Source organism: Hibiscus syriacus, unplaced genomic scaffold (genome assembly GCF_006381635.1).
Source record: "Hibiscus syriacus cultivar Baekdansim isolate YM2019G1 unplaced genomic scaffold, ASM638163v2 tig00008138_pilon, whole genome shotgun sequence".
Lineage (NCBI taxonomy): Eukaryota > Viridiplantae > Streptophyta > Magnoliopsida > Malvales > Malvaceae > Hibiscus > Hibiscus syriacus.
The window spans coordinates 72,374-144,462 of record NW_024062152.1 but is presented as its reverse complement, the minus strand read 5'-3'; the positions used below and the strand labels follow the sequence as shown (position 1 = coordinate 144,462).

The window sequence follows — 72,089 nt, the reverse complement described above, 5'->3', positions numbered from 1 at the left end:
AATTATTTGACAGTGAACGCTCATACCCTACATACGTGCTTGAACTCGGGACCTCAAGGATAACAACAATCCCTTAATCACTAAAGTCGCTTGGTTCATGCTGAATTTCGAGTTTAAATACTTAATAAGTCTTTATATATTTTTTAAATAGTCTAATATTTCGGCCCTGCCAATATTTAATTCTGGCTCCGTCCCTGATATTGATAAATTCAGTAGGATTGTTAAAATATCAATAGTTAAAAAAAAGCATATCGACTTGTGTAAAATTAATTTAATTTTTCCTTAATGTAAGTGGATTCTTCCTCCTCCTCCTCTTTCTGTATATGACACAAATATATCCATATACTAATTTAGATGAATTTATTGGGTGATTTTAATGGTAAAAAAAAGAATGTTTTTATTTCTAGAAGACCAAGGTTTATAAATATGCACGAACCAAGCAACATCGGTGGTAAATGAATTGTTGTTATTCCTTGAGGTTCCGGGTTCGAGCACCAGGAATGTCAGGGTGTGAGCGTTCAATGTCAAATGGTTAAGAGTTATCTTTAAACAAATATTATCTTGTGATTATCCAAAATTAATAATAAAAAAGTTTTGAGCCAAGATGTATCTAGATTATGTGTGTTGTAAATAGATTAAGAAAACATGCGTATATATTTGAAAATTAATTATACAAATCCTTTTATGAATAAGAAAAAGTAAACAAATTTTGTAACTACTGATTAAAATATTTAACATTATTCCAAAAAGAATATATTGTATTATAAATAAATTGGAACTTATAAGGTAGTGCAAAATAATAGTTGCAAGACACTCTTTGCATGACCATCCTTTTAACCAGCCCATTCTAATTGCACTCAACACAACAAGCCCCTTTTAATGGATCTTCATCCTTTCTTTCCCTTAAAAATAAAATTAAGTTAAGATATTTAAGTACAAATTAATTTTTTTTATAAATCCGGGGTGAATACAAAATAGTATTTGACAATGAATGTTAATACCCCTTCATATGCGCTGCTCGAACCCAGGACCTCAAAGGATAACAATAAATCTCTTAACCACTGAAATCACTTGGTTCATGTTAAATTCAAATTAGTTAAGTTAAAAAATTAATAAATCTAACTATAAATGTGTATTTTAAATTAACTCAATATAATTAAAATCACAACAAATAATTTTAAACATAACATAATTCATATGTTTAAATAATGATTATGAAAATAATACTATATATATAACATATTGTTACACCTTAAGATATAGGCGATCTATCCAACATATTATATAAATATAATTAATGTGATACTTTTTTTTAAACGATGACAACTAAATTTTGTTAATAAAAATAACGGAAGTAATCAAAATTATAACGTGACAAGAGAAAAATTAGATAATAGTTACAAAAAAAACTTCTACATAAAATAAAACATTAAACCAAAAATTGCAAAGAAAAACAAAACTTTCGATTGAGAATGACGTTCAATATCAAAAGAACTCAGTAACCTTCATAAAACTCTTTATCTCTATCGAACAAGACGCTTTACGAAGTGATAAATGAGCCAAACAACTCGTATTTGATAATAGTACGCGTATTATATAAATACCTTGTAAAGCATAGGCTTATATGATTCAAAGAAAAAAATATATATAAGCTTAGTGGGCTTGGTAATTACACTACTGAAGCCGAAGAACAAATGGGCTAAAAGGGTGGTATTGGTTCAATTTGTAGAACAACTCAAGTCTAATGTAGTTCTTATGTCAATTAATTTTAAGGGTAAACTACATATTTAGTCATTCAGCTATCACTTTGGTTTCATTTTGGTCATGTAACTATTTTTTTAAAAATCGTATCTAACATTACGTTTTGGTTCAATTTTGGTCACCCACCTTTAAAAAATTAACATAACTCTTAATGTTGCAATTTTTTATATTTTTAACGATGATATGTCATTACCTTATGATGACACATAACATTACCATTATTTTTTAACGGTGAGTGAACAAACCAAAACATAACTTTATGTATGATTTTGAAAAAATAATTGTTTGGTGACCAAAACGAAAGAAAAGATATAGTTGGATGACTAAATACATAGTTTAACCTAATCTTAATTTGGAGTTTTAGGGTAAATTATTGAGATTATCAATTTTTTTTATAAGTATTCACTATTTTATTAATTTTTTAAAAATATTTTGGTCACTTATGTTATCGATTTATAATGTTTCGATCACTCAGACAATATGTATGTTTGTTTGATGATGTGACACATTGGTAAAAAGAATTAATTTTTAATTTAACTCTTGAAGTTTAAAGAAAATACTAACTTAATCACTAAATTTTAGATAAAATATCAACATAACACTTAAATTTTAGACAAAATATCAATTTAACCCTTGAATCTCATCAAAATCCTCTGTCGTCGATTGTCACTCACTACTGTTGTCTTCCACTGTTGATCATAATCAACGATCATTGGACTCCAAATTTTTTTAGTTCATTCCTTTCTGATCATAATAAATTTATCATTAATATTATTTTTAAAATAAAGACACTAAATTAAAATTTATAAATAATAATTAAATCTATATATTTTTATAATGATATAGAATTTAGATAAAATTTTAGTTCGAATAATTTTTTTAAATTTAAATATGAAATTAGTTTGAACTATTGAGTGGCTCAATAGTAAAAGGAAGTATTATTCTCTTTAGAGATCTCGGGTTCGAGCACATGCGTCCGTAGGATATGCGTCTGTGTTAATAGGTTTAAAAAAATTTTATTGTTAATCTGGGATAAGTAATAGGTGGTATTTGTTTAAAGAACATATAACTCTTAATTATCTGATATTGAACGCTTAAACCCATTACATTCATAGTGCTCAAACCCGATATCTCAAGGAATAACAATAATTTCTTTACCACTAATATCGTTTAGTTCGTGTGCCAAACAATATTTAAATTAGCCTTAAACTAATAAAGTTGAAGTGCTTTGACATATAGAATTAATAACTAACTATTCATAGTTTGTAACAACCCGAAAATTTGAAAAAAAAATATTTAATTAAGTAAATTGGCGAAATTTGAGGATTCAATTAGAAGTTTTTAAAACTTATAGCCTGTTTTATAAGTGAAGGAAATTCAGTGACCAATCACTGAATATTTCCAAAGAGTGTCAGCAGAATTTTTGCTTATATGCGTGCAAATTGATTCTGGTTTCATACCAGAACAATTTGCTAAGTTTTAACCTCCCACGCATCTCAACTTCCAACCACGATCCCGACGCCGTCTGACCTCCAATCGTTGTTTTGAAAACACCATCGTGTTCATCATCGAGCGAGGAACAAACCCCTTAAATTAATTGAAGTGAAACGCTGTCAAACGTCGTGAATTTCAAGTCAAAGTCTTGACGTTTTTTTAGCATCATCGCCGAGAAAATCTTAAATTCATCACCGATCGTCGCTCGATTTTATACACCTCCCGCACCATCGTGTTCCTTGTGCCGTTCTGAGTTTGCCGGTGTCATCCTTGGTCTCCGTAGACGGCGGCACGTGAGGAGGTGAAGCGGTCAAAGTTTCCAATTTGTTGAAATCGAGCTCTCTGCCGTTTAAAAAATTAAACCGAGCTTTGTAAGTATCTCGAAATCACTCAAAATAATTTTTAGAAATTTTTCTGTGAATTTTACGCTGCCGGAAGATGTCTCACGCGCTGCCACTGCGTGTGGGGAAGGATAAAATAACCGGTTTGACCGGTTCCAACCCGACCCGACCCGTTGACCGTTGATCGGGTGATATTTTAGTAATTATTTTGAAAATAGTGATATTTTGGTAATTATTTTGAAAAAGGTGCTATTTTCATAATTTTTTTTAAAAAAAGTGATAAATTCGTAATTTTTTTAAAAAAGTGATATTTTAGTAATTATTTTGAAAAAGGTGATATCTTTGTAAATTTTTTTAAAAAGGGTGATAAATGTGTAAAATGGTTGATCATATCTCGACCAACCAAAACTTTGATCAGCTATTAAACTACCTTTAATCTTTTTCGAGTATACCTATCCTGATATTTTTTAACGTCCCGAATCTGTTTTTGGGGTCCATTTCACCAAATCCGAACCCGAAAGTCTCCAAATCGTCAGTCAAACCCGTTGACTTTGATTTTGACCAAGAATTCAAAATTTCGGAAGGTCACACTTTATGTTTTTCGACGTCATGAATCTGATTCAGAAGTCTGTTTTGCCAAATTTTGACCCGAAATCCCCGAATCGAGTATGTGAACCCAAAAGACTTAGTATTTTAATATTTTGATTATTTATTTGAGTTTTGGTTAATGAATTGATTCAATAAAATATTTTATGAAGGTACTCGTGTTTCACCTGAGCGAGGATCAGTTAGGTCTGGATTTGTTCGTTCGTCAGATCAGCCCGAACCGCGTACTACAAGAATTACTCGTAGGTTTTCGTATATTATTTAAATAAAGATTAAGATTATTTATATTAGGATTCCAATATGGATTTTTCCAATTTGTAAGATCTAGCGCTGCAACAGAGCGTGATCGACAAACCCAGTAATAGGCTTCCCTATCTGATTTCTCAGTCTGTTACAAGTGTGTTTCATGACAGTGTTATTTTACTGTTTTAAAAATATTATTTGAATTGTTTTAAATTGGTGATAATTCATAATTATGTTATGACATGATACATGATACTTGATTTCTGAATATTGATTACCTGATATCTGATTTCTGTATTTCTATATATGATTTTTAAGCATGAAACATTTTCATGTTTTGATAAATTATTCACCAATTTCACTTGAATATATACTTGTTTATTACTAACATTGGGGGAAATATTGTTGGAGGAAGAATACTTGCAGGCTCCTCGGCTTTGTGCTCAGGGCCTTACAGGACTTGACGGGGTGTATGGTTTTGGGGAACCTACACATTTTGTTCGTGACAGATGGGGGTTGTGTTCATATTTTAAATAAAACAAACATGTTTGATGAACTGATTTTACTGGAATTTTTATTAGTATGTTTTTATACACTGTTTGAAGCACACTGAGCTTTTTAACTAATTCTATAGTTTTACCCTTTTTTAGATAACTGCAGACAGTAAGCATCAGATTTGGCATCAGGGGAGATCAACTACTTTATTTTGTACGAACGTATATCTCTATATGTTTTTCAGTGGTGTTTTGTGACATGAATATTGCTATCGTTTTGGATATATTTATATTATCGATATTTTGTTTAGTGTTACCTGTAATGTTTTATAAGTTGTTTAAAAAAAATCTCTGAATGGGATATGTGATCTCTTAGGTTTGAGTCTAACTTACAGACCGGGTCTAGGGATTACATAGTTTGTTAATTAAGTTGGTAAATAAAAATAAATAATTTATAAATGAATTAAGTTTTAATTAAAGTATCGATGATAAATTTAATATTATGATTTAATTATAAAGGAAGTCAAGTCAATAATTTTTAGAGCAGACAATTAAGAGCTCTTAGTTGACAACTCCATTCTCTCTTAGATTATGAGTTCAATACGAATTAGGAGTAAAATTTTCTTAGCAAAAATTCTAAATTAGATCTGTGAAGTTCAATATATTTTTTGATAAAATGAATATCAAATTTGAATTCAAGAGATCAGAGAGCATTAAACTAGAAATTTTGAGATCCAATGATTGTTGTTGTGGGCAACCAATGAGAGGAGATTTTAATTGAATTTAAGAGTTAATTTGATATTTTATTTAAAATTTAAGAATAAAAATAATATTTTATCTAAAGTTATGATATTAAATTAATATTTTATTTAAAATTAGGAGTTAAAATTAAAAATTAATTTTTATTAATATGTTACATCATCAAATAAACTATATTTAACATCTTTGGTCAATAGTATTTAATATTTTAGTGACTAAAATGTTATAAACTAATAAATATTAGGATCAAAACATTATTATGTTTAATTTAGTTACCAAAAGTGAATAATTATGAAACAAATACCATTTAGATAGTTTACCTTTTTAAGGGGGAGAAGAAGAAAAGGGAAAACTTTCCCCTGCATATTTCTTTAGAATTCAAATGAAAAATCTTGAAACTTTCTGAGTTTTACAGACAATACCCAGAAATCATTCAGAGGAAGAAAAGGTTGCTGATTAATTGAGAGAAAATGGGTGACAATCTATTTGAAGGATTACCGCCGCCATCTCATCACCAGCAACCAGAAGAAAAAGAAAACGAAGAAGAAAAACACGAAGGGAAAGAAAACAACGATCAAATTTCTTTTTCTTTGAATACAAGTAGTAGCAGCAATAACAAGGAAGCTTCTCCAACCCCAGTTCTAAAGAGTGCTTTCAAGAGACCCAAGCCCAGTGAATCTAACCCTGAAGGTAAACCCCACCCATAATTTGAAGAATTTCTTTTTCTTTTGTGGGTTCATATAATTTTATGTCTTTTATTCGATTTTGAATTCCGTTTGCTACAAGTTTATTTGCTACTATGAAGTGGAAATTGAAATAGGTTTTGCTTTCTTGCATAATAGGAATTTGATTTTAGATGATAATATTGGGATTTTGCGGCGTAATTCAGTTCGATTTTTTTTGTGTGTGGGGTAAAATTATTTCCGGGTTAGGGATTATAGGGGCTTGAATTTTGAAAGTAATTTTGTTATTATGCATTAGGTTAATATGTATTGCAGTTTGGAGGAAAGTGCTTTGACAAAGATAATTAAATATGGCCTTGGGGCTTTGTGAACATGCAATAGCATTTTATTCGTTGGTTTATGAGAGACTAGGAGCAAACAGAGATCAAAATTTTGAGTTCCCTGTGTTTAGTTGTTTTGAAATTTGAAATGGAAAGCAAGAAGGTTTTTAGTCGGCAGATTGATTCGACTATCTTAGTTGGCAGATTGATTCGACTATCTTAGTCGGCAGATTGATTCGACATGGATATGTGCAGTCTTATGCATATGGTGGTGTATCCCTTTTATTATCTGGTCTCTTTTTTTCAACTGGATGATAAATAGTGCATGGCATGGTTTAAGTTTCATTCGGGTGAAAGGGGGATGAGGGCAAGAGAATGAAGAAACTGAAGATAGTGTCATGAATCATGATAGTTTAATTATAGGAGACATGGATATCGAAATGCTTTGATTTGGCATAAGAGGACTCAATGGGAAAGTGCTTCTGTTCTATTACTGTTTGTTTATTTAAATTCTCTTATTTGATTATTCTACTCAACAACTTTTCCCTGGAAGCTTATTTTCTTTTTGGCTAAACTCTCTCTGGAAGTAGCTGATTAGTTATGCATTGTACTTCCCAGCTGCTGTACAAGAAAAACGCTTGAGATTTAAGATGACAACAGATGCCTCAGAGACGCAAGTTATTGAGGCAATGCAGAAGATTGCATCGCATATCAAGAACCCCACCAAGTTTTCTAAGGCTTCAAAGCTTGCCATACAGTTGGTACAGGCTGGAAGCGTGAAGGTCGGAACTAGTGAACACTTTTTTGCTATATTGGAAGCTGCAATGTCATCAACAGCTTCTTGTACTGATTCTTCAGTGCGAGGCGATTATCATTCGTTGTTCTCCGCAGCACAAGATGCAGCTGAAGTATGGTTTTAGTTTGTATTACAAATATAAGGCTTTTTCATTTTCGCAGTTTCTCATATTTTGTTTCCTTGCAGTGCCTAAACAAGAAGCAGAAGAACCAGCTGACTATATGGACATTTAGAGCAGTGATGGCGAATGACTTTTTAACTGATGACAGCTTTGTGGTACGCGCTTTAATTTTATATTAGTATGTTTTGTATTCACGACACTTTCAGTCACAAATTATTCATTTTTCCGAGTGCATCATCTTCACAAAAATGAGAATTAAATGCAGTGATGCTGGTGTATGGTTTATTTTTTGGCAGAAGTTGGGGATTTTGGAACAGTTTAAGTGGTATTGTAGTGTATTTTTATTACTGCAAAATGTAGATCTTGTAAATATCATTGAGTTTTCCTTGTTGAAGGTTATTTGCTTGACTAGAATGCTCTGTGACGATACTGTTTAAACCGATTCCCGTTTCTTACTCGTACAGAATTTGTTACTTATGGTGTTTTTTTGTGTTGTTTCTGAACTTCATTACAGTTTTCAAAAACAGCTAGTAAATTAAAAGATGAAATATGTAGTCTTCCATTTGCGACTGAGGAGGATGACATAGATGAAGCTGCTACCCTGAAAGATGAGACTGAAACTGGCAACGATGAGGATGCCAGACAAGCTCTAGTTTCTTTTGCTGAAGAAAATAACAAGGATGAGTCTGATCCATTTGGACTCGATGCTCTAATTCCTAGATCCGGGAAAAATGATGATAGAGCAAAAGGAAAGAAAGATGTGACAAATAAGAGCAGGAAAGATGATGAGGAATACGCTAAGAGATTTCTTCAGTCAAAGAGAGAAGCCTTGATTTCTTGTTTAGAGATTGCCGCTCGACGTTATAAAACTCCGTGGTAAGTGTTTCATTGTTTGCTGCTGCTAGTTAAAGGATAGGGCACTCTGCTTTTAGATAGTTGCGTATGTTGATTGTTGTATTCTTCTTAGGTGCCAGACAGTTATAGACATATTGGTAAAGCATGCATTTGACAATGTAGCAAGGTTTACGTCTCGACAACGGGATGCCATTGAAAAACTATGGGCTTCTGTTCGGGAGAAGCAAATCCGTCGGAAGCAAGGGAAATCTGTTTCGGGAAAACTTGACGTTAATGCTTTCGAATGGCTTCAGCAAAAGTATTCTACCGAGAAAATCAGCATTCGGCATTCTGTCGGAGCTAGTGGGGACCGTCGTTGTCAACAATGGCTTGGTTAAACACTTTTGCTTTCCTGTTTGTTGTTCAGAAGCATTATGGTGTTAACTCTTATCCAGAAAACAAATTGAAATTATTGATTGATCATCTATTAATCTGAATGTAATACTCTTCAAGTGTGTAAACATTTCTAAACGAGACAATTCTGGATACTTGGTTACTTCCTAAATTTGGTTTAATTCTTCAAAAATAGCTCTACTGGATTCTGTGATGATTACGATGAAACACAATAGGCTTAAGATCTCAGTCGTGTTGTTTTGCTTTCAAAGGGGGTTGAAAGTAATGTTTGTGGTTTGAAACGGTTAATTTTTTTAATATTCGGTTAACGATTAATTCGATTTGAAATTGATTAATTAATTTAATTAATTTGATTCGAAACATGTTCGATTAGTTCAATTTCAAAGAATTTGGTTCAATTAGTTCATATTTTATGGTTAAAAAATCAGTTCTAACACGAACAGTTTTTTATTTTATTTTACTCGATAAGATATGGAGATGTTCTTTTTTATTAAGGAGATAATTGGATATGTATATAGGAGTATTATAGTAATTATTTTTAAATATATAAAAGAGAATTGTAGTGTCGGTTCATGTTGGAGAATTTTTATCCTAAAATCTAACCATGACTCTCTCGTTAACAAAACCCGTCATGACCTGAGCACACCCAAATATATAAATATATAATTGAGTCGAAACTCATCGAATTTGGATAATTTGATCATTCCTTGACATGTTCTGATAATTTAGTCCCAAAAATTATTCAGATATATTTCCTTTTGTATAATTATGGCAGAAAACTCATAATATGAAAGGGTGTATTTTTTTCATTAGAAAGGATGTATTTTAAATAGATTATAAACATAAAACAAATACTTAAATAAGTGTCCAAATTATACCTTTTTTCTTGAATAGGAGCCTACAATATTTTATGGATCATTCAGGTGTCTTATATTATAAATATTACCACTTTAGGTGCCTGAGATGTAACAGTCATTAATTTTCTCCGTTAAGTGACACGTGTCACAATCTGATAATTTTGAAATTTATTTTTTTAAAGAGAATATTAAAAATAATATTATATTTATAAAAAACCATAATTTCTTTTAAATTGCAAAAAAGCCTCAAAATCCCTAAAACCCCCCCAAATCCTAACACTAACCTACTGCCGCCGCCCTTACCGACCATGACCACTGCCTCCGACGTAGTCCCTGACATTATCCTAGTTATATGTCGTCATATTTGTCGCCGATTGGCCGTCGAAATCGCGTGAGATTACGATTTTCATCACAGGGTTCGCGGGTATAAAATGTCGATTCGTCGTCAATCGGTCACGATTTCATAAGGGTTTTGGTCATCGGGAGGAAGTGAGGTCAGGTGGAGCTTCGTCGATGGCAAAGGGCATCGGTTGGCATGGGTTTAAGGGTTAAAATGAAAGTTTTCAAAGTTTTGGGGTTATTTCAAAATTTATGTGTTTTCTTTTTAAAAAAATATATAATTTTATTTTTTAAATTTCATATAATTTATTTTAAAATTATCAAATTATGACACGTGCCATTTAATGGAGGAAATTAACGTTGTTGACGGCCCAAGAACCTAAAATGGCAACGTTTGTAGTTATGCACATGTATAGTCCAAAAAAAAACTATATGTACTTATTCGGGGAAAAAGATGTAGTTTAGGCACTTATTTAGTTATTAAGCCTAAAATAAATAGTATATTTGAATGAATTGTATTTTAAACAGCTCATTGGGGTATAACTTGATTGTGTACAGATATCAACTATGAGACATTATTACAGTAATATGAAATATAATTTAGCAAATTCCCAATTCCCAAACAACTTTATTCAGACTAAATTAATAAGGAACTTGTTTTTTCATTGAAGTTTACAAGACTCGACTTTGATTAATAATCTTGGCCACAAATGCAACTTTCAAAACACTTTCATGGCTCCATTTTAGGATATCCTCCCTTGTTCCAACGTCAGTCGTCTCCCGGGCTTCGTCTAAAGAACGGTACCGGTTTTGGCGGCGGCGACGATGGTGGTGGAGGACATGGTGCTGACAATGATGGTGAAGGTGGCGGTGGAGGTGTAGATGGCGGCATTGGTGTAGGAAATGGTGCTGACAATGATGGTGAAGGTGGCGGTGGAGGTGCAGATGGCGGCGGCGGTGGAGGAGCCGGATCTTTCTTAAATGCAACCGGAGAATGTGGTTTTGGTGCCGGATATGTCCTACTCAATGAATACCTTCCGGATCTTACCCTTGAAATATCCCTGCCGTAACATAATCTACCACCTATTCCATCAATAATGATCAACAGAGCTGTTATGTTTGTAAGGTCAATGGCGGTGGAATTACTATATAAACCAGATATTTAGTTTGACCAAACGCATGAATAGAAATTATTAAATTATGCAAATCATCCTTATACTTTTCGCTTTGTTCATATTTAACACTGATGGTTGAAGAGCACTACAATGACAGGATGACAATAGAGGTAGAAAAAGTTACTTTATTTAACATAATAAACTTAAATTCTAACATAATAAACTTGTTGATGGAACAATTAGTTCATAGTGATTATAGGCAGTTTATCTTTTTTAGTTTGGACAGAGAGTCCCGGTTGCGACAGTTGATCGGTATTAAGGTTCTTTGTTTTCATGAGGTAGAAAAGGAGAGTAATAGGTGAGAAGTGGTTCCCGATCTTTCTCTCGGTCTTGACCGAGAGTTTTTATAATTTCCCTTAATATTAGTGTCAAGGTAAAATCATGATGGTTATTCGTATGTTTTATACTTTGATTTATTATGTATAGATATAATCTATGAGATACATATTATTACAGTAATATGAAATATAATTTAGGAAATTCCCAATTCCCCCAACAACTTTATTCATACCAAAATAATTTAAACTTATTTATTTTCCATTGATGTTAACATTAAATGTAACAAAGACTTTCATGGTTCCATTTTAGGATATCCTCCTTTCTTCCAACGTCCGTCGTCTCCTGGGCATCGTCTAGAGAACGGTACCGATTTTGGTGGCAATGACAGTGGTGGTGGTGGAGGTGAAGGTGGCGGTGGAGATGATAGTGATGGTGGTGGTGGCGGAGGTGATGGACCTGGAAGAAATGCAATTGGAGGATGAGGTTTTGGTGCCGGATATGTCGTAGGAAATGGAAACCTGCCCAACCTTGGAAGATCCCTGCCGTAACATAATCTACCACCTATTCCATCAATAGTTTCAACGATCAGCAGAGTTGTTATTAGACTCTTAAATAGAGAAACATAATTACATTAAAGTTTCTGAACCTTAACACCACATGCATCATCGTGTTCTCTAAGACATGTTGGTAAAGTCAATGGCGGTGGAATTACCATATAAACCGGATATTTAGTTTGACCAAAAAACATGAATAAAACTTATTAAATTATGCAAATCATCCTTGTACTTTTCGCTTTGAGTGAGTTTGAGATGAACCTCTATTTTTTTAACAATTTTTATCTAAAGAAGGGAAAAGAGAAATTTCACTTCTAATGAGCATTAAACTCACAATTTAAAGAACAAAAAATATGTCAACTAAAAGTTTTTATTCACTTACTATAAATTATTGACACGATAATTAAAAATCACTATATTAACAAGATGACAACAGTAGACAAAAAGTTTTTTTTTTTTTTTACATTGTATGTACTGTGGAAACAATAATTTGAACTCTTATAAAAATTAACTTGTTCATGGAACAATGGGGTTATCTTGATTATAGGCGGTTCACGGGGACAAACGTAAAATTTTATACTAGGGAAGTGAGAATTTATAAAATTATAAAGAATTTAAAATATATTAAGGACTGAAAATATATTTTCAATAAAAAAATATATATCTAAATTATGAATTGAATTCTAAATTGGTCTTAAACTTTCGAACATTCCAAATTCATCCATAAACTATGACTTTTATTCTAAATTAGTCTCCAAACTTTTGAATATTTCAATAATATCCCCCTAAATCATTCAAAACCACGAGGGTTATAGTTTGGAGATGAATTTGGTATGTTCAAAAGTTTGAGGACTAATTTAAAATGAGAGTATAGTTTGAGGATGAAATTAAGATATTCAAAAGCTTAAGGTTCAATTTAAAATGAAGATCATAGTTTAAGGACATATAGTGAAATTAACTCGTAAAATTATGATGATTACTAATCTAATACATATAATTGATTGAATTGAGGTGATGATATTTAGATAAATGTATAACTCCTAAGTCCTTATTGTTAGAGAATACTTTCTCAATTCCAGAATTTTATTCTCGGAGGAATTTTTCCCCCCGGAAGCCGATGAGGTACAACAAAACAAACGATCAAAAGATTAAGAAGAACATCAAAAGGGATTTCAAAAATTATTCTCAGTATTGACAGGAAGGAAAAAGAAAAGGGACATACAAGGAATTTATGAACTACAACTCGGCGGCGGAGCCTATGGTGCTGGAAGCAGCAGAGCTCTTGGAGGCGGTCCTGGTGGAACAAACATGCGTTTAGAGCCATTAACCTGTGGAGATTGAGGCTTTGATGGGACTGTTTTCCCAATCCTTCTGCCGATAATCACTACCTTGTTTTGAACAGGCAGTTTGGTGGGCTTAACTTCATGAATATCCAGAGGTTTAGCCATAAGAGAAAGCTTCCGATTAGCTTCACGAGTCTGCAACATAAAGCCATGGATGAGAATGAGGAATAAACAGCAGCAGCAACAATGAGAGAGAGACATTTGAAAACAGAAGGTAAGGCTGCTGCTTCTCAACTGATCCATCTACTTTAGAAAAGGAGCTCCAATGCTGTCACTTTCGTTGACTTGCTGTCGAGGACTGATGACTTGCATTTTCGTGATGAAACACGTTAGTTGTTGAAATAGGAGTCTGCATCCACTAATCAGTTGGGTATCCACCACGCAACTCGTACCCACTGAACTTGTTAGTTAAGCCACCATTAATATCAAATATAATAAAAAAGTCACTATTTCAAGTTAAATTAATTGAGTTCAAAGTCTAAAAATTTAACCATTAACGTAAATTTTAAAATAAACTAATATCTTAACGCATAAAATAAGTACATAAAACACTATAATGGTCCAGAATTCATAATTGTGGGCGAGTAGCGGATGAGCGGATACAAAAAGGACGAATGCCCAATGGACAGATATAAAACGAATGAAGTCTCAAATCCATCACTAATCTACTGCTATTGTAAGTATGATTTTTGATATTCACACCCGCTCATTATCCATCAAATTTATATTCATGTATATCTTAATTGAGATGAATACAGTATAAAATCCACGTTTATATTCGTTTGTCATCTCTAATTATGAATAAGAAGGTTCAGTTATCCCATTTATCATCCTTTGATTATTAAAAGTTACAAAACGATCACTTGATTATTCATATGTTCTAAACTTGTCTTTTTCTGTTAAAAATTGACGGTCATCTGAGTTAGACGTTAACCTACTGATTGGGCCATGATAAAATTATATTTTAATGATGTTTAGTAACATTGTTGTTACTTTTAAGCATTGGCTTGACGATGTAATATTTCAAACACTGACTCGATGAATAATGTAAATGGAGGATTGATCCTCAAAATACAACTCAAACAATTTTATGATCAAATTTTATCATTTTTCAGCCAACAGGTTTACGTCTAGCTCAGACAATCACCAAGTTTTCAACGAAAAAGAACAAATTTAAAATATATGAGTAGTCGAAAGATTATTTTATGACTTTTAATAGTTGGGATACTCAATAAAGCAACGCCCTATTATCGAGCATCAAGAGCTTTGACAATATTACAATGTATGTTTAGCTATCTCAAAGAATTAGTACTCGATGCATAATCAAACCCTTTTATTTCCCCACCTCTTTGCTTTATTTGCATTTCTAACATGTGCCCACCGGGTTTTACTTGTCTTAGCTGCTCACTTCATGTTTTGATTTTCTTGGAGTTTATATCCCCTTGGGATGTTGTACTTTTCAGTGTGTTACAGACAACAGTTTCTTAACTAATCGTTGTTAATCATAGAAGATATGATTGTCAGCTTAGCTAGTTGTGCTCCTATTTAGGGATTTTTTTATATATATTGCAGAGTAGTAACAATATTTTATGTTATACCTCTAAAGAAATACTCCGAAAATATTCTCAAAAATAGTCTTTTTCATGATTTATTCGTAGCCATGTACTCCCTAGATGACGACAGTCCCATGATAGGACTTCTAATAATCCCATATAGTGTCAGAAGCAATCATGTAATAAATATAATCATTTTGTTAAAATCAAGCTATAGACAATTATCATCATCATAGGATTGACACCAGTCGTCTTATAGTCGAAATATTTATATCTCGAGAAAAAACTGAAGAAGAGATTCTCTCTCTCAACTCTAATCCAGATTCTCTCTCACGCTACCTCTCTCCTCCGAACTCTCACAAAATTTATTATTTCCATCAATATTTCAGCATCCAACTATTGAGAGAATTTCAATATAATAAGTTCAAATTGCAAAAATTCGGAGACGAAAGGCCTCCAACAATGGTAATTGGTCCCTTCAACAATTTAGTTCTTGTAATTTTGAAAGTGAATGATTAAGGACTATAGACGTTATATTAATATTTTTTTTGTTAATTTTATATATTTTTATTGGGATAATAATAAAATTATCCTCAAACATTAATACTTCGTCATTTTGGTCTTAATTCTACAAAATTTAACAGATTGAGCTTTCAACTTTCATATATTATGTAAATTATATGTTTAATTTTCTTTGAGAAATTATATGTTGAATTTTTAAGAATCGGATTAAATTAACATAAGGTATAAAGGTTAAAGATTCAACTTTTTATTATCTAAAAAATAAGAAATACACAGAAAAAGTTAAAGCCGCAATTAATTGATTTTAATTGTTTACTTTCAAATTTTATAAGTAATAATTTATTTTGAGTAAATTCCATCACATGTCCTCAAAGTATGACCTTCATTTTAAATTGGTCCTTAAACTTTTAAATATTACAATTTCATCCCTAAACTATAACTATCATTCTAAATTAGTCTTCAAACTTTTGAAAATTCAATTTCATCCCCAAACTATGACCTTTTGTAACACTCCCAGATCGATGTGGGTGACCCGATCTGATCCGAGGTGTCACATTAGGCCACCTGAGCGGCCACCGAAAAAATAGCGGAAAATTTAAAAGTTTTAATAAAACTTGTAAACTTTTCCAGTATTCAGGAATAAAACAGATTTTCAGACTCATATATATAAAACAAAATACAACCTACATGCCCCCTGATCATATGTACCATACTCTGCAAGCATCACCGGAAAAAATCTTTTACTGATGTTGATAGATGCAATGATACAATTCTTTTAACCTGAAATGGTGTGTAACAGAGTGAGCTTTGGGAAGCTCAATTTTAAAACGTCGGAAACTTCAACTTCCTCATCCTTCAAGCGTCGCCACTGACAGAGACAATAAGGAAATCGGTGGACTCGGAATGATGCAAGGAACACGATGGTGTAGGACGTGTCGAAAACGGGTGGCCGAATCGACCTAAATCGACGGAAAACTAAAGGCGATTGAGTTAAAACTGACGAAACTTTCAGTTGAGATTTAAGGCGAATGGCGCCGATTCATGACGAGATAAAGGCCGGGTTTTGTTCTCCATTAAATAGTGAGTCCATTGGTGGTTTTGGATCGACGAACGGTGGTCGGACGGTAGAGAAATCGGAGTTACAAAAGAGGTTGACGGGGGAGAGGAAATTGGGAGAAAAGCAATTTGGGAAAACCAGAATACACGAGGGAGGGGGTTTATTTTTCAACACATAAGAAAAATGGGTAAATTCAGGACTGGGTCCTTGAATTTCCTGCACTTCTTAAAATGGTCTGCCAACTTTGCGATTTTACACTTTAATCTTCAATTTCTTCCACAATACCACTTAAATTCAATACTTTATAATTTCTAAAATTTAGCCCTTAAATTGGGGTGTGACAATACTCCCCTCTTTAAAAGAATTTCGTCCTCGAAATTCATTCAAGTTACAGAAATGCAGAAATGAGGCTTTCAACAGTTCTTTCATATCTTCAAGTAGCTTTTACAAAAGTATGAGTCTTCTACTGATCTTTATCCAGCTGAGTATATATTTTTGTCAGAACTCTCCCTCATTCCAATAAAGGAATTATAACAGGTTAATTCTTGTGGAATCAATTCAGCCTTGGTTACGAGAATAGGTTCATAGAGCGATAACATATCTCAGTTTCATTTCAGGAGTGGGATCAAAATTTCTCAGATGAGTAACTCTCACATTACTCGTGAGGTATTTTACAGAATTTAGACAGACGTTACTTGTATTTCTTTATGCAATGGTAGAGCCTTAACGGATAGAAAACTTAGGTTAACTCGTTACAGAGAATGACTTAACCTTGGAGTTTAGCTCAGAGAGGTACGATTGTAGTCTAGGGGCATGTACTAATCAGCATCTTTTGACATTCGATCGACCGATCTATCTTAAAAATTTTAACTCAACCTAAAGCTCTGATACCACTAAATGTAACACCCCCAGATCGATGCGGGTGACTCGATCTGATCTGAGGTGTCGCATTAGAGCCACCTGAGTGACCCACCGTAAAAATAGATGAAAATTTAAAACTTTTAATAAAACATGTAAACTTTTCCAGTATTCATAAATAAAATAAAATTTCAGACTCATATATATAAAATAAAATACAACCTATATTCCCATTGATCACATGTACCATACTCTGCAAGCAACGCCGGAAAAACTCCTTTACTGATGTCGATAGATGTACTGATACAATTCTTTTAACCTGAAAAGGTGAGTAACAGAGTGAGCTTTGGGAAGCTCAGTAATATAGAACTACCAGATGATATTACAGGATATGCAGATAACAAATAATCATATATTTCCTTATTGGTTCAGACATCTACATATTTTTATGCTGAGCGAAGATTCTACGGATATTTCAAGTAGTAACAAACTATAAACTTTGAGTTCAGATGGAAATATTTCGGTTGTCTGGGTTCAAGAGATCAGAATAGGTTGTCTGGTGTGTTCCTGCAAAACCATAGTAGTTCCTACAATCGAACGCTAATGCAGTTCACCAGAACTACATATCCTAAGGGAGTACCTTGGGGTAGGGATGGCAAACGGGCGGGTCGAGTGCGAATACCCCCTCCCCCATCCCCATACCCACCTAATATTTTTCAATCAACCACCCGCCCACCACCCATAATGGGTACAAATTTTCAAATCCACGCGGGTACATTTTCAAATCCATCCCCACACCTACTACCCACTAGCGACATACCCATCTAGACCCGCCTGACATCAAACTAATGGGATGTTGGAGTTGGTTCCCAGACAGTTCGTGATGGGGTAGCAACGCATGCTTCAATTTATCAGAGGAGTGACTCTACGAATGTTATGGAGACAGATTGTAGGGAGCATGTAGTCGCAGAGCTGGATTGTTGAGTTGCTTTCGATGTTAATGCTCATAGTGCGCCTAATATGGGTTTTGAGGGGCTAAAGAACATGAAAACTGCTGCTTTTGATGTTAATGCATATAGTACGGCTAATTTGTGTTTAGATGGGCAGCATGGGCTAAAGAACATGGAAAGTGACGTGGTTAGTGGGATTATGGGTTTAATCAAAGAGCCGAATATTTCTCTAATTAAAGACCAGATTAAAGACTAAATATCCTTAATATTTGGTTAAATTATATGTTATATATTATACAATATTCAAATTTATAAATTATAATATTCAAATTTATAAATTAGTCTCTAAAATTACACCTAAATTCATAATGGTCCAAAATTTAATAGATATTTAGCTGGGCGGGCGGATGCGGGGCGGGTAATGTCTCAAACCCATTACCCGCCCACCACCCACGACGGGTACCACTTTATAAATCCACACCCGCCCACTACCCGCTAAAATATACCCATCCCCGCTCCAATTGGAGCGGATGCGGTGCGAAATCCACGAAACTGTTCCCGTTTGCCATCCCTACCTTGGGGGCCTGCGAGCCTACCCAAGAAAATTCTCATGGCCACAGAGGCCTACCCAAGAAAATCTCAAGGCCGCAGAGCCTACCCAATGGTCGCCTTAAGTCCGTAAGGAATTATCAGTCGGTGCAGAACCTATAAAAGAAATTAATCGTAGTAACTGAACCTTTCAAAGTCTTCATACCAGATATCAGAGTATCCCAAATAAAACATTTTCATTTGGTAAACAGAAATAAGAAATCAGAACAGAATTCAGATCAAAATATCACAACAGAATCCATATCAGATATCATAATAGAATCCGGATCAGAAATTATAATAGAAATTAGATAAAACATTCATGTGATTAGGGAACACACTAGAGTTTCCAGATATGATTCAGAGATACAAGATAATCTTATCAGACAGAGAAACACAGATCTTCAATACACTGACAGAATATCGGAAGTTAGAATCACTATCGAAAGAGTTCATTAGCTGATGGAATCATCAGTTATTCAGAATATGATTTTTCAGTATCATATAGTATTCAAACGTTTTTCGGAGGCACTAAGTAATCAGAAGGGTATTCAAAATCATTTGCATATGAGTTACTGGTGTTTTTAAATATGACCAAAGTAATTTGAGATGATAAGGGAGAATGAATATTCATGACATTTACCATCTATGTTGATTGATCGAATTATTGAACAACTTGAGCTGAACAACTCCCAGAATTGATGTCTATCGAATGATCAATTCATTGTCCTTCCAGGGTATTTAATCTTTAATACCAACAATTCTTGTCCATAGACCATCTTCAGAATCATCGTTGAATATATCTTAAGGAGGCAAACATATATTTCATAGGTCTTTATTTCATTTCCATATTTCAACGGTATCAGGAAATGTCGACTTACTTAATTTGTGGTTCATAACCCATAGGGATAGTACATCAAGTAAGTTCATCAGAGTTTCCAGACTTATCCAAATCATTTACTTAATCCTCAATCATTGAGGTTGCTAAGTTCATTTATTAGTCAAGTCTATACCAGTCACTTCGAAGTTTCCAGAGTAGTTCATTCATTTCAATTATTCAGATACGTACAATACTTCCATTCAGTTCATTTCAGAGCTGTGGGCATTAGTAATTCTAGGGTTTATAGGTACTTTAGGCCATTTTACACTTTAGGGTATTTTGGTCATTTACATTTTAGGAGCATTATCGTAATTTATCCATGGCACTCTTTTCGGTAATTTCATATCTAAATATTTCCAACATTTAACATGTAGCGAGATTAATCAGAATTTATGTGTTCTGAGATTCATTGATTTATTGATTAAATCATTGAACTAAGGTTTAGACTCGGTCATTCTACCTATTTCCTTTTCGAGTCGTCTGAGGTTTTTACAGTATTCTATCCTTAGTCCTATTTACGTCTGAGTCCAATGATAATTAATTACATCTAATGGACCAATCATTTCAATCAAACATTTACCACCTATTCATGAGTTCTGAAAAACATACAAAAGGTAGTAATGTATTACCTCAATTTTCATGCCATATCGATAGACCATTTAAACTCCATTCGAACGCCCTCGATCTTAAAATAAATGTCCAATAATTCCTCAGATACACATAAATAGAAATTTCATAAAAAACAGAGCTTAATTGTGAAAAATGGATCGAAACAGGTGGTAAATCAGTGAAAACCAACTTATCAGGTTCGAATTTGGTGAAACAGACTTCGGAATCGACTCATGACTTCGAAAAACATAAAATATGACTTTTCGAAATTTTTGACTTTTTGGTCAAAGTCAACGGTAGTCAACAGTCAACGGCTCGACTCGGTCCAGATCGGTCCAACCGGTCAACCCACTCTTCAGGCTGCCAGACGAGGCCTATTCTCAGGGGGAGGCACTGTAATACCCCAAATTTTGGTTAGTGACCAAAATGTAACTTTTGAAAGTTTGATGGTCAAAGTATAAAACTTGGAAGAAATGTTAGGAAATTAAGTAGTAAAGTTATTGAAAATAATTTTATTTCATAAATAGATAGTTTACTCTTGAGAGTGGGATTTTATGGAATTATATTTGGAATTTGGTAAAGAAAAATTAGAAATAGTTAAAACCGGTAAGGAATCGGTAATTTCAGATTGAATTGGAATTTTACAAAAATTTGAAGGATGTTATAAAATGGTTGGAAATATTATTTTAATATTTTGATCAAAGAAATTTGGTCTGAAAATATGGAATTTTTCAGATTTAATTGAAACAATGGAATTTGGTGACTAAAAATGCAAGTTTTGAAATTTCATGGGAAAATTCAAAAATTTAAAGTCAAAATATTTCATCTTTGACTTTGAATTATGATAAGGATGAGTTGTCATGGTTTTATGGTAAATAAGAAGATTCATTAAGGGTAAATTGGTCTTATCCCAATTAAGTGAATATTATATTCATTTAAGTGGATTATAATGTAAAATATTATGATATGCACCCAACATATCATTTCAATTGTTCATCTTCTTCTCCCAAAATCAGCCGTGGGTTTCTCCAAAGGTAAGAGAAAATTCCAACTCCATTTTCAAGCAATTTGATTCAATATTTTGTGTAAGTTGTAAATAAAAAATGGTTGTATGAGAAAAACTCTATCTTTTGGTACCAATATGGCATGGTAATCTTGTTGGTGTTCAAAGATCCTAAATTTAAGGGTTTGTGTACATAAAAAGGGATCATGAAATTGATGATGAATTTTGATGTTTGTGAGGTATTAGATTCATATTCAAGCATGTGTGATGATTAGAACATGTTTGATCTTTTGAGAATTTGTTCTATGAGTTTTGATCATGGATTTGTTTGAGTGAGAAAAATTATGGAAAAATTATATATGAGTTGGAAATGATGAAGGAAGTATTATACAAGCCTTAGGAAAATTGGGGATCATTTTGTAAGTTTTGAAAAGTTGGAGATCAATTCGTAAATTTCAGAAAAATTGAGGGATTATTGTGTAAGTGTTATGTAATTGATGTGCTATACTGGAATTTTTGGTATTAAAGATTTAGGTGATAAAATGGTGAATGACCATTTTGAGTAAATTGGAAAAGTTGGTTCCAATACTAAAAAGAATTAATAATGTTAAAGTATATGGTGGTGAATAGTTTGAAGCATGATTATGGAATATATTTTGGTTATATATTTATGTTAGTACAATACTAACATATATAAGTATGAATCTATATTTTTTGTAAGATTGTGATTTACTCGGTGTTCAAAACGATTCGAGTATAAAAGAAAAGGGTTATTGTGGACAATAGTGAGGCTTATTTTGGAAAATTATAAAGTGTCAAGGTGAGTGCAACACATGCATGAAATTATACGGATGTATTATACATCATCAGGAAGACTTGCGATAAGTCGACCTTGTTTTATCAGCATGATATTATATCATATTTTTATAAATTGATATGACATTGATATGTCATAGTATGAAATTGTAATGCTTTGATTTTTGAAAATGTGATATTTTACCATGAATGTTATTTCGGGTATGAACTGCCCAATGTTAAATTATAATAATATACTTTGCCATGGATGGATTGAATAAAATAGACTATATGCCCGAATAAGTCATTGAGGGACAGGGTATAGTTGGCATGCCATAGAGTATAGCAGCTGCAGGTTTATATTAGCACTATAGTGTGTAAGGACACTAAGTGCAGGTTTATGTCCGGATTAGCACTATAGCGTAAGCTTAGTGTAGGTGGTGGGCACGACCTTATGTGTATTGTCTGGATTAGCACTATGGTGTAAGCTTAGTGCAGGTTTAGCACTACGGTGCATGTATTTTACTCGTATACCCAGGGTCCTCAGGGTTGTATATTGGGCTATTGTCTATGGTTTTATACATTATTGGTTAATAAATGGTAAGCACGAAATTAAGCTTACGAGCTTAAGAAATTAATGGCAAGTATATTGGTAAGAAATTTTATATTCAGTTATATTATTTTTGATCATGGTAAAATATTGGATATGCTGATAATATGAATGTAAGGTATTTGGTTTTTATAATATAAAATTATGCATGAATTGTATTGCACTGTAAAATGTTTTAATTGCCTCACTAAGTATATACTTAGCGTGTGATGATTTTCACGCGTAGGTAAAAAGCTCGTAGAAAAATAGAGAGTTCAAGGCAACATCAAGCATCAAGAAGTATATTTTTTATCAGTAAGACATCCTAAAATGTAATGTAGATTTAATTAGTGGCATGTAATTATTATGTAATTATTATGTTTTATTTACTTTGCTGAACAAAATTAGAAACAAGAAAATGATTCCCCCACTATTCACTGTAACTGTTCACGGGCACTATTCACTATTAATATAAAATAAATCTTTTGAATTAAATTGGTTACAATGAAACATGATTTATATGACATGGTATTTTTATAATATTATTTACTATTTTAAGAAAATAAATTTTAAATAGCTTTTGAATTTTGAAATGTTTTTTTAATACGGATGACATCTATAATCTGTATAGGTATAATTATACGGGTTATGGGTGTTACAGGCGCGTGCGGTGCCATACGGTGTCCGAAAAATTCCATAAAAAATTCTAAAATTATTTTAAGGGATTTTGAGACACTTACCAAGCTTGGTTCACAATTTTGAGCGACGGAGAGCTCAATTTTAAAATGTCGAAAACTTTAACTTCCTCACCCCCTCACACGCCGGTGACGACGGAGACAATAAGGACACCGGTGGACTCGGAACAATGCAAGGAACATGATGGTGCAGGATGTGTCGAAAATGGTGGCCGAATCGACGGAAAACCAAAGGCGATTAAGTTAAAACGACGAAGCTTTCGGTTGAGATTTACGGCAAACATCGCCAATTCACGATGAGATAAAGGCCAAATTTTATTCTCCGTTCAATGGTGATTCTATTGGTGGTTTCGGATCGATGAATGTGGCTGGATGGTGGAGAAATCGGAGTTACAAAAGGGGTTGACGGGGGAGAGAAAATTGGGAGAAAAGCAATCTAGGAAAACTAGAATACACGGGGGAGGGAGTTTTATTTTTCAACACATAAGAAAAATGGGTAAATTCAGGATTGGGTCCCTGAATTTCCTGTACTTCATAAAATGATTTGCTAACTTTGCAATTTTATACTTTAATCTTCAATTTCTTCCAAAATACCACTTAAATTCAATATTTTACAATTTCTAAAATTTAGCCCTTAAATTGGGATGTGACACCTTTATTATAAATTGGTCCCCGAACTTTTTGAACATTCCAATTTCTTCTCAGACTATATGTATATATTAATCACATCCCTTGTTAATAAAATCGTTAGGCCAAGTTATATTATTATATTTTAAAAAACAAAATTTAGCGTAAACTATGGTTGAGACTAATTACATAATTGGATGAATTTGGGGATGAAATTGGAAGATTTAAAGTTTTGGAACTAATTTAGAAATGGGGTCATAGTTTAGAGATGAAATTAGAATGTTCAAAAGTTTAAGGACTAAGTTAGAATGAGTCATAGTTTGGGAATGAAATTGGAACATTCAAAAGTTCAAGGACTAATTTAAAATTAGGGTTATAGTTTAGGGATAAATGATGCAATTAACTCATTTTCCCCTTTACTTTTAAAGGATCAATTTGTCTAAATTTGAAATTAAGAGGGGGCTAAGGTCTTTTTACGCATATCTAAACTATACATACGTTTTTCAGATTGCCTTATGCTGCAAAAAAATAACTTTTGATAAATGGTAAAAAGGAAATATTGTTCTTCTTAGATGTCTTGAGTTTGAGTGGGACTGAATAAAGAAATTAAATAAATTTAAAATTAGTTCATATTGTTTGAATAATATATGGTTTTTTAAATTTAAAATTTCTAATTATTTTAATTAAATTAAATTTTTCTTAAATTATAATTTTTTATAATATTAAAATAATTTAAAATATTATATAAAATGTACTCATTACTTTTATTTGTTTGAAAGCTTCTTCGTTAAAAATATTTATAAAAGAACATTTTAAAATTTTATGTTAAAAATCGTTAAAAAATAATTTATCAAAATAAAATAAAATTCTAACTCTAGAATTAATATAAAAAAGACCAAAAATAAAATCAAATCTGAAATGTAATAATAAATGAAAATGTATCTTTGTCATTGATATTTTACTTGTTTTTTTTCCCTTCTTTCAAGGGATTTTTTTTTCTGCTTTTTGTTTTTCGATTTTTTTTTAAAAAAATTTAATTAATTCGGATCGAATCGTATTGTACATCTAATTTTGATTAGTGAATCTATCAACGGGTATTTTCTACATACCTAAAACTTCAAATTCGAGACTTACCTAAGTAATATCAAATTACTTATCATTTGAACCAATTCTATGAATAAAGAATGGTTGTTTTAGATGGCACTTCAAATTCAATTTTAATTCTTCATGTAGTCCAAAAGTGAGAGCAAATGGTACAAATAATATCATCAGTTGTGAATAGAAAACAAACATTTAATGAAGACATCAATTTTGTTTTCTTTTTCCTTATACTTCTCATCATTGTTTTTTTAATATTATAAACTATAATTGAGCCGTCACCAACTTGTTTCAGATATGATTTTCATCTTGGGCCTAAGATGAATGTGTTCCAGCCCAAATATGATTTTCAGATTATAATAATTACACCATATATATAATAATTTGTGTTCGTCCTACAACGTTCTATTTTCTAGAGGGACTAAAGGATAAATTTGTGTTCAAGCACTGGGTCCCCAGCCTAATATTTTAAGCATTGGCTCAAAAACGTAATGTAAACGGAGATTTGATATATAAAATACAACTAAACGATTATGTGATCGGATTTTATCATATCTCAGTCAACAAGTTAATGTCAATCTTAGATGGCCGCCAATTTTTTAACGAAAAAGAATGAGTTTGGAACATATGTACAGTCGAGTGACCATTTTGTAACTTTTAGTATTCGGAGGACTCAACAAACCAATTATCTATACTCGAGAACTATTTTCTAACTTTTAATAATAAGATAACCCAATAAAACAATATCCTATAATCATGGATCATTTATATATATATATATTGGGCGGAGAGTCCTTTTGAGTTGTAGGGACAACCCAAAAGGTATGGACCTTAGATTTTATATTATATTTTTATATTTATATAATTTTTTATGTGTTACTAATCATCGGTTAAAGGTGTGAAAAATTCCTTAAATTTTGAGAATAAATTAATTCAGCCCTTGAATTTTTTTCATCAAATTAAGTTCTTATACTAAGAGTGGGAAAGGTGTATGTTTTATGAAATAAAGGAAGTGAACAAAAAAAGAACAAGGGGTAGGAATAATATAAAGAGAACATTTTGATGAAAAAAATTCAAGGGATGAACATTTTGGTACTTCATAGTGATATGGAGCATGTAGTTCAAATTTGGTCAAAACGGACTTAAAATGAAGGATTAATTGAAGAAATAAGGAAAACATGTAAAATTGAGGGATTAAATTAAAAAAATAGAAAATTTGTCATAAAATAAAAGAATTGAAAGTACATAAGTATTCTACAATGGTTTAGGAGCATGTGGTTCAAATTTGATAAAAAAATAATTAAAATAAGAAGGAATTGAAGGATAAGAAATTTAGGGACTAAATCGCAAAACTGTCCAAATACTCAGCTAAATTTTTGATATTTTGATTGACTCAAAATTTTCAAATTTCAACTCGTCTCAAAATCAAAAATTGACTCGATAATTCGATTTGACTCGAATATCTCAAAATTGAATTGAGTTCCTTCCCCCATAAATTTTTAACATTCTCATTGGGAAGAATATATCTTACTCCTTTATTTTTCACCCTTGATTTACTCTAATGTCTCCTAAGCCCACGTCAATATTCAGATATCAAATGGAAATTAGATTTGATTTCCTCTAAGGGGAAAATTACTCTCTTTGTCCTCCATTTTTCCCTCCTAACTCAAAAACCCTCTTTTTAATACCAATTTAAAGTTTAATTCCTATTCGATTTTATCCGAATCTTGATTAAAAAAAATCTATTATACATATGAATTATTAATCCATGACTCGAGCCGACATAAAATTATTGACTCAAAAATTTGGATCGTTACACCTGTTGAGCCTCAAGTGTATCTAATCTCGAATCAACATGAGAACAAAAAGATCCAAAGACTTAGCATCATTTAATCTCGAATCTCTTGAATGGTCATTTCTCTTGGACCTTCTTGAATATCCTCTCGGTTGTTACCTTGACCCTTGTCCATAGGCTCATCTTTATCGTGATTCGACTTGAGATATTCTCATATATCCTTAACTATAGCCCAATTTCCCTATAGATGCTCACCCAATAATTATCTCGATTAAGGGCTCAATATTGAGCTTGTAAGATGTATCGATATTAAGAAGATTAAATATGTGACTAAGGTACGTACCATATATCAAATTCGGACAAGATTTGACCTTAAAGATACCTACCAAATTAAAGATTGAGTTGGTCAAGTGAAGCTTATGGGACGTCTTGATGCAATTCATCCAGCAATAATCGATCTTACGAACGATGGAGTACTTAATGTCACAAGATTAAATGTCATGAGAAAATATCAAGTGAAGAGGTTAATCATGGTGGCTAAAGTGGGTGACTTGATTTTTATAGACTCGTGTATCATTTATAAAGGGATTTTTACTAGTAATATCACTAATAAGAGGAATGTCAAAGGTTTGAACGATAAAATCAACATTGATAAAGATGGATTGACCCATAACTAAAGAATCTTATCATACGTTCATTTTTTAACGGCTTGAGTATCTATATCCGACTCACTTAAAAAAATAAGTATTAATTTTTTTTTGGAATATTGCATTCTAAATTATTTAATCAACTCAGTCAATTTAAAAATAATTATTATGATATAAATTAGAAAAATAAACAAACTAATATAAAACATTATGAAACAAATTTAAATTTAAAAATAAACTTGCTATTAATTAATTAAATAAATTATAATTTATTTTTGAAAATCCACAACATTAGCAAGGAGTTTATGGTAGAAAATATTAAGATTATATTTTAAAATATTCTAGAAAAAGTCGGGGTTCAAACTTTTAACAATCTATTCCACCCAAATTAATAAATAAAAAAACTCATATAATTGTAATTTAAAAAATAATGATTATAAAATCTCACAATTTTTTAATAAATAAAAAAAGTATATTCAAACATTAACCTGAATTTGTGGCATTTTCCGAGGTCGGCGGCCTAATGTGTAAGAAGTCAAAGATGCTTTCATAGAAGAAGAGCATATTCCAAATGGGAATGTGTCCTATCAAACATTATACGACTTATTATGTAATATAGGTATAAGCACATGCACTTTTTATTATTCCTCTTGTTTTTCTTTTATTATTTTCTCGAGAACTTTACGGGGAAGTTAAAAAAGAAGCGTATTTGCTCTCTTCCTTTTATTTTAGTCACCGTTAGTTTTTTTATATATTTGTGATCGACAACGGTATTAGTTTTAGTGTCAGTTGTTAACCGTTAATATTTATTATTTTTTTATTTTATTATAGTGTATTTTTGTTTTTCTTTGTTTTTATTATTTTTAATAATTTTTCCTTTTTGGCATGTCTTCTTCTGCTTTTATGACATGTTTTCCTATGCCTATATGACACATTTTTGGTTGTCTGGCCATTGTTTTGGTTTATTTTTTAGAGTTGAATTTGACATCGCTAAGACTGATCAATATGGTTTTTATTTGTTATCATGATAATCTTCCATACTTTAGACTCTCAAATTGAATTTGCATTTGTGATTTGTATTTGTGGATAGTATTTTTACATCGTTCGATTCTGATTTGCGATTTGTCGATGATATTTCAATAGTTTCGTTCCCTTTTGTGGCTCGCTTGTCGATGCAATCAGATATGTTTGTATTTAACTCTTGTTCGAGTTTATTTGGTTAGATTTTTTAACATTTTCCTTATACAGTCTTTGTGTGATCTTAAGTGACTATATTGTGTTTAGGAAAAATATTCTTATTATGTGTTTAGTTTACAGTTGTGATTATAAACCTTCATTGTAATTTGGATTTTTTTAAAATAAAATTAGCGGTTTCTATAAAAAAATCTTAATTTAAGACTAAAAATGAAAAAAAATATACTCAACTTAAAATATTATAAAAAGTTATAAAATAATCATCTCTAACTCGAACCTCAATTTCATCATTAAATTATTATTTTAATATACAATTTGCATTTTAATTTCAAATGATTATTTGTTATCTTGCCTAATTATTTTTAAGACAAAAGGTTGAGATCAAAGCCTGAAAGTAAAGTTTTAAAAAATAGAGTCAGTTATACAATTATGGAACTATTGAGTGATCTAATTTTTAGTGATTAAAGGAATATTATTTTTCTTTGAGCTCCTGAGTTCGAACAATTGCATATGTAGAATATGTATATGTTGTATAGTGATCAAAGCCCGACATTATAAGAGCTTTTTTTAAAAAATTTTGGGTTTAGGGTTGGGCAGATTATATAGTGTATAACTTCGAGGCGGAGCGAGACTGCGTTTAAGGTGAAAAAACCTACCCGATCCGACTCGATATAAATGATTAATTTATCCTTTTATACATATAATATATTTGATATCTTAGCGATTTTTATTTTTATATTATTAAAATATATTATTTTTATCATTAGTAAGGGTTTTAACTTAAAAATCACGATAGGGGCAAGGCGGAGCAGAGTCGAGTTTAAGGAAAATAGTTTCGGGTCGGGGCAGTCAAATATTTTAAGAGATGAAAACAAACTATCAATAAAAAAAATATATAATTTTTTTTAAAATATAAGAGAATTTAAAAATTTAAGGTAATGATTGTCCTACCCGTCCTCTTCGAAAATCATTATTTCATTGGATAGTACTTTTTACCCAAGAAAAAGAAAAAAAGGGTCAAATTATATAGTTAATACATTCATTATACACAAGTTGTAGACTTATTTCATATACTCTAGTTTAGTTAATTTTAGTTCCTAGAGTTTTTGAAATTTAAACTTTCAATCCTACTCCAAATAATACAAAGATAATATAATTAAATTACATGATTTAAAATTATCAAGTTGAAGAATATAAACTAAACCTATAAACAGTGTGTAATATATGACTAACGATGAAATTAAATTTAATAGATTTCAGAATTCTTTTTTAGATTATGACCTAAATTTCAAAAGTTAAAAACTACATTAGCCAAATCCATAATTTATACATAGTATAAATATTAATCATTAGTTTAACCAAATAGAAAAGGAATAGAGATAAATTTTAAAAATCTAAAAATACATGTATTAATAATTAAATTAAAATATATGAATTAAATAAACACTATATAAATATTGAGCATAAAATTTTACCAAAAAGAAAAGAAGAAACCACCACTCAACAAGCCTTCTCAACAAAGAAAAAGGAGTTGGAAAGGTTACACTCTAAGGACTACACAAATTAGTCATCCCTAACTTTGGCCTACAAGTCTTATTATTCTAATTTTGGTATTTTACAAATCAATTTAAAAAATAGAGTATAATGGATGGCTAAGATTTTTTTTGTAGTTTTACGTAAATTTAGAATCGTTTGATGAGTGAAAATAGATAGCTAAGATTAACTCCGTATTTTTCAGTGAACATCTTCTCATTTCCTACCGTTAATCTCAATCATCTATTTTCACTCGTCTAATGGTTCTAAGTCTGTGTAAAACTAAAAGAGTTTTACATTGTGTGATTAGATCCTATCCATATATATATGGGGCTGGGATTAATAGTAGGAAATTATAAGATATTCATTGGGAGAAAAACAATGGGTCAATCTCAATCATCTAACGATCATAAATCTATGTAAAACTAAAGAGTTTTATATTGTGTAAATAGATTATAACCTATATATATATAACAAATTAACAAAAAAAATATAAATTTAATTTTTTAATATATCATATTTTATGCTTCACTAGCAATAGAATGCAAGAAAAAAATATGTTGGAAGGAGCATAAAATACCAATTAACAAAAGAAATAGTTAACCTATTAAACGATCTAATTAAAGAGATTATTGTTATCTTTAAAGATTTTAAATTTAAATAATTATATCTATAAGTTATGTATTAAAAATTAGTTGATCCTTATTCTCATATATAATGAGGTAAGAGGGAGGTAGGATAATACGCTGCCCCCAACGCCAGGTTAAGAACAGCTTCCGTAGGAGATCTCCGAATTATAAAATGCCCTCCATGGACCTCCGTGGGACTCGATCTCATGACCCCAAGATTAAGAGCCTTATGCTCTACCAACTGAACTGGATGGTCATTTCTCTATTAGTTATGTATTGTCAACCATTAAAAAAATAAAACAAATATACCTTAAAATCATATCGTATTATTAAAAATAAAAACAAAAGAAACAGTGACCAATTAACATACGGTAGAGTTAGGTGGAAAAACAACAGATTTCTTGTCAATTTGTTATATTCATCAATTAACTTTGACAATGACATCCCTTATCTCTTCCGTAATTTAATCGTACAAAAATCATCATATTATTATAGATACTCAATAATATCCAAATCTAAGAGTAAAGGGAAAATGTAATAAAAAGTAGAAATGAGAGTAGAGTTATAAGTGATACGGGATATATTGGTTTTCATGTGCTTAAGGTTTAGATTCAGACTCGAATTTGAGTTTCAATCGAGTTAAGTTGAGAATATTTCGAGTTTAACTTTTTTGAACTCGAGTCGAGCTTATAAATTTTAAACTCACGAACTTTCAAATCGTGTCGAGCTTCAATATTTTATTTTAAGTTCGAACCGAATTTGATAATTTTAAACTCGTGAGTTTTAAAATCAAGTTCAATTTTATATTTTTAAATCAAATTAAATTCAACAATACTCAAATTTGACCTAACTCGTTTACGGTCTTAAACAAGAGTATCCAATGTAAAATTGTGGGTTAATTGAAAAGACCGAGGGATAGCTTATCAATGGTGAAAGAAAATGGTTGTTTTCTTTCTTTATTTCTTTCCAAAGCTAAATATGTAACGAGTTCTAGAAGGATTGGCAAATTCAATGTAAATATCAAGCATTATTTTGTCATTTCATGTATTTAACACTAAATTTTGTTTAATGAATGTGTACAGATACTGTCCCCCCTACCTCAACCACTTATGTCTGCCCCTTTCTTCACTATTTTTCTTTTAAATTATTAGATTTTAACATCTTTTCTATATTCGAACCCATTAAACGACCTCAATGATAAACAATATATTATTTTTTCTATAGATCTTGGGTTCAAGTAGCAACGTCTATAGAGTGTATGTTTCAATAGTTAACAGAAATTTAAAAAGATACAATCTTTTAATCATCAAATATTATTGACAGAAAATTATATATTCTCGTTCTTTCACAAAACATATTGTTTTAATGATTTTTGTTTTCCATTTTTATGAATTTATTGTTTTATAGGGTAAAGTACACAAATGTTCATTGATTGTAAGATGCTATTTTATTAAGTTCATCAACAATTAAAAGTTACAAAATGATCCCCTGATTATAAGGTGTTGCTTTGTTGAGTCCCCGACTATTAAAAGGTACAATGATCACCCGACTATTAAAAAAATTGATTTCATAATCTCAAACGGCTATCATATCTCAATCAACATGTTCACGTCCAACTTAAACAACCATTAAATCTTTAACAAAAAGGAAAGAGTTTAGAACATAATAAATAGTCGAGTGACCATTTTATAACTTTTAATAGTCAAAGGACTCAACAAAGCAAAATCCCATAGTCAGGGGACTATTTTCTAACTTTTAATAGTCTGGATCTCAACAAAGCATTATTCTATAGTTAAGGGACCATTTGTGTACTTTATCCTATTTTATATTATTATGATAAATAAATTTGATTAATAACAGTCAGTTAGTCTAGTGAGATATGTGTTATATTTTTCAAGTAGAATTAGATATTTAAATCTTGACGTTGTGGACGAAACAAACTGAATTGAGTGAATCGTCTTTATGATGAATAATATAGTATCTATTTCGAATAATTGATCAATAAATAAAATAAAAATGATTAAATAAAAATAATAAATAAAAAAATGCATTCCGTTTTATGTATTTTAGACCAATTTAAGGAAGGGTTAAATTATTAAAATAATATCGTTTTATTTTCTTAACTAAAATAACATTAAAAAAACTTTATTTTCTATAATGACACTTATTTTTGCCATATAGGATAAAAGCATGCCTACATGACAGCATCTTTTACGTAATATGTCACATGCAAAACATAAATTATGTTTATACTTCAAGTAACTTGTCATGTAAACAAAGACATTTTCTTAAGGAATATCCTTTCAAAAGGTATCGTCACGTAGACATGTCTTCGTCAGATGTTACTTTAAAAAATAAAGTTTTTTAAATATTATTTTAGTAAAAAAATTTAAGAATGTATTATTTAATAATTTAGCCTTAGCCAATTAAATCAAGAAAGTAGTATCGAAGAGAGAAGGAGTCATGAATATGGACAAAGACCATGAATGGTCGAGTCCATGGCAACCACAAATAACTCAAAAAGTGTGGCATCACACATGGGAGGGACCTAAATTTTGCAGTTGGCACATGGCATTCATGCATTTGGGCACTATTCTCTTTCATTGATGAATGGATATGTTGATTAAAGTACATGTTTGGTTACTGAGAAAATTTATTCCCAGAAGTAATTGAAATTAACTATCTCCCCCTCTTCCTTTTGTTTTGGTCCCTCCACTTGATATATATATATATCTCTTTAATCTTAAGTATTTATATTTAAAATTCATAACTAGTCTTAAACAAGTGATTAAATATGTGAATGAGTTGAATTTATTGACCGAAATTCGTGATAAAGGAGGATATTATTCTTATTATAAGATTCAAGTTTGAACATATGTGTTTGTATGGTGAGAATAATTATTAACTAAACTCGTTAAATGATCTTAATGGTAAAAGAGAACATTGTTATTTATAGAGGTAGAGGTGAGCATTCAATCGAGTCTAGTAAAAAAAATTGAGTTATTAGAGTTGACATGTCTTATTTTATAACTTAGACTATATTTAAATTTTTTTCGAGTTGAGGTGAGTTTATGAAAATTGAGTCGAATTGAATTATTCGAGTTTCTGTTTAAATTTAATTCTAAATATTTATAATATTATGATACTATTTAACCTCATTTTAAATGATTTTCTATAACCATATACAATATGCATATATGTTTCTTCATTTTTTTCATATGTGATATACATATAATGCAGAGTTGAGAGACTCGACTCAAACTTGAAAATCAATCCATTAATTACCAAAAATTTCGACTTATTTGAATTATATTTTATAACTCGAATTTGAATTTTGTCTAATCAAGTTAAGTTTATGAAATTATGAATCGAGTCGAGTCGAATTTTGTTCACCCCTACATAGAAAACTAAGATTTAAACAATTATCTTCATAATGTGTGTATATTATATACGTTATTCATAAACTAAAAAAGAATCAAAATATATATTATCTTATAACTCCTCGAGACTATTCAATAATTTTTAAACTCGGATGAGTCTTATTCAACTGAACCAACATATAATTAATTACACACAAAAGATGATATAAGATATGGAAAAACCTAACAATTTATGTGATCAACAAGAACTGTGATAAGTTATCAAAGATGTCATGTGCTATGCATGTGAAACCTTATAAGTATATTATATCAACTACGTGCTGATATGTTACTGCACTGATTAATAGTATATTACTTTATGCCTAAATGGGAATCCTTTTACCAATTTTTTTTAAAAAAATTAAATTTTCAAAGACACATGAACAGAAAATTGAATGACAACATTGTCGTGTAGGAATAATTATATTTTATTTTTATTTTTTAATTAAAAATATTTGTGTAGTGGATACTGCAACTTGCTTTCATAGGGAAGTTCTGCTAAAAAAGCTAATAATTTAACGTGATTGATTAAATAAATGATCGGTTAAAATTTATATCGGTTATGTTATATCATTTAAACGAAAATATTATTAAGTACAATAACATATTAGGTAGCGCTAATAGGCTGCGCTTATATAATAAAATTGGCATTTAAACGAAAATATTATCAAGTACAATAACATGTTAGGTAGCGCTAATAGGCATTGCTTATATAATAAAATTGACATTTAACCGAAAATATTATCAAGTACAATAACATATTAGGTACCGCTTATATAATGTAATAGGTAGCGCTTATATAATAAAATAGATATTTAGTCGGAAATATTATCAAGTACAATAACATATTATGTAGCGCTTATATTAGATAGCGCTTATATTGACCTATTTTCTAACTAAACCGGTATATTTAACCGGTAACATTTCAAATTTACTTATTACATTATAATTATCAGTTTTGATGTTTTTGTGATCGATATAATTTTAAATGTCTATTTTACCGGTAATTTTTACCGGTTTTGTTAAAAAGTCTATTTTTACAGGTTTTGTTATTGTTGGACATAACAAAACCGGTAAAAATTATCTAAAACATTATTATTTCTACCTAAAACATCAATGTTTTTTAACATTTCCGGTAAAATGCCTAACAATAACAAAATCGGTAAAAAAAATAACAAAACCGATAACGCTTTTATCGGTTTTGTTAAGAAACCCGGTAAAATGTCAAAATAATAATAAAACCAATAGAAATAATGATGTTTTCGATATTTTTTACCAGTTTTGTTATGCACAACAATAACAAAACCGGTAACGTTTTTACCGGTTTTGTTAAGAAACCTGGTAAAATGTCAAAATAATAATAAAATCAGTAGAAATAATAATGTTTACGATAATTTTTACTAATTTTATTATACATAACAATAATAAAATCGGTACCATTTTTTTAGCCGTATATTAAACGCCGCACGTGAGTATTTCCCGCCTTCAAACCTAACCTGGTTTGCATTTTTTATTTTCCCACTTTCACATGCCAGATGTTAAAGATTCCTGCCTTTTAATTTTGAACATTTTATCTTCATAAATAAAATATTATAGTCCTGGTATTATCTGCATTGGGATTCAAATTTAATTTTGAAATATCTGTAAACTTTGGGTTTAGTAACCTAAATAAATTTTAATTCGTTTTAGTACTTATTTTTTTCTCTTCATAATTATACATAATATTTAATTTTTACTTCATTTTAATACTTCGTTATTAAAAATTTAACAGACGAACTGATGTGGTATAGCTCCAGTGAACATACGATCAATTCGAACGATGAATCATGAAAAAATGACGAGTGTAGCACTATAATTTAGTTCCAATCCCCATCAGACGATGGACTATAAAAATCGAAGGATATAGAAATCGCTATAGATTCACTGGTACCACTAAATGGACTCAATACAAAAAAGAAAGGGAATAAACCAAGCATATGCTAACATGCAAAGCTTGCTCTTTGATTCTTTAGTGGCAAGCTTCTTCTACAAATGACTTTGAAAAAGATTTGCAAGCGAAATCTTTCATTTCATTTCACATACATAAATTGTCAAATGTCAATATGGAAGAATAAGTCAGCTGGCACTTGACAATTACAACAAATCTGCAGATTCCCATAGCCAATATGTTGTTTCAGTATTCTGAAGTTGAATCCATCAAAACAAAGAAGATGGACAGTTCAAGATTCCCAGAAAAAGGTCCCATCAAAATCAGATACCAAAACTTAAAATTTATTTAGGTACTTAAATTTTCTCAGATAAAAAGAAAAAAGAAGATGATTACAAGAGATTCTCATATGTCTCGCTTCCTTCATACTCATTAACAAAAACATAAGTACAGGAGGTGGAGTTCTCAAAGCCTACTGTATTTTATCTATGTACACTCTATATTGCTCAACCAAACAGCAAAACAGGAAGAAAGATACCAAAATTTGATATTAATGGAAGACTGGTAGGTTCATGGTGGTTGATGGTCCCCACCATGTGAAGAAAACTCCATGGCACTGGAAAACTGGACTGTGACTTTTGCTTGGTAAAGAGGAAAGCTTGGGGGACCCTTTTGATAGGCTTATATTTACATTGATAAGCTCTTTTTTTACTTATGGTATTCTTTTGACTGATGATAATTCCCTGCTCTTTTCAATCCATTGAAATTGTTTCTCCTCCATTCAAGATCCATGGGTGCCCTGCATTTCACAAAAAGATAGATTCTTTTTAGCAATTTGATTCACTTTTTTTATGAAAAAGTTTGGGGTTTTTTGTTTAATTGATTTTCGATATGAAAAAATGACAGAGAGATTAAAAATTCAAGAACTTACTCAGGACTTGTTCTGCAGATAATCTCCTGGAAACGTCTCTGCAAATCATCTTCCTCAACAAGTCTTTAGCTTCGGCAGAGATCGACCTGAAAATCCTCGAAGGGAACCTCAAGTTCCCTCTCAAAACTGCTTCGAAAATCTCCTCGGCCGTTTCGCCGTAAAACGGAGGAACGCCGGCCAACATGACATACAAAACGACGCCGGCGCTCCAAACATCGACCTTCTCGTTATAAGGCCTACCCATGACGACCTCCGGCGCGACGTAATACGGCGTACCCACCAATCCATGGGAGGTGCCGAGTTCCCCCAAACATGTGGCGGAACCGAAATCGCCAATCTTTAAATTCCCCCTGAAGTCGAAAAAAAGGTTATCGGGTTTGATATCCCTGTGAACGACGCCGTACCTGTGACAATGAGCCAGACCCAACATGAGCTGTTGAGTGTAAGAAGCGGCCTTGCGTTCGGACAGATCGCGTTGGAGGATCTGGTCGTATAGGGTGACCGGCTGACAGAGGTCGAGGATGAGTTGGACGGTGGTTTCCGATTCGAACAAGTCGTGGATTTTGACAATGTTGGGATGGGGAGACAAAAGGGTCATGATCTTGGGCTCGTTTTCCAGGCATTCACGGTCGGTGGGGTCGGAGAGGAGGCGTTTGTCGATGGTTTTGCAGGCGAAGGATGATTGGGTGATGGGACAAAAGGCACGAGAGATGACGCCGAAACGGCCTCGGCCGATCTCTTCGCATGGCTGGTACTTGTTCTTCAATGATTCGCTCAACATTTTTGTGGATGTTGGTTTCTCACTAATTTGGTGGAAATTTATGGGTTTTTTTGTTTTGTTTTAGGGTTTGAGAGGGGGATATATAGAGGAAGAAGCAAGGGATCGTTGAGAGGAATATTCGGTGAGATGGGAGGGAAAGGTGGAGCATTCACGGGAAAGGCAGTTAACACGTTTGTTTCTTCCAGGAGCTGCAAAATAATACATATTTAGTCGTATACTTATTTTTAGATTATGTTTTGATTATTTAATTATTTTTTAAATTATATTAAATGTTATATTTTAATTATATATTATTAAAAAATTAACGATGATTTTAATATGTTAATATAAGATAATATCAATTCTTCATTAAAAATAAAAACTAAAATATTACCACATCAATATTTTTGTTTATTTTTTAATGGCTAAAAAATAATGGGTAAATCATGTATATAGTCACTCGCTTATTCTTGTGGTTTTGTTTTAGTCGCCAACTTTTTTGTTTAAATTATATTTAATGTTACATTTTGATTCTATTTCAGTCACTCATTGTTCAAATATTAATGATAATATTGACGTGTCATCATAAGATATTGTCATATCACCATTATAAAATAAAAAAGATCACCACATAGTAGTTTATTTATTTATAATAATAGCATGTAAACTATGTATTAGTCACCCACTTATTTTCATGATTTTGTTTTGGTCATCTAACTATTTTTTTCTTTAAAATCATATATAATATTATGTTTCGGTTTCGTTTTAGTCACACACCGTTAAGAAACTAACAATGGTGCTGACATATCACAATAAGGTAATGTCACATCATCATTGAAAATAAAATAAAAAATTATCACATCAATATTTCTATTTATTTTTTAACGGCTATAAGATAATAATAGATAAACTACATATTTAGTCACCTACTTATTCATGTGATTCCGTTTTGGTCATCCAATTATTGAATACAAAATATCATTGAATTTTAGGTTTCATGTATTTTTACCATTAAATTTTAAATTACTTTAATTTTGATGTTGAACTTTAATCTCGAATTTAATTAGAACATTGACCGGTTAAATGGTTAACTGTGTGATATAGTGGGTGTTTCTTTCCCATGAATTTTATTATGAGTATTAATTGTGTCATTAAACTTTAAAATACTACAAATCTAGACATTAAACTTTAAAAGATAAAACTATATTATCAATTTAAAATATATATTAATTATTTTTTTAAAAGAGACAATTGTGTCCATCCGCCTCTTTCTCGTCTATCCCTAGACTAGGTACATTGGAGTACAGTGACAAGTACAAAGCAAGGACATTGGGAGATTAGGATAAGGACTTCCATTTTCTTTATAAACTATATATTTAATATTTATGTTCTTATATCTATCTTTTATGGCTAATATTTTATTTTATTTTTTGCTAATACTTTAGGGTAAAAGTGCCCAGAAATGGGTTTTTTCCCCCCAAAAAATCACTGGTGATTGTTATATTTATCGATCTAACATCGATCAGATTATATTTTTTGATCTAACACCCTTTGCAGTAAGGCGCGCCCCCTGCAACGTGTTATACATTGATTTGGCGTCACGTGGGGTAAGGCGCGCCTTATGCTGACATGGATTACATGTGGGTATAGTGCGGCTCCTGGGGCGCGCCTTACGCCACGTAGGGTATAGCGCGGGTTAGGGGCCTCGCCTGACCTTTATAATTATATATAGCGCGGGGTAGGTACCGCGCCTTGTATAATTGTTACAACTTTTCTCGGTTATAAATATCCTTCTCCCCTGGGTTAAGTTCCTCACATCTTCTCACATCTCTCCTCTCAACTTATAAATTAATACAACAATTCCGTCAACGAGTCAGTAATTCTGACAATTTTCTCATATTTTATTCAGAAGTTTGTGCGATTTTTCGTTATAAGGTAATTTTGTGATAATTTTTTATTATATTTATTGTTTATTATGATTATTTGAAAAAATATTATACTAATTGTTGTCAATTAATTTCTGTGTTTGTAAAATTAGAAAGCGGGAATATACGTCGAAATAGTTTTGCAGTACATGTAATAATATAAAATTATATTATTTAAATTATTTACGTTTATGTGTAAAAAAATTTATTATGTTATATTTTTGTTCATATATTATTTATTTAATCAACATTGTTTCAGTTGTTTTTTTTACAGATATAATATTGCCGCACTTTTAAACTCAAAGAATGGCCCGACTTTAAGCTATTGTTTATTATGATGGTGAAATTTTGAGAAGATGAAATCGGCGTTGTTTTCGTATCAAATGAGCGTGTTAAAATATCATTGAAGAGAAACATAACTCTTGATGAGCTGATAACGAAGATTTCGAGGAAGATTCATGTTGGAAGTAGTAGAAGAATGTCGTCGTTGCAGTACAGATTTCCAACATCATTGTTGCCATTAACTTATACAGCGTTCAAACTTTTGAACAATGATGATGTTGAAATGATGGTTGAAGCTCAAAGTAATTATTCAGACGTCGATATTGAGATGTATGCAAATTTTATTCAAGTGCGTGTCGTTCGGGGTCAATCATTAAGCTCCCACTATGGGCTGGCTGAACAAGTTGATCAAGTTGACAGTCCGACGACAGTAATGTGTAATGATTTTAATGCCATAATGGGGAGACATTCATCCGTAACTCCTTACGATATGTACCGAGGTGGGTCGATGAGCAATCCGTATGGCAACATCGTATCTAGATCAAGGGGAAGGCATTCATCTACAAATCCGTTTGACCTTAATATGGAGATGACATCAACGCAACTATCTGTGCAGTTTCCATTTGACACGATGACTTCAAGCTCCAAGGGGAGGCATTCGACTGCGAGCTTTTTCGATCTGAATGTCGATATGCCTTCCAGTTCAAGGGGAAGACATGCAAGTATTAGGTTCTTCGACCTAAATGTGGAGAACATGGAGGAACAATCATCTCTACCAGAAGAACCGCTTTGTGAGCCTGGTGTGGATGGTGCTGAGATTAGACTATTCATTCACCCAGAATCACCGCAATTCAACTCCGATGATGATGATGATGTGGATGAAGTTCCAGCAAATGTGACACAAACTGACCCTCCAGCACACATGTATGAAGCTGATTATAGTGCAATGTATGGGCCAGAATTTGCGGATATGCCTCATCTCGGTGACTATGGATATTACTCATCAATAAATAATGGTGAGTTATATTTAGGCATGGAGTTTTCAAGCAAAGAAGAAGCGATGATTGTTATAAAAAATTACAATATCCATAATTCTGTTCAATCAAGAGTCGACTGCTCCACGACAGAAAAATATGTATGCTACTGTGCCCGACGCGAAAATGGATATAATTGGATGGTTCGCGTATCGAAAAGGAAGAGGAAAAACAACAGATGTGAACTAACAGTATACAACGGTCCTCACACATGTTGTGCTGGAGGGGTCAACCAAGATCATCCCAACTTGGACTCTGAAGTGATATGCCAAGCCATCATGCCCATGGTAAAAGCAAGCTCTCATATAGCTGTTGTTGTGTTGATTTCAGCTATACAATCGCAGTATGGGTACACTGTCTCCTATAAAAAAGCTTGGTTGGTAAAACAAAATGCCATTGTCAAACTTCATGGCGAATGGGATGCATCTTACAACGAACTTCCAGGCTGGTTTAGGCTGGTGCGGAGGTTGAATCCTGGGACAATTGTGGACTTCGAAACCTCTTATGCATACCATAATGATCGAGTTCTCCGAGATCGATACCAATTCTACCGAGTTTTTTGGACTCACCCACAGTGCGTTAATGCTGTCAAATACTGCAAGCCTGTGGTCCAGATCAACGAGACTTTCTTGAATGGAAAATACAATCAAGTTTTATTATTGGCAGTTGTCCAAGATGGCAACCGCAACATTCTTCCAGTTGCTTTTGCTCTTGTCGAATGAGAAGATACAGATTCTTGGGCTTTTTTCCTCCGAAATTTATGTGCACATGTTATCACGAGGGAAACATCTGTGTTATTTCAGATCGTGGAGCTGTGATCAAAGAAACAATGGAGTCTTTGGGTCCAATGTGGCAACCACCCTTTGTCCAACATAGGTATTGTCTCCGACACATTGCTGCGAACTACCATGGAAGGTACAAGAAGAATGATGAGCGTCAATTAATTGTGCACATGGGTAAGTGAAACTGATGTAGTTTGTTTTCTTTCGATCATTTTTAATTTTGCAAGAAAGCAAGTTAGTAAGTTATACATTTTTTGATCAGGTTACGAACTACTTCCTCAAACGTTTGAATCAATGCTTCAAGATTTGCGGGCGAAGAACGAGGAAGGATACGATTACATCAGCCTCATCGATAAAGAAATATGGACGAACGCATATGATGGTGGATATCGATATAGACACATGAAGACCAACTTGGTAGAGGCAATCAATTCAACTTTAAAGGGTGTACGTCACTTACCAGTAGCGACTTTGGTAAATACTACATATTTTCGTTTGGGGCGCTTTTTACAAAGCTCGGGGGACAAGCTCAAACCTGGATGCAAGGCGATCATGTCTATCACCCTAGATTAGTTGCAGATCTACAGAAATTTTTTTTTGCATCAAATGGAATGTCTGTAACAAGCTTCTCTAGAAGGCATGAAATGTTTCATGTCACAGAGTTACCGCGACCTCTTCAAATGATTGAAGCTATGTCGTTAAGAGTAAATCTAAGGGATAGAACGTGCGACTGCGGGTTTTTTCAAGCTCTTAAGTATTCATGCTCTCATGTGATAGCAGCTTGCTCGCATACATGTCAAGACTATAACCATTTTGTGGATCCCGTATACCTACTATCTGAAGTTTTTAAGATATACGAATTTGAGTTTCCCCCATAGGTAATGACAAAGACCCTGATGAGGTTCAAGATTGGCTTCCGATTGTACCAAATCTGAGTTTATTGAGGGAGCGTGGTCGTCCAAAATCCAATCGAATTCATTGCGATATGGATATTCGAGAAAGATCTAGATAAGACAGAAGATGTAGGCATTGTAGAAACCCATGACACAATAGAAAAACATGTCCACTTCTGTTGCCATCAAGTAACAATTGATGAGGAAATGATGTATTTGTTTATCAAATAATAATTATTGTACTTTAATTTGCATTTACTTCAAGTTAATGTCATTCGATAATCGTTGATGAAGATTAAAAAAATGATACAATAATACGAGATTGGACGTTTGCGTTATATGTGATTATAATAAAAGAGATAATAAGTGACAAACTTAAGAAAGTTATCGAACAATTTGGTATTTCAAAATAATTTTAAATACAACAAACTTACAATAAGTATTAAATGGTAAATGATAATCAAATTACAATAACTGATATTAAATGGTAATAAACAAAATTAACTGAAATACATTAAAAAAAGTCAAACAAATTTAACAAAATAAAGTAAGTATTAAATGAGAAATAATAAAAAATTACAATTAAAAAGTCCAATAAACTAAATACAAGTATAATAAAAAACAAAATCTATCGATGCATGCGACGCGAATGTGTTCCGCAGGGCGGTGGCTGTCGATCTCGAGGAGGATTTCTTTGTATCACTGGTTGTGACTCCTCGCTGTCATCATCATCACCATCATCATCGTCGTCGTCGTCGTCGTCCTGAGCAGTTACATTTTGTTGATGAGGAGCTAATGACGATGAAGCACCTCCATAGAATAAGGACCCTGGAGGTGTATGACTGACTATCCCACCGGCCTGCGAAAACTGGGAAAACTCATAAAACCCAGAAATTGCTGAGTATGAAAATTGTACATGAGGTGTCTGTACTGTGGCCATAGGTGATGAGGCTGAACCCACTAAATATCCAATATATGAACCCCAAGTCAGATCTGCAAACATAGACCCATAATAGCCTCTAGGAGGGCTCATCTGTGACGGTGGCGGCGGCGGGGTCATAAAAGCATGTGAAGGCGGCGGTGGCATCTGGTAATGGAAAGGCGGTGGCAGCATCATATATGGCTATGGTATGTAAGCCGATGGATACGGTGGCTGCTGTGAAGGTCCTGCTGGTGTAGCTGAGGATGAACTGGAAGCTCCTGCTCTCCGTCCACGAGTCGGGGGACAATGGTGCTGTGTCGGTGAACGTCTCTGTCGACGTCACGGAAAGGTCTGCCCTCGTGCATGCTCAGGAAGCAGAAACGGTTTCCCGTTACTGTTGAACCACTCGTAATAGCCGTCAGCAACCATCAAGAGGTCAAGTAAAATGGGCTCTCTACGGGGAAGGCGCTGATGTCGATCCTCCCACAACACGACCCACACATGATGCCTCACCAGCCAATCTGTATTTGTCTTGCCGCGTCTATCTGTGCTATGTAACTCATCCATATTGTGAGGTGCTTCCAAAATTGGTTGAAAACAACCAAATTACCGGAGCACGCGATCAGCGGAGTGCCACTCGACGGTCGCATAACATATCAAAGGGACTATCGCCATCCAAACATCTGATGGGCCCTCAACTCAGGTGGGATCACCGTCCTCACATTATCAGTAGAATATAGCATCCATTCAAACTAAAACAAATATATATAATTTTTATCAAAATAGTAATCTAATTATATAACTATAATCTAAAATCGATTTTTAAACATTAAAATTCATACCTGTGTGCCAGCCTTCTGATCGATTAACACCCTAATTTTTTCTAAAGCATCAGGTAGCTCCTGATGATTTTTCCTATCAGTAGACCACCTATTCAAGAAAAATAATTTCTTATTCACTGTTTAAAATTATTAATATACAAAATCAGTTTTATAATTACCTCAGGAGTAGCGGAAATACGAATGGGTTCTTGACAATGGGACATAAAAAGGGCAATCAATACCATGCCCAAGACTGCAGCAACAGGAGACATCTGCCGATAGCATTATGCCTGTAGTCAATGGCTCGACACATCTCCCTGTACATGCAAGCCAAAACTGCCGAGCCCCAACTGAGTGATCCGACCAAATGAAGTCGCCAAGATATTGCAACCACATACAGTTAACTTGGTTGCGCGATTTGTTCGGCATCAGCAACCCTCCTATCAGCTGCAGTATGCATACCCGTGCATACTATTTAACTTCATCGTCAGACGCGTCCTCGCTCAACTCCCGAAAATTGGCATCTAACCAATTTAACGGTATCCGTCCACCGTTAAAATTTTCCGGGACACGTCCTAGACTAACCCGACACAAAGTAGTCCAAGAACCGAAAGTTATCCCTGATATCACACCTCCATCCACCGGAAGCCCTAGGTGCATAGAAACATCCTCAAGTGTGATCGTGCACTCTCCGCACGAAAGATGGAATGTATGGGTCTCCGGCCTCCACAGCTCTACTAAGGCAGAAATAAGGTCTGATTTTATCTTACAGTGACCCTGATATCTACCTAAGTGACCGAATCCAGCCTAAATACGACATTACACGAGTATATATAACTAACTTAATGTTCCTAATAAAAAGATCTAATATACGGTCTCTCTCCTAAAATATAAATAATTACACAAATTAATTTTTAAACTAATAATCATGCATTAAATTAATTAATTAATTAATTAAATTAAAACGTTAAAATGTTACCGTATCAGTAAAGTGTCGAGATATATGATTTCCATCCAACCAATGTAGACCGCCTTCCATTTTATATCTGTAAAAAAAATAATTAAATAAAATATTAAACAATTAAAATAATTAAATAAATTACTAAAAAATACTAAATATAATAAAATATACCTTAATAAGAGAATATAAGAGTATTTGAGAGAAGTTGAGAGGATTTGGTGTGATGAAAGTGATTGAGAATGGGAGGGATGGGTGTGAACGGGTAGGGGTAGGTTGGTAATTAAGGGTATAGCGCGCCGCAGGGGCCGCGCCTTTCTGACGCGTGTTAGAATCACAGGTAAGGCGCGGCCCCTACGGCGCGTTATACCCTTAATTACCAACCTACCCTTGCCATACACACGTGTATCCATGTCAGCATAAGATGCGTCGTAGGAGACGCACTTTACCCCACGTGGCGCCAAATCATCGTATAGCGCGCTGCAGGGGGCGCGCCTTACTGCAAAGGGTGTTAGATCGGGAAATATAGTCTGACCGGTGTTAGATCGGTAAATATACCGGTCACCAGTGATTTTTTTGGGAAAAACGCCCCAGAAATATGGATGGAAAAATTTATATCCCAAAATAACGCACTTAGTAAATTAATTCTTCATCTAGGGTGTTTTCTACAGTGCAATGCCAAAGACCCCCAGGATATCTCGGAGTCTTCAGGCAAAAATGAAGGATATTGGATTGTTTGGCATCTTCATGTATGTTTGGCATATTATTTTTAATATATTATTTTTAATAATACTTACAGATTATAGCTTGAAAGAGAATTTCGTTCAAGATTTTCTCTATTATTCTTCTGACAAGTTGATGTTATACAAAAATCTTCTCGAATTTTTTACTCACTTCTTTTTTACCTACAACAATATATTAAAAATAATATTTTAAATACCTTTACGAAATATACATATTTTATTCGAATAATACTTACAGATTATAGATTGGAAGAAAATTTCCTTCAAAATTTTCTCTACTATTCTTTTCAGATGATTGCTCTTTTAATTCTTCTCCAGATTTTGTCTATTCTCTCATTTCCTCACCGCTACTTTACTCCTCAATTCTCAAACAAAACACCCCCATTTTATAACATACCGAATATTTATTATAATTTTTCGTTCAACCACCAACCAACCCAATTACTAATGAATAATTAATATTTACATTAATACTTACATGTTTCCCAGTCTAAGACAAACTACCACTTACACTGAAGATGCCGAGTAATCCTGAGCATTTTTGCTTGTCAAACATACCTGAAGACGCCAAGCAATCCAATGTCCATTTTTGTCTGAAGACTCCAAGATATCATGGGTCTTTTGTTTTTATGGAATAAAGTGATTAAAGCGGCCATAGGGGTAATAGGTGGTTCATCTTTTTAGTTTGAACGAAGATTTATAATCGTGATTAAAAAATCTTTGGTCGATATTAAAATCATCTGCTTCCATAATAAAAGAGAAAGAAGATGAAGGTACTCGATCTTTTTCCCAGTCTTGTTTATGAAGTTTTATAATGACCTTTGATAATGTCATGTATAGAATTATAATAGCTACTCATAAATTGACAAACCTAATTGATGTGTTCGACTATCAATTGATTGGGCTCTTATAGATAGGTCTGTAAACGAACCGAACGCACACGAACGGAGGTATATTCATGTTCGTTCATTTAATAAATAAATGAACATAAACGAACACGAACATAAACGAACAAATTTTTTTTTGTTCATGTTCGTTTATTAAGGAATATAACTTGTTCATGTTCGTTCATTTAATAAATAAACGAACATAAACGAACGCGAACATAAACGAACACGGACATAAATGAACACGAACATAAACGAACATAAACGTTGGAGACCCTACCTTCCATTGTTCTTTCATGAAAAATAGTCGACAATGCAAATAAACCAAATCTACAGTGATAAATAGCGTAAGAGTTGATTAGCAGTGATGAAATGTTTGAAGATATCAAATATTTCAATCTATCTTTTAAAGATATTAAATGATTCACACGACTTTAATTTAACGCTATAACATTTATCTTAGTGGTCCATGATTACATATGAACAATCATTTTCCGCTATTACACTCTTTTTCAGAAATTGCATAAAAACATTTGTTTTGTTTTCTGGCAAATTTTATATATTTTTCTCTTTACTGATGTTTATATACTTCCGATTGTTATCTTTATATTCCCATCTATTTCTAGAAAGAAGTATGATGTTTTCTTGAGTTTTAGATGTGAAGATACCCGCAAGAACTTTACATATCAACTATTAAGCCAAATAAAACAGAGAAAGAGATGAAAACAAACATGTAAAACTTCATATTGCACTATAATATAACTTCTTTTGAAGCTTTTAGCGATCGTCTCCACTCTCCAGTGAACACTAGGGTTTGGGAAAAAAGGGGGAAAATGAATATAGGTGCGAGGTGTCTCACGGATTAACATATTGGATTTAATCTCCAAATAAAATTGGGTTAATTATGGAGTTGGTCATTAGAATATCATATTAATTAATATTTTTAAGATACTTACAAATTGATCACCAAAATTGATTTAAGAAGATTGGGTTAAACATAAATGAATGAACATGAATGAACATAAACGAACATAACCGAACAAGCATAACCGAACGTTCACGAACGTAAATGAACGAACGAGACCTATGTTCATGTTCGTTCATTTAATTAAACGAACAAAAAATCTTGTTCATGTTCGTTCATTTAATAAATAAACGCACATAAACGAACTTCCCACCGCACGGTTCATGAACGGTTCGCTGAACGTTCAGTTCATTTACAGGCCTACTTATAGATCACATAGCCTTATTAAAGATCTTGTCAAATGGTCGTGGTTTCTCGATAAATACAAGACGTTCGAGATCCTTTCTATGACAATATTATATATACACATACTCTACTATTAAATTATGATTATAATATGTGAGAAAAACATGTTCGAGGTACACATGCAGCATGCCAAAGATACATGTTATAATCCATAATATGATGTAGAGTAAAATTTATTTTATGTATAAAACAAATTCCCATTTCCTTTGATTACAAGTGTCTAAATTTCAAGATCAGGACAAGCATTGATCAAGTCATAATCATTGCCATTCATACAAAATATGCTCAACCAAGTGTGTTTTTATTACGTAATTTTTTATTGGATAAACTATATGATTAGTATATAAATTATTATTTTTTGTTTTATTTTGGTATCCAAACTTTATTATTTTTCAAAATCATACCTAGTATTTAGTTTATGTTTCATTTTGATACCACCCCGTTAAAAAATTAAATAAGAACGGTGATGTGTTATCATAAGATAATGCTCCGCCATTAGGGATGACAGACAAATACAATTTCATGGATTTTGCATCGTGCCTGCTCCAATTAGGGCGGGATGAACATACGTTTGGTGGGTAATGGGCGGGTGCATGTGGATGTAAAAAAATCATACACGCCGTGGGTAGTGGATAGGTGATGGATTTAGGACATTACCCGCCCCACATCAGTTTGATCAACATCCTCCCGCTCACTAACTAACCACTATATAAATTTTGGACCATTATGAATTTAAGTATAATTTCAAAGACTATTATGTAAATCTTAAGATTTTATAGGATATGACTTGTAATTTAACCAAATGTTAGAGTATATACACGTTAGGCTATAAACATTTTGTAGTATGTGAGGTTGCTGCCAGGCGGGTATGGATGAGTGGTGGGTTTCTAGTAATGGTGTGCATTTTTTAATACGGATATTATCTGATCCAAAATTTCGTATATCTGAAAATTCAAGATCACTAAAATTGTGATTCGTATCAGATCTGAAAAAACCGGATATCCCAATGGCTGGGGGGATGGGCTGGAGACTAGGGTTGAAACTGTTGGGCTCGAATAAAATCATCTTAAGGCCCGATTTATTTTTGGATAATCCAAGACTGATGTTTCATCGATCCGTATCCAATATGATTATTCGGTTTTTTTCTTCGATAACTAGTCCGAGTTATCCAAAAAATAAAAAATGGATTGGATATCCAAATTTTTGGATCGGATCAACGGATTGAATTGGTTGGATCGAAATTTTTTTGCACACCCGTAGTATCCAGTTGGGTAGTGGGTGTGGGGTGGATTTGAGAATGTACTCACAAGGGCAGGTGTGGTTTTTAAAAAAAATTACTCGTAGTGGGTGGTGGGGTATCTACACCCGCCCTGCCCGTTTGCCATCGCTACACATCATCATTGAAATAAAATTAAAAAATAATGTCATGTCAGTAATTATGTTAAGTTTTTAACAATGAGTACCAAAATGAAATCTAAACTAAATATTAGGTATGATTTTAAAAATAAATAAAATTTAAATATCAAAATGGAATAAAAGTAATAATTTAAATATTAAACACAAATTTATCCTTTTTTTTCTTTTTTCTATAAGATATTGAGCTTATAAAATCCATAAATAAGGGATGAGATTATACAAAAAGTTAAAGCCCAATAAGAGAGATTCCTTTAATTGTTGTAGCAACATGATGAGCGAGTAACAAATCTCCATGAGATTATTTAAATACTTGAATTTTATTAGTTTTATTTTTTTTCACACTTTTTTATTTTTATTTTAAAAAAATTATTTTTAACTTGAATAAGAAAATAAAAAAGAAAAAATAACTTCAATGACCGAAAATGCTTTATAATATACGATTTAACCAACTTTTTTTGATTTGCAAAAATAACCAACAAAATCGCAATGCGAACTCCTATTTCGCAACACAGTTTCCAAATTCGCTATGTGAACATAGGTAAACACAACTATCGCAACGCGAATTTCGTTTTCGTAACGCTAATTACCGACATAGGTAAACACAACTATCGCAACGCGAATTTCGCAAATCGAATTCGTCAATTTCGCAACTTAATTTCCGATATAGGTAAACACGGTAGAAAAAATCCGGTAAAAAAAATCCGAATTCGACAATTTGAAAACTGAGTTACGAATTTGGTAAATTCGTGTTGCGAAATGTCAAATATCGCCTTTTAAAGAAAAAATTAAAGGACATAAAATGCACTGGAGTGGTTTTTAACCTGGGACATTCCAGTTGCTAAGTCCACGTATGAATCGCTCAGCTAAACTTACGCCTGTAAATGAATTGAACAAACACGAACGAGCGTATGCTCATGTTCGTTCGTTCTTTTAACTTTAACCAAACAAACGAACTGTCGAAATGATTTTTTCTTTAAGAGGCGAGATTTTACATTTCGCAACACGAATTTGCCAAATTCGCAGCTCAGTTTTCAAATTGACGAATTCGGATTTTGACCGGATTTTTCTACTGTGTTTACCTATATCAGTAATTAAGTTGCGAAATTGGCGAATTCGATTTGCGAAATTCGCGTTGCGATAGTTGTGTTTACCTATATCGGTAATTAGCGTTGCGAATTTGAAAATCACGTTGTGAATTTGGAAATTGTGTTGCGAAATTGGAGTTCACGTTACGAATTTCAGATCGCGTTACGAATTTGTTGGTTATTTTCGCAAATCCAAAGAAAATTAATTAAAATAGTATATTATAAGACATTTTCGGTCACTAAAATTATTTCCTCAATAAAAAATGAGAGAGAGATCAAACAATCTTTACTCTCACGTTCTTTAACTTCCTTATGTCTTTCTCCTAAAGAAACACCAACTAATAACCATCCGATGGCGGAACACAAGAAGAATTAGTAGGGGCCATTACCCTAAAAAAATTAAAAAATTATAATTTAAACCCTTAAAGTTTTTTTAAAAAAAATTAGTTTGCCCCCCTCCATATGTTTAGAAATTCAGATTAAACTTTAAAATTTGAATTTTCTTAATTAAATCCACTATAATTTTTAAAAATTCTTATTAAGCCTCTTAGATTTTCAAAATTTTAATTTGAACCTTTGAATTTTTTAAAGTTTTAAGTTGCACCTTAAACTCTATCACCAAGTTTCGCTACTGCAACCATCTCTGCATCGACGGCGACTCTTCACTTAAATTAGAAGGACGAACCACCAATAATCGATGTAACCTATTTGTTCTCATCAAAATATTTAATTTTATAGTATTCTGAATTAAAAAAAATAAATTCTGAAACAAAGTCATGTTCAAAGTAAAAAAAAATTAACTTAATTCGAACCAAATAATTACTATTACATCCCTTTATATATTCATTGATAATTACTATAATTTTTCTCTATATATTTAGAGACAATTATTATAATACTTCTCCTATATACTTCATTTGTCTCCCTATTTTACCGAATAAAAATAAAAAATTACTTATTTGGAAAGGACCGGACTAAGATTATGCTAAGCTAGAGTGACCCAATACCTAATTTGTAGTTTGTCCAAATTTCCAATTCAGTAACTTGACGGCCAATAAAAAAGGGTCATATTTTAATTACACAAAATTCAAGGGATCAAGTAACAATTATAACATTCATATCCCCGTTGCTGGTTTTCACTTCCTTCCGATTCCGAGCTGTACTTCATTTCCCACTCGATTAGAGATAAAAAAAAATCAAGGGTTTTTAGATTCAGAGATTGTGAATCCAAGAAGCTAGGGTTCGTAATTTGTTTCTTTCAATTTAAATCCTTCAAGGCGAAGCAAGTGAAGAACCAGTGAGCGAAGATCAGGATTATGTTAAAAGGAGGAGTATGGCAGAACACGGAGGATGAGATATTGAAAACGGTGGTTATGAAATATGGGACGAACCAATGGGCTCGAATTTCTTCTTTACTTGTTCGTAAATCTGCTAAGCAATGTAAGGCTCGTTGGTATGAGTGGCTTGACCCTTCTATCAAAAAGGTACATTTTTTTGGAATTATTTTTAGGTTATTAAGATGGTTTTGTTTTAAAAATGAGTGTTGATAGAATTTTTATTTGTTTAATGTCGGATTGCTTATTTGGATTTCTTCTTAATTTACCAAATAGGTAATGGGTATTGAAGCATTTCAACATTTCGATTTGTAATGGATTCTTTCTTGAACATTGGGGGTTTAGGATGGTTTAGAGTTGTTTAAGCTACATTAGAAGTGTTTTTATTTGATTCGTTTCTTTCGATTAGCTAAGCTTAATTTAAAGAAAGGATATTGTTATTTGTAGCTTGTTGTTACTTGCTGTTTGGTTGCTCAAAGTTTGTTAAAAAAAGCAACAATTTAACTGTAGAACACCAAAATAATGTTTGATTAAAAGTATGTAAATATTTAAAATGTGGACTAACCCACATTTGGATGTAATTATCGGATATAGAAATAGCCATCACAAAATTTTACATCTTACTCTCTGTGTACATGTGTCGATATATGGCCTTTTCTTCTGGAGCATAAAATAAAGTGGCTAAAGTGAGAAACAAGAGCATCTAGTTAGTAGAATTGGATTGTTTTGGTGCTTAAGCTGTCAGTGTCATTCTTGCTGAAAGTTGGGTATTACTGTTTCTCTTTGCTGAAATATGGTTTTTTTTTTCTGGAGCATAAAATGAAGTGGCTAAAGTGAGAAACAAGAGCATTCTAATTCGAGGAAGTGGATTGTTTTGGTGCTTAAATTGTCAGTTTCATTCTTGCTGAAAGTTGGGTATTACTGTTTCTCTGTGTTGGATTTTTAAGGTGTGTTTTTAATTTATTCCTTTTGATGAATAAAAGCTATCTGTAATTTTTTCTATTCGGTTCGATTAATAAGAACTTTGAAGTGATAAATTGGGGTTTGTGACATATGTAGATTGAGTGGACTAGAGAAGAGGATGAAAAACTGCTTCATCTGGTGAAAGCTTATGCCAACACAATGGAGAACAATTGCTCCAATTGTTGGTCGGACTCCATCTCAATGTCTTGAGCGATATGAGAAACTCCTTGATGCAGCTTGTGCTAGAGATGAAAATTATGAGCCTGGTGATGATCCCAGGAAACTATGGCCGGGAGAGATTGACCCTAACCCTGAATCAAAGCCTGCACGTCCAGATCCTGTGATGTGGATGAGGATGAGAAGGAAATGCTTTCTGAAGCTCGAGCTCGGTTAGCTAATACTAGGGGTAAGAAGGCTAAGAGGAAAGCTAGGGAGAAACAGCTTGAAGAGGCCAGGAAGCTTGCATCTTTGCAGAAACGGAGGGAACTTAAGGCTGCTGGAATTGATACAAGGCATCGGAAGTGGAAAAGAAAGGGAATTGATGCAGAAATCCCTTTTGAGAAGAGGCTTCCTCCATGATTTTATGATGTTGCTGATGAAGATAGATCTGTTGAACAGCCTAAGTTCCCAACAACAATTGAAGAACTTGAGGGAAAGAGAAGAGTTGATATAGAAGCACAGTTAAGGAAGCAGGATATTGCGAAAAATAAAATTGCACAGAGGCAGGATGTTCCATCAGCAATATTGCAGGCCAACAAGCTAAATGATCCAGAAACAGCGAGGAAGAGATCCAAACTTATGCTACCAGAACCTCAGATTTCCAATCATGAATTAGAGGAGATTGCAAATATGGGATATGCCAGTGATCTCCTAGCTGGGAATGAGGAACTGGCAGAAGGGAGTAGTGCTACTGGTGCTCTTCTTGCAAATTATTCCCAGACTCCACGGCAGGGAATGACACCTTTACGGACCCCACAAAGAACACCTGCCGGAAAAGGTGATGCTATCATGATGGAAGCTGAAAATCTAGCTAGGTTGAGGGAGTCTCAGACACCCTTGCTTGGTGGAGAAAACCCAGAGTTGCACCCTTCAGATTTCTCGGGGGTCACTCCTAAATCACAGGTCCATCCGATGTTGACTCCGGCAGCAACTCCTGGAGGTGCAGGTCTTACTCCTAGAATTGGAATGACACCTTCAAGGGATGGCTATTCTTTTGGTTTGACCCCTAAGGGAACTCCCATCAGGGATGAGCTCCTCATAAACGAAGGGATGGATCTACATGACAGTGCCAAGCTTGAGCAACGAAGTCAAGCTGATGCGAGAAGGAACTTGCGATCTGGACTTGGTAGTCTTCCACAGCCGAAGAATGAGTACCAAATAGTCATTCAACCACCCCCAGAGGAAAGTGAAGAACCAGAGTAGAAAATTGAAGAAGACATGTCCGATAGGATAGCCAGAGAAAGGGCTGAGGAAGAAGCACGATACCAGGCACTGCTTAAGAAGAGATCAAAAGTGTTACAGGGGGAGCTTCAACGGCCTTCTATTGCATCCCTGGAACTAATTAGAGATTCTTTGTTGAGTACTGGTGGAGACAAAAGTTCCTTTGTTCCCCCTACTCTAATTGAACAGGCTGATGAACTGATAAGAAAGGAGCTTCTGTCATTGCTGGAGCACGACAATGCTAAACTTGATGAAAAGGCCAATAAAGGGAAGAAAAAGGGTTCCAAGTGCCCTAGTAATGGATCTGTTCCTAGTATTGAAGATTTTGAAGAAGATGAAATGCAAGAATGGGTTGTCATGCTTTTCACTGATTATGTTGCTTTTATTTCATTCTTTTATATTCAATTTATGTTTCCGAACCTTAGTAAATTTACAGGACGTTCTCATCACACTCTTCAATTTCTTGTTACTGCAAGAATTTGTCATTTGGTGCTTGTTATAGAATTGAGTTGAGCTTGTGGTAAACATTGCCTATCACAGGTTTTATTCATTATGAAGTTCAAACAGCCTAAACTCTCATAAGAGAAGTGGAAAAGTGATTTTCATTTGATTTTACCTTATAAATATTGTGGTGCCTGTAATTATTACCGTCTATATCTGGTTCTGCATGTAAGGTCTTGTACAGTAAATTCTATCTACGGAATACCAACTACTTCTCACTTTTCAGATTCAATTCCCTTTCAACCTGATGCTGAGATTCTTTTTCTTTTGATCCTCAAGTTTTTAATATCATAAATGATATATGAGTGTAACTGCTGATGAGCCTTTTGCAAACTGACAAATTGCTTTATTTTTGTTGTCAGGCTGATTCATGGATAAAGGAAGAGGCTGAATATCTTCGTGTGGCAATGGGACACAAAAATGAATCTCTTGATGATTTTGTTGAAGAACATAATACTTGCTTAAATGATTTCATGTACTTCCCTACTCATCATACTTATGGTCTATCAAGTGTGGCTGGAAACTTGCAGCCCTGCAGACTGAATTTGACAATGTGAAAAAGATGGATAATGTTAAGTCAAAGGCAGAGGGCATGGAAAAGAAGTATAGTGTTCTCACACAGGGTTATGAGGTACAACATTAGACACCATCATGTTAATTTTAATTGAAAATTTTATCATGCATGTTATAATCACCATTATACAATTTCTGTTATTAGATTTCCTTGAGAACTTTTGTCCTTCATGCATTGTGTTTTCTTTATGTGTCTGAACCCATTAAACAATTTGCGTAGTACTTAATAACATATACATAAATCTTTATAGATCATGTTTTCTTTAAATGTGTCTGAATTGTGTCTGAATTGAGTAAATAATTTTGGTAGTGTTCAATAACATTTACAAAGTCTTCATATATGTTTCCTTTATGTGTCTGAATCCAGTAAATTGGTTGCCTTAAGATCTGTGTTTTTGTTTATTTTGGTTTGGTTATTCAGTTATCTATTTATTTTGTTTTTGTTTCTGCAATCTGGTGATACTTGATGTCTTACGTTAAGACATTGAAGAGTCGGCTGATGTCTTATGCTAAAACATTTGAAATGCTGCATCGTAGGGAACATGTTTGAAATTGTAGTTCCTTTTGAACTAAACAACTGAAATTTCATTTATCAGAGACGGGCTGCAACTCTTGGTCGTCAGATTGAGTCGACTGTTAAGCGGATGGATACTGCAGGAACAGAACTAGAGTGTTTTCAAGCTTTACAAAAGCAGGAGCAGCTAGCAGCATCACACAGGATAAATGGTCTCTGGGAGGAAGTTCAGAAGCAGCAGGAGCTTGAACGAACATTAAAAAGACGCTACGGAAATCTCTTAGCCGAGATGGAAAGGATACAAAAGCTGATGGATGTATAGAGAGTACAAGCCCAAAGACAAGAGGAGGCAGCTGAGAAGGATCGTGCTTTTGAGCCATCTGAGGCTGCAGCAAGTCAAGATGCTGTTCCAAGCTTGGGACTTTCAGAGCCTACACCTTCCGCGGAGGATGTTGACTCTGCTCTTGATGGCCCAGCCAAGCCTGAAAGTTGATATGAATGTTGATTCAGGAAAAGAGTGGACTACTATGGAAACAGAAACAGACGGAAGCATGTCTGGTAATGTGGCTTTGGTTATGGAAGACAATGAGGATAATACCATAAAAACACCGATCGGAGATGCTGTAACAAGTTCTGAGGTTGCATCAGAATCTGTAAACCCTGATGCTGTCTCTACAAATCAGGAAAACATCAAAGAAACGCCTGAAGGTGAAGTTTTTACCGATCACATCAAGGTTGACAATTCTTCTGTCTTGGGTGGTGATACTGCTGAGAGAATCAAATGGAATAGCTGTTTTAGCTCTTAACAAGTTCCAAATTTTATCGAATTGGAGTCATTATTTCTTCCTCATTCAACCAGTAATATCCAGGGATTGATGGATCGGAATCAACCTTTGCATTTTCATAAGAAAGAAATATCCCATGGATGCTAGCTATGTTGGAGGCAAGCATTTTCTGTTGTAATATTTGCATCCCCGTGTTTTTAAGTTGCAGAGAATTTTTAATATAATTTTTTAAATTTACATTTTTAGTATAAAATTCAGCGCTTGTCTCTATTCTCATCTCTCACTTTCTAACGAGTTTTCTTCATCGAAGGTAAGGGCTTAAAACATGAAGTTGATAGGGTATACATATATTGTTCGTGAGGAAGATATTACATCTGATTTGAGGGGAAGTTTTAGAATGGAGTTCAAATACTGATATCTACCATTAATTCTATAATTTCGAAGCTAGCCGCCCCATTGGCAGCTGTTGTTCGAGAATTTTCTGCATGAAAAATCATAAATATGAGATACTACAAGAAGAAAGGCCTTAAATATCAATCAAGAAATGTCGAAATTTTACTTAATTCATCTTGAATCTGTCCCTTCCTCCCCATTTCCGGACATGATTGTTCTCCGGACTGCTAATTTAGGTGATTTGGAGATTCTGGGAATGTTTGATTGGTTCAGTGGTCCATACATCAAATTGCAAGACAACATAAGAGAGTCAAGACATAAACCATACTCAGTCCCAACACCAACCCACATCCATACTCCATCAATATTGAAAATTTCCAATTGAATCCATCATCATCATTGTCTCTATCAAATTTGGCTGGACTCCCCTCATCATTATCACAGCTATTTGATAATGACAGCCCGCGCCCTGCATAAACCCAAGTTCCCTATTTAGGAATCATTTGTGAAAGTATCAAATTGCTTGCCTTGAGGAATGGGTCCGTTTAGATTATTCCGAGAAAGGTTTAACACTGCTAAGAAACCAAGATTGTTTAGCTCTGTTGGGGAATAATGTCTCTTATAAGGTCATATATATTAGGATGATCAAAATTAAGATGTTTGATAAAATTGTTAGAACATTTAGTAATATGAGACATGTTTCAGATTTTAAAAAAAGTTTAATTTCATTCAGAACTCTTGATTCAAAAGGATATAAATATCTACCTTAGAGCTTCTTTCTTTCTTGGTCCACCTTCTCCAAATAACTCGTTCCATTAAAGAAGCTCACTCATATTTGTAGATTCTGATGACACACTTGCACAAACCTGTTCATGGGGCATATTTAAAATCATCCATCAAAAGAGAAAGAACGTCTACACTGCTATACAAGCGAGATGCATGTCTATCTTAAGCCACTGTCGAAGCTCTCTCCTTTTCCTTTTCAAAAATCTCTCGTATGTGGCAAGGTGCAGCGGTCATGCAAAGGTTCTTCAGGTCAATTCCAAAATATCCATTGGTCATATTTGCAATAGCTTCCAAATCAACATTGGGTGACAATTCGTCTTTGGCTAATATAACTCCTAAATTTTCTATCTATTTGGAGCATCAGGCAAATTAACCAGCAATCTTCAAGGAAGCCTCCCAATGACTGCCTCATCAAGGCCAAATGGTCGGTTTCGTAGCAGCAAGAAGCAACACTTGTTCCTTATCCTTCGTATGGAGACTATCCCAATTTACCATAAATCCATTCTTTAACTTACGCATAGCCTCATGTTCACATGAAGCGGTGCAGACTGTCCAGACCTTGAATCCATGGGAACATGAAGCTATGAGTAAAATGAAGAATGAATTTATGGTAAATTGGGATGGTCTCCGTACAAAGGTTAAGGAAGGACTATTGGTTCTTGCTGTTACGAACCGACCATTTGACCTTGATGAGGCAGTCATTAGGAGGTTTCCTCGGAGGTTGCTGGTTAATTTGCCTGATGCTCCAAAAAGATAGAAAATTTTAGGAGTTATATTAGCCAAAGAGGAATTGTCACCCAATGTTGATTTGGAAGCTATCAATCTTCCAATTGAAGCTATCAATGTTTATGTTCAATCTTCTTGTTGCTGAAAAGGAAAAAAAAGATCAATCAAGAAAACTTCAAACATAACTAAACCAGAAGCATTTGAATCCATAAAGAAATCAAAACTGAAGATAAAGGAAAGAAACTCCAAATGCATCAAATTAATCAAAAAGAAAACAATTGAAAAGAAAAGAGAAAGATGGAAGAGAGAGTACATCGATGGGTGCAGGGATCATGACATTCATGGCTATGTAATTGATTCACGGGAGTGAATCCAGCTCCAACAAGACCAAGAAGAAAAATAACAAGAAAGGAAACCAGAAAAAAATTACGATTAAGAGAAAAAAAAAAGAAAAATATCACAGCAAACCGGATAATATCATGGAATGAAGAAGAAAGATTTTACGAATAAGAAATTAAGAGAAAAAAAACCAGATAATATATCACAGCAAACCAGAAAAGAAAATCCAAGTCACAGCAGGATCATCACCACCGTTGCTGTTTGATGATTCCTATAACAAATGCGAGAATAGTTTTCTCTAAGATGACAAAGAAAACAACACCATTCATCATTTCTAATCTGTTGAAGAAAAAACGACAACAGTGTTCATTCCATCATGCATAAAAGATGGGTTTATCTATTTCTTACCTTTCTTGTTCTTGTTGGAGCTGGAATCTCTCCCATGAATCATAAGCTTGAATGCAATACGAAAATGAGGGTGAGCATCGGCAGTGGTATACTGGTATGCAATGCAAGACCTTCTCATCGATCAACTCAGGACTCGTCTTAATCCACTCAATTATCTTCTCCTCCCTCGTCGTCCCTTTAGTCCCCAATCGTTCAAACCCACGGTATTCTTTATAGAATTGAATAAATACAAAGAATTTCGTATCATTGGTGGAAGTAAGGGAAAAGAGTTTGAGTTCTTGGTTTCAAAATGTCCATAAATATTTATTCGACTTCTTTAAATTTTGGATAAACTATTGGACTGTTCACTTTACTTTTATATTTATACACTAAATTCAAAAAGCTTGAATTTTGGTGACTTACGTTATCAATTGTTACATTTTGGTCACTAAGTCAAAATGGTAAAATAACTTGGGAATTAAGAATAAAAGATCTGATAAAAAATAAAAATATAAAATATATAAGAAATCATATATCAAGTTGTTGTGTACCCAGCCATGATCCCAAAACCCGTAAAAAAATAATGGATTAAGTACCTGACATTCAAATCTAAGTATTTTCATTATAAATACCTGATAATTTTTAATTAGGTTTGCGGATTGGGTAATTCATATAAGGCATTTTTGAATGAGACACTCACAAAAGGAATTAACATATACCGTAAAGTCGTCCATGAAAATTTCAATTCATTTCTCTACATAATCGAAAAATATACTAAGCATGCATCTCTGGAATGTAACGTGGGTGTTAAAAAGGCCGAAAGGCATTTTTCAATAAGTGAAAGTGCCAAAAGGAAGTGTGAATATTGTTTTTTCTTGGTCTTCAGATGCTACTAGGATCTGGAAGAAACATGAAAATCCATCGAGACAACAATACTGAGATTTATCAGCTAAACGTTCAATCATTTGATCAATAAAAGGAAGCGGAAATTGATCTTTTCGAGTTAAAGAATTCAACTTCCTGTAGTCGATACAAACTCTCCATCCATTTTGAACTCGCGTAGGAACTAGCTCACCTTCGGAATTTTCAACTATGATCACTCCAATTTTCTTAGGAACCACATGGACCAGACTTACCCAATTAGTATCATATCTTAGGTAGATGATGTTAGTGTCTAAAAGCTTTTGAATTTCTTTCTTCACCACCTCCATCATTGGAGGATTAAGACACCTTTGACCTTTTTGGGATGGTTTTATGTTATCTTCAATCTTAATCTTGTGCATACATGTCGATGGACTAAGCCCTTTTGATGTCGGCTATAGTCCATCCAATCGCTTCCTTGTAGGCCCTCAAAAGTGTCATTAAGTCCTCTTCATCCTTTTTTGAAAGCTTATTTGAGATAATGATTGGAAAGATAGCGTTATCTCCTAGGAATGCATATTTAAGATGGTCCGGTAACTGCTTCAACTCGATTTTTGGTGCCTGCAAAATAGAAGGTAAAAGTTTAAACTTAGAATGAGTTAGGCTTAAATCAAAATAAATAGAAAAAATATTTCCAACTCCTTGATGTCTTCTTCGTAATTCTCTAACTCCTTGCACAAATCATTGGATAAGTTAGTTTCAACAAAATCATCCACCAAAGGCTCAATATCATCAACAAAATTAATGCAAGCAACATTATCTGGATATTTCATTGCCTTGTAAACGTCGAACTTAACAACTTCACCGTCAAATTCCATAGTAAGAATTCCACTCCTAACATCAATTTTGGTATGTGCAGTTCTCAGGAATGGTTGACCAAGAAGGATTTCAGAGGAAGTGTTGGTTTGGTCATTTTCCATGTCGATGACATAGAAATCCATTGGGAAAATTAAATTGTTTACCTTAACCAGTATGTTCTCAAGGACACCTTTGGGATAAATGACGGATCAATCATTGAGTTAAATTGTTACTCTAGTTTCCTTCAAAGGCTTTGCAGAAAGTGAGTTATAAACAGAAAGTGGCATAACATTTATGAAAGCACCCAAATCACACATAGTTTGTTTAATACCTACCTTACCGATTTTACAGAGAATATCAAACATACATTGGTCCTTTAATTTCGGTGGAAGCCTACGTTAAAAGACAACTGGCGTTCTCACCTAAATTTCACATTTTGTTGTCATTAAGTTTCATTTTTGTTGTGCAAAGATCTTTCAAGAATCTAACATATCTCTGTACTTTTCAGATTACCTCAAGAAGTGGTATATTTATCTCCACTTTTCGAAAAACATCAATAATCTCTTTTTCCTCAACTTGTTTGTTGCATTTAACTAACCTTAAAGGAAAGTGATGTGGGATGGCATAGGAAGATGGCGTGGAAAAGGTTGGCGATATATCTTTCTTTTTTCTTTGTGGTCTTGCATCATCTTTTCCTTTGTGGGATCTTGATTCTTCTTCTTTTTCTTTCTCCCCTATGCCATCTTCTTTTATATTTGAGCCTGCGATAACATTTTTTTCTTAGGATCTTGTGACATCATCTTTAGGGATCGGTGTAATAACAGTGCCACTCCAAATGATGATGACACTAATTTTTTCTCGTGGATTTTCTTCGGTTTGAGATGGTAGCCTTCCCTGCGATTCCGTTCGTCCCATGGTCTGGGCTAGTTAGGCCATTTGTTTATCTAACTGTTGTATATGAGCTTCGGTTCGGTCTTGAAACTTCTCTTGAGATAGTGCCAACTGTTCGACAATGGACTCCAATGATGATGTTGATGGTTGGTATGACTGATGTGGTGGTGCCTTGGTTGATATACTTGATTTGGTCTAGGATTTTGTGCATAGCTAAAGTTTGGATGATCCCTCCACCCTGGATTATGGGTATTAACGCGAGGATTGTAAGGTCTCTGGGGAGGTCCTGGAAAATTGCCAACTGTATTTCTTTGTGTGGTACTCTCTTCTTGTAAAATCGTACAACATTCCGTGGGATGGTCCAACTTTGTGCATATGTCGCAAAGTCTAGCGTAACTGTTTTGCCTGCAACAAGAGATTGAACAATGTCAGTCAATTTATCAATTTTATTTTCCAAACTATTGAGAGTTAGCGGTCATAGTAGAAATTAGATTCCTGACCTCATGCAGAGTCATATTCACAAGTGTTCATCCACTAGTTGCGTCAATCATCTTCATCTCAAAAGGAAGCAAGTCTTCATAAAAGTATTGGATGAGATTTTGTTCGATTAACCCATGTTGTGGAAAACTAGCACAATGTTTCTTGAATCGTTACCAATAGATGTATAAGACTCTCCATCCTTTTGTCGGATTCCTAAGATGTTTCGCCTTAATTCACTCTCCTTTGCCGCAGGGAAGAACCTGTTAAGAAAAAGATGAGTCATGTCAGCCCAAGTATTAACAAAATTAGACGGTAAGTAAAATAACCAATCCTTAGCCAAATCAGCCAAGGAAAAAAGAAAAGCACAAAGTTTAATCTGATCATTAGATACTCCCTGTGGTTTCATGCTAGAGCAAACCATATGAAATTCAGTAACGTGTTGTGAGGATTTTCACTCGGCAATCCATGAAAAGTAGGTAGAAGATGGATCAAGTCGGTCTTGAGTTCAAATGGTGTTTCTCTATTGGGAATACGATGCATAATGGTTGTTGTTCGACAGGTGTCGCGACTAATTCACGAATCTCATATTAGCCATAGTCTTCGGGCGTATGCTTCGATCTCAGGTTCAAATTTTACTAATTCACCCAGATTTTTTCTTTTTATAAATTAAAACAAACAATATCAGTAATTTGCTGAAGTCCCCAACAATGGTACCAATTTGACAAGCATCGTAATTGTCAAATAAATAAACATAATTCTCAATTTAAATAAATAAAATAAAATAAATAGAATAGTATAGTGAGATAAGGTTGATCCATAGGGACAAGGAATTTCCAATTAAATCTTATTTGATCTCTAACTAGAAAATTTGTAAAATAAAATAAAAGGGGGTTTATCGAATTTAATTGAATAAAATAAAATTAAATAAAAATAACAAAGCAATAAAAATAATAATTGAAAGAAATAATGATAGGAGATAGCCTCTAGCTCGCTTTGACTTGACTCGTCGTGGTAGAGCTTTTGTGGAGTTTAGCAAGGCTGGATGGGCTGTAAAATTCTGCAGCGTTTTGTGGAATTTAACATGGTTGGCAGAACAAGGTTGTTCGTTAGTATTGAATATTTTATCTGTTTCTCGAAAGCGTGGTCTTCTTTTGAGTGCTCTATGTTCATTATTATTGTTTCGATCTGGGTTAGGCTCTTTTAGTTGTTTTGCTTTGTCCTTAGGTGTTTGGTGTTCTTTTGCTCGAGTATGTATCTTTGAACGTTGATGTTCCTTTGCGCATCCACTTTGTTAAGTGGTTTGCTCTCTTTTAAATTAATAATAATCAACTTGCTTTGCGGGGGAAAAAAATAAGACCTTCAAGCTTAAAGATCTTGGATATTTACACTAGTTTTTAGGTATTGAAGTTCATCGTAAGAAGGACGGGTTGTTTCTAAATCTGACGAAATACATTGAAGATTTTCTTGAAAAGCATGGTTTAGAAAAAGCACCAAGTTTGCGAACACCAATGGTGAGCGGGTGCAAGTTATCAGCCAATGATGGCAGTCCGATTCAACAACTAATAGAATATCAAAGTATAGCAGGTGTACTACAGTACATAATAATCACTCGACCAAAAATTGCATTTACAGTAAACCGAGTTTGTCAGTTCATGCAATCTCGTTTAGACCTTGGCTTCAATGCAATAAAGAGGATTCTATGTTACTTACAAGGGACAAGTACTATAGTTTAAAGTTTACGAACAATTCTCGCTTGTTTATAACAGTGTTTGCTGATGCAAGTTGGGGCTCAAATGTTAATGATAGATAATCTACTACTGGATATTGTATGTATTTCGGAGGTAATCCTGTAGCTTGGGGATCTAGAAAGTAGTAGGTCGTTTCTAGATCTACAACTGAAACCGAATATCGAAGTGTTGTTTGTGCTGCAACTAAAATTTTATGGCTACAATTTCTGTTGAATGAACTTCATATGAGTCCTAATGGTAAGCTCATATTATGGTGCGATAATTCGAGTGCGGTGGCTATCTCATCAAATCCAGTTTTACATTCAAATTTTAAACATGTAGAGTTGCATCTATTCTTTGTTCGTGAGAACGTTGTGCCAGAGAAAATGATGGTGAATGCATGTGAACAAGTTGCTGACATCATGACTAAACCATTGTCTGCACCAAATTTTTGTCGGTTTCTAAGCAAGCTGTCTGTTCTACCAATGGTGTCAGCGTCTTCAAAGATAGGAGTTGATCAAGGAAGTAGCTACAAGAAGCAGAAAGCAGGGTGAATGTTATGAGTATAGGGTTATTGGTCAATGCTTTTAGTGTCTCACAATTCAGTTAGGTCAATTAGAAAACAGTTTGAGCCATCTTTTATTAGAGTCCTTAAGATACCTTAAGATTTGCTCAACAGCTTACCAGTGTGCAGTGCAATGAGTATTCATATACTAACCTTATTCACAACATATGACATATCTGGACGAGTAAGACACACGTATTGAAGGCCTCCAACAATACTCCTGTATAGGTGAATATCAGCAAAAGGATCAACATATGACATATCTGTCTGTGCCAAAATATGAATGTTCTCAGTTTTAAAATGAAATTATATCTTGACTTCTAATTTGTTTGATTTAATTACTCTTTAAGATCTTTTAATTTTAAAATTAATTATAACTTTTTTAAATTTTATAGTTTACTTCATTTTACGGACCCTATTTATTTCAAAATTAAACAACTTTTCTCCCTCATAATTTAATCCCGATTCCGTCTTTGATTATTTACAAACAATTAAATCATGATAAATATGATCAAAATGACTAACTGCCTAAACAATTAAAGTTCACCAAACTTACCAAACCTATAATAAATAACTAAATATATTTTTAGCACATACGAAAAAGACCTGCCAATAATCAACGGAGATTGGTTTAAGTGATAAGCAGCTTAATATTGTTTAAGCAATGTCTCGAGTTCGAATCATTATGTATGCAGAAAATTCTCGCTATGAGATTCACTCACTAAAATCAGATGTACGACTCGAGTCAATCCAGATTAATCAGGACAAAACCCTAAAACCTAGAAAAGCAAACAAAAAAAACTGCCAAAACAAAAGGCAATGGAGAAGACAACCATAATAAAGACAAATCACACGGATTTAAAACGAAGCTCAATAAATTTGATTTATTGATTCTTGTTTCTTTTTTCATAAAGATATACTTTCATAGTTTGGTAGCATTAAGTTGCTTTCGAGAATAAGATTTTCAAGAATAAAATTTCTATAATGTAACATTATTTGATTGATTAACGAAAATATTATATTGTCTTATTTGGTTTATTTGATAGAAATATAAGATTATATGGAAATAAATTTTATTAAATTATTCATGTGATATATATATTTTTTAACGATTTAAATTTTTAATATTAAATTAAAAATATTTCCATTTCATAAAATTATTTTTATACATCTAAATTTACAAAAAAAAATATTTAACATATTATTAATATAATTAGTACATAAAATATTATTTAAAAAGTTTACATAAGTAAATATATTATATTTTATTTTTATCACAAACTATAATAGACCTTTAAATTACTTAGATGATGATTAAGCTTTTCAACGAGTGCTAATAATAATATTGTTTTCTCAACTTCTGGGAAACTCGTAAGGAAGGTAATCTTGAATATTTGAGTTTTAACATGTTAAAAAATAGTGACACAATCAAATATTCTCGATCAAATTTACATTATGAGCTAGATATTTAGATAATATGGTAAAAAAATAATATTAGAGACACAATAAACACAATATTAATAAAAACACATTAAATAGTAGAATACTATTTAAATATGTATAATATTTTTAAATATTAAACTAATATGAAATAATTTTTTTTAATAAATCATAGCCCAAAATAATTAGTTATCTAATTAAAAATATATGCAAAAAAATCAATATGAAGAAAACTTATTATTTCAGGAATTTTTTTCCAAAATGATAAGAATTGACAAATACCTAATGAATGGACGAGAATGAAATCATAAACCCCAAGTTTAATCTTCTATGAGGTTGCTTATTATGTAATCTCATGTTTCTCTTCCAACTTCTTCCAAGGCTTTGCGTGATAAGTTTTCGGTATGTAAATATTATGAAAATTTCAAATTCTCGTATAATGTAGATAATTTCTTTGTACTTTCTACTCATAATATATTTTGGTTACCCTAAAATAAAATTCTGCGATCCCATGTTTCTTACATATGCTAGAGTATAGGAAAGTGAGTGTACGTGGATGAAGTACTTGAGTTTCCTCGAGACTTTTGGCATCAATGGCTTGGGATAAATTTACTTTATTTTATTGTTTTTCTTACATTAAATTCATGTGAAATTCTGACGTGTCTTGTCCTAGAGAATATTATTTGAAAATGGTCGCACAAGATCAATTTGTTTTGTATTGTTGATTTGAATATTGGACTAATGAGTTTTAGATTGTTCGTTTGACAATTTTTTTCTTTCTGGGATTCAATTTCAGCAACAATGGTGACCAGAAGGGTAAATCTTCGATCCGATACGGTAACAAAACCAACAGAGGCAATGAGGGCAGCAATGGCCACAGCTGAAGTCGATGACGATGTTTTGGGAGTTGATCCAACCGTATTCTGGTTAGAATCGGAAGTCGCGAAGATAATCGGCAAGGAAGCCGCTCTATTCGTCTCATCAGGCACCATGGGTAACCTCATAAGTGTTCTTGTTCATTGTGACATAAGAGGAAGTGAAGTCATACTCGGAGACGATTCCCATATCCATATTTACGAGAACGGTGGTATTTCAACGATCGGAGGTGTACATCCGAGGCCGGTGAAGAACAACGAAGATGGAACAATGGACATCGATTCGGTTGAAGCTGCGATTAGAGACCCGAGAGGAGAGCTTCTGTACACAACTACTAGGCTCATTTGCTTGGAAAATGCACATGCCAAGTAAGAATCTTTATTTCTTATGCAAATTTTTTTCAGCCTATTGGACAATGTTATTACATTTAATATTCTGCAGCACTGGAGGTAGATGCTTGTCTGTGGAATATACTGACAGAGTCGGCGAGCTCGCTAAGAAGAACGGTTTAAATCTTCACATCGACGGGGCTCGAATTTTCAATGCCTCGGTCGTGCGTAAAACGTTTTTATATTTACAGTACATTATATCTTCTTGCTCAGTTGGTAGAGCTCAAAGCTCTTTAACCTTATGATCTTGGGATCGAGTCCCACTAAAGGCAATTCATAACGGAGGTATTTCACTGAAGCTGTTCTTAACCTAACGTTGGGGGCAGCTTATTATCCTATCTCCCTTTACCCCATTACATATGGAATAGGGTCAGCTAATTTTTTTTATATCTATTTGCAATTGTATGCCCTGCAAATCTATCACCAATATGAAGATTCATACAAGGAAATTTGTTCCCTTGACATAGTGTAAGTGTTCGTCTGGCAGGCACTTGGAGTTCCTGTTAACAGGCTCGTACAAACCGCGGATTCAATCTTGGTATGCTCTTTGAGTAAACATCGTTATTTATTTCAGCATCGGCATCTTTTAACGATACCGATAAATTTACTCTATTCTGAGCTCTATATGCAGCTCGAACCAAGTAAAAACATCTGAAGATTCCCCCACTTTTTTAAGTGTTATTTCTAGTAACATAGAGCTGAAAGTCTAGGGGGCTCAATAAGAATGACAGTATATACCAGACATAGAAATTCGACGGTAAATACCAGACCAAGTACTCGACATTATTAGTAAAATGTGGATTCCGAACCGAGCTAGCATGCGTTCACGTTTACTGCAATTATACAGCTTGATATGGTAGGGTAATGGTGGTGTTTTTGATCATTCAGGATCAGAATTGTCCTCCACCATCAAATTTCATCAAGTGATGTGCAATACACTTTGTCATGCTTTCAGGTGATCAAACATCAACTATTAAGTTTCTTGCCTATTAAGGAACTTCAAATGAACTTATAATGTCCTTTGCATATTGCAGCAAGCTTTCTCTGGAGGCAAGAAGAAAACGGAAACCGATACTCTAACTATTCGATAACGTCATTTCTGGATATGTCAACGGAACCCCTCGAACTCGGAATGCGATCGATCGGATTATATAACAAATTATGCAATATCATCTGTGAAGCTTTAGGTTACATCATAGTCTCCTCTATATCTTATTTAAACTTTGTTCAACCTTGACAAACTACTTTGAAGTGACTTCTTAGGTCAGTCCTGTAACTTTTTCCATCTTAAAAAGTTGACTTTTGGTGTGCTCAGTGTAAATCTCGGTCCATTCTGAATCCTTTACAATGCAGCAGAGTGGCATATTCATCGATTGCGGATACCACGTCTTCTTGGTTGAATTGTCTTGTAGATTGTCTCCCTGACCATAGTCAGACCTCTGCGTTTTTCACCTCTTGTATTATAATCACTTTGTATTACAATCACTTTTTTCACCACATGCTTATTATTCCTACCCGGACATGATCTCTATCCCACATGTTAATTTTGAACATGTCTCAATTGCATATTTTTCTAGTTCACATGCTTTGAACATAAAGTCAAGCATGAAATAATCTCAAAACAGCCTAGGGTTTGAAACGAGGTTTTAGGGTGGGTTCTAATTCCCTGTAGTCTCCCGGTTTAGGTTTTAAATAAGGTACCCGAGTTCTCCTTGCCGGTGTCCCCTTGGGCTTGCCATACCCTTAGTCCTAAGCCCATTACAAGCTTACGTGGACTGAGTTAAACTCGAGAGGATACATTCCCTTATGCCTATGCGGTGAATAAATTCACACGAAGACATAAGGTATATGAATCCCGAAGGTTACTTGCTAAGCCCGCACGGAGAATAAATTATCATGAAGGCGTCGCTTTCACCCCCACTTAAAAAGGGTTCGAAGCTTAGGTATATATCCAGAGATGAAAACTTTTTCAAAAAATCTAAAATTATTGAAAAAAACGTCAGTACAACTATTTATTTGAAAAATAATCAAAGATAAATAATTAGAATCGAATAAATAAATTTAAATTTATTATTTTCGCTTAAAAAAGACAACCGAAAATTAATTCTGGCCTGACTCACTTACTTATCCCTAGCAGAGTCGCCAAGCTGTCGCGGTCGCCTTTCGGGTGGGCCCGAAATTGAGCTTCGACTTGAATAAAAACATTAGAGTCGTCACCGATCATTTTAAAAATATTTAGGTTGATCGGACATCATCTTACTTGATATGCATTTTACCATAAATATATCAGGAGTCAGTTACAGTCAAAAAATAATTAACACCCTTGTAATGCTCTTTCGGTACCAATTAACTTATCGGTTGTCTTAATCATGAAAATTAGAATTTAAATTAAAATTTAAAAACCCGATTCGAATTTCTTACCTTTGGTTGATTGAAATTACTACTGGAAAAAAAGGTCAAAAATATGTTAGATAGTAAAATAAAAGAAATATCGAATAAAGATTAATTAAATAATAAAAAAAGAATATTAAATTTTAAAATATTATATAAATTTTAAAAGAAAAACAAAAGAAAAGAAAAAAAGATTAAATTTTAGAGAAAAAATAAGATATAAAAAACAAAATGAAAAAAAAGGTGGGAAAATGAAAAAAAATAAAACAAAAAAATGTTAAACTTTAAAGAAAATACAAGTAAGGGAAAAAATATAAAGGGTAAAATTGAAATGAATTAAAATTCATGAATCAAATTAATTCTGAAAAATGAGTTGCAAGAGAAAAATAAAAGGTTAGGGGCAAAAATAGAAAGTTGAAGGACTAAGATGGTATTAACAGAAAATAAAAGGACTAAACAATTATTTCAAAATAAACCAGAGCTAAAATCACAAACATTAAATAGTACAGGTACTAGAAACGCAAATAAGCCATTAACAATGTTTAGGACTAAAATAAAATAAAATAAAACATAAATGCTAAATTCAAGATTTAAATAAAAATGAGAAATAGTGACCAAAATTAAAGATTAATAAATATGATGCATGAAATACAATATAAATAAAACACAATATGTAACCATAATATGAATATATAAAACACGAAAGCCCCCAATGTTTAGTTTACCCACGCTGAAAATACACATAAGGTCCCTAGTGAAACGATGTCGTTTTATTGTTGATATATAAGCCCGATCAAAGGGCTTATTTGTTCTCATTTTCTCATTTGCTTCTTTTTCATCAACGAGAGGGCTGAGGGAGTTTGAGAATTCTCTCAACTCCCTCATCAGAGAAGCAAGAGACCCTCACCGTCGGTGGTAGCCAAGACGGCTCACGGCGGAGCCCGGAGAAAAAAATATCCCCAAAATGCTCCTCTTTCCTTTCCCAACCCGAAAACCAAATTAGTTTCACCTAAATACCGCCCTAGACTCGTAGATCTAGGAAATACCTTTCGAAAAAAAACCAAGAAACCGGTGACCTTTGGCGTTCCCGATGTTGCTCCGAACCTCGGTAAGCTTCTCCTCTCCTCTTCTCTATTTTCTTTCTTTTTGGTTTTGTTCTTTGTATTTCACTTGTTATTTTTCTCTCTGCTTTTTCTCTGATTTTTTTATCTCCACCTCTTGTTGGCTGTGTTGCACGAATTTATACACTTACAAACCCGTTATTTTCGACGAGTGTTAGTCTCCTAGTTGGAATAGAAATCTGACTTGCTTTTTTGTTTTTTTGTCTTGGTTATTGTGAACCGGATATCTCGAAGTGGTGGGTGGTGGCACCTGAAATGAGGACTCTCCAAGAGTCCTCCGTATGCCAGACATTCTGCTCGTGCGGTGCTGAACTGAAACTCTAGCTCCAGCAGGGTCTTGAAACACCGGCTTGGTAGGATTGCGGGTTGGCCTCGAACAGAAAAGTGTCTACATAGCCAAAAGATAATTTTATAACTTTTAATAATCGAGGAACTCAATAATATAGCGACCAATAATCAAAGAACCATTTGTATACTTTATCGAAAATATTTTTTTGAATAGAAGCCGCTTTTTATTAAAAAGTGAAAATATAAAAAACTACAGTAAATGTTAAACTAAATACAAAATTTGGACATTCTTCATACATGAAAAATGTTAAAAACTCAACTAAAGGCTCTAACAAGAAATAGATACGAATAAATCTGAATGTATCAACAAA

At 33.3% G+C, this 72,089-nt stretch overlaps 4 protein-coding genes and 1 pseudogene across 4 annotated transcripts; 3 read left to right on the top strand and 2 right to left on the bottom strand.

Moving 5' to 3' along the window:
- The first annotated feature begins 6,127 nt into the window (after positions 1-6,127).
- Positions 6,128-9,008, top strand: LOC120201980. The gene is made up of 5 exons (XM_039202479.1): positions 6,128-6,388; positions 7,320-7,609; positions 7,684-7,773; positions 8,133-8,494; positions 8,586-9,008. Exons 1-5 carry the CDS (start codon positions 6,169-6,171, stop codon positions 8,848-8,850), a joined length of 1,227 nt encoding a protein of 408 aa, XP_039058410.1. The 5' UTR covers positions 6,128-6,168; the 3' UTR covers positions 8,851-9,008.
- Positions 9,009-11,739: 2,731 nt separating this feature from the next.
- On the bottom strand, positions 11,740-13,607 carry LOC120201971. The gene is made up of 2 exons (XM_039202474.1): positions 13,293-13,607; positions 11,740-12,077 (listed from the first exon to the last, which is right to left on the bottom strand). The coding sequence occupies exons 1-2, from the start codon at positions 13,392-13,394 to the stop codon at positions 11,790-11,792; spliced, it is 390 nt and encodes a 129-aa protein (XP_039058405.1). The 5' UTR covers positions 13,395-13,607; the 3' UTR covers positions 11,740-11,789.
- A 23,486-nt stretch (positions 13,608-37,093) lies between these two features.
- LOC120201978 (phosphoenolpyruvate carboxylase kinase 1-like) lies at positions 37,094-38,129 on the bottom strand. Its single transcript, XM_039202478.1, has 2 exons — positions 37,313-38,129; positions 37,094-37,180 (listed from the first exon to the last, which is right to left on the bottom strand). Exons 1-2 carry the CDS (start codon positions 38,091-38,093, stop codon positions 37,134-37,136), a joined length of 828 nt encoding a protein of 275 aa, XP_039058409.1. The 5' UTR covers positions 38,094-38,129; the 3' UTR covers positions 37,094-37,133.
- An 11,328-nt stretch (positions 38,130-49,457) lies between these two features.
- LOC120201973 lies at positions 49,458-57,402 on the top strand (annotated as a pseudogene).
- A 10,017-nt stretch (positions 57,403-67,419) lies between these two features.
- LOC120201972 (probable low-specificity L-threonine aldolase 1) lies at positions 67,420-69,009 on the top strand. The gene is made up of 5 exons (XM_039202476.1): positions 67,420-67,897; positions 67,971-68,082; positions 68,406-68,497; positions 68,807-68,873; positions 68,953-69,009. Exons 1-5 carry the CDS (start codon positions 67,455-67,457, stop codon positions 69,007-69,009), a joined length of 771 nt encoding a protein of 256 aa, XP_039058407.1. The 5' UTR covers positions 67,420-67,454.
- Positions 69,010-72,089: the final 3,080 nt, after the last annotated feature.

Bases quoted from the DNA above. Each gene is read 5' to 3' on its own strand.
- LOC120201980 (XM_039202479.1), top strand. From the start codon at position 6,169: ATGGGTGACAATCTATTTGAAGGATTACCGCCGCCATCTCATCACCAG. The intron at 6,389-7,319 runs GTAAACCCCACC...TGTACTTCCCAG, and splicing joins CAGTGAATCTAACCCTGAAG to CTGCTGTACAAGAAAAACGC. The intron at 8,495-8,585 runs GTAAGTGTTTCA...TATTCTTCTTAG, and splicing joins CGACGTTATAAAACTCCGTG to GTGCCAGACAGTTATAGACA.
- LOC120201971 (XM_039202474.1), bottom strand. From the start codon at position 13,394: ATGGCTCTAAACGCATGTTTGTTCCACCAGGACCGCCTCCAAGAGCTC. The intron at 12,078-13,292 runs GTATGTCCCTTT...TTGATGGAATAG, and splicing joins TTGTAGTTCATAAATTCCTT to GTGGTAGATTATGTTACGGC.
- LOC120201978 (XM_039202478.1), bottom strand. From the start codon at position 38,093: ATGTTGAGCGAATCATTGAAGAACAAGTACCAGCCATGCGAAGAGATC. The intron at 37,181-37,312 runs GTAAGTTCTTGA...TGTGAAATGCAG, and splicing joins ATCTGCAGAACAAGTCCTGA to GGCACCCATGGATCTTGAAT.
- LOC120201972 (XM_039202476.1), top strand. From the start codon at position 67,455: ATGGTGACCAGAAGGGTAAATCTTCGATCCGATACGGTAACAAAACCA. The intron at 68,083-68,405 runs GTGCGTAAAACG...TTCGTCTGGCAG, and splicing joins GAATTTTCAATGCCTCGGTC to GCACTTGGAGTTCCTGTTAA. The intron at 68,874-68,952 runs GTGATCAAACAT...TGCATATTGCAG, and splicing joins ACACTTTGTCATGCTTTCAG to CAAGCTTTCTCTGGAGGCAA.